Below are 72,089 nucleotides of genomic sequence, written 5' to 3' on the forward strand. Positions count from 1 at the left end.
AATAATAAATATTATTATTTTATTAATAAAATTAATATTTATTTTTACTAAAAATGATATTATAAAATGGTAATTCTAATTATTGTATCTTTAATTTTCACAATACTTTTTAATATTAACATTAAAGTAATAATAATAATAAATATTATGATAATGAATATACTAATAACTATTTTATGTGATAATAAAAATAATACTAATTATAACTTTAACGATAATGACTATAAAAATAACAATTCTTAATGATAATACTTTTATTGATAATAATAATAATAATAATAATAATAATAATAATAATAATGATAATGATAATAATAATAATAATAATAATAATAATGATAATGATAATGATAATAATAATAATTATAATAATAATAATAATAATAATATTAACAATTAGATAAAAATTAGAACAACGATGTTAACGACGATAATAATAATCATTTTTACGAAATTTCAATTGGCTATAACTTCTAATCCGTCCATCGGATCCCTTTGGCATCTAAAGGTAAAGTTATTAATTTTCCACTAGCTTTCCAATGACATGCATATCTTATACCTTATTTCATCCCTAGTATAACAACTTTTAAGATTCAACATAACCTATCTAACGGCAATATCAAATATACAAGCATGCACAATCCTATATTCTCGAGCACTAGTCAGGGATACACTATTAGTAAATAAAAGTTAAGTTATGAGTGCTCACGTATCAATATTGAGGTTCAATATTGTAGGAAAGGTACGTAGACGCAACGGAGATGATAATCACTAGATTTGACTTACGAGCATACCCATGAACCATACCCATCACTTTCATAGCCATAACCCATAATTTCCCTAGCCCTATCCTACTCATAAAACTTGTCTCGAAATGACCCGCTCATGACCTCGTCGTAGTATTTTATGTATATTACTAATAATATCGCTCCTACTAATAATAATAATAATAAAAATTATAGACATAATTAATAAATAAGTATGTATATGTATATTTAGAGAGAGTGAGATAGAGATAGATGAATAAAAATCAAAAACTGGTTACGTTCGATATATATAGAATTTAATCTCACCAACTTCTTAAAGTCTCCGTGATTTGCGGTTCTAGTTTACACCTCATGTGATAAAAGGATCTTAAATTACATACACTAAAAGAAACAATGATTTTCATAGTTTAGCTCCTTAACATAAGTTTTTAATTCATTTTAATACTACATCATCCCCATGATCTAATCTAACGGTATACATTAGACACCATATTTGAGGTGGGTCCCACGTGAGAATAGGCAAAGAAACATTTTTATTGATCTTAAAATTATTTAAAGGTTGAGACTAGATACCAAATGTTTGTGTCGTTTAGCTACTTAACATAAGTTTTTAATTCATTTTAGTACGACATCATTCCCATGATCTTAAACTATTCTAAGGGTGGACATTAGACATCCTTATCTTATTTCATACGTAATTCATTGATTTATATATTATTTAATATATTTAATCTTTAGAATTAATTAAATATTATATTATATTTACGCTCATGGTAAAAATATAATTTTTACAAAAATGACACGGTCGTGGTCTCACGACTCATGTACCACTTTCGGTTTTTCGGGCGCACTTTCGTACGTTTAGAAAACTAGTCTTTTACGTTACGTGACGTGTACCTTTTACAAAAATTAGACTTACTCAACAATAAATTACCTTTATAAAAATATAACTTATAAAATTGAGTGTTGTGGTCATTTCCTTCTATAAATTAAAGTCTCGTTGTTTGTCAAAATATTTTATTTTAAATTAAACGTTTTGTGACATGTACCTTTATTAATAACTAGACTTAAATTAATTAAAAAACTAACCCACTCAGAGTGTAACTTAATCTTTTGAGTGTTTTGGTTATTTACTTTTATAATTCATAATCTTGTTATTTAACAAAGCCTATTTATTAATATTAGTTTAATATCAAAACGTTTTATGACTAATTTAAATTAAAATTTATAATCTTAATATAACATATCAAATGGGTTTATCTAGTTAACGAATCTTATCCCAATTATTCTTCTATATGATAAATCGAGTATTATGAAATTCGATTTTCCACTAACTTTTGTCTAACTCCCAATAAGTGATACTTTGTTCTTACTTGTAAATCACTTTACCATTTATTTCGAATACCGTTAAAAAAGTAAGGGTTTCCTAATTCAAAGTGGACCTCATAACAGAGACTCATAATCATAGTTCAATGTATCTGATAATTCAGTCATTTGATATTATCTTTTAATCTCGTCGATAAACTTACATCGAACAAATACATTCATGTAGAGTATTATCTATTCAATACCTTGATAGCATTTCCAAATTCATAAAATAGATCTTGTATCTTATATTCATAATAACTAATCCGTTCAATGTTTCATTAATATAACTCAATTTAAAATCAGACATATGTATATGTATATATATATATATTTACACATAATTGTTCGTGAATCGTTTGGCATGGTCAAAGGATATTTGATTACAGAAATATAGTTTCAAAACTTTCGAGACTCAACATTACAGATTTTGCTTATCGTGTCGGATATATATAAAGATTAAAGTTTAAATTTGATCGGAAATTTCCGGGTCATCACATTACCTACCCGTTAAAAGAAATTTCGTCCCGAAATTTGATAGAGGTCGTCATGGCTAACAGTAAGAATGTTATTATGACGAATGTAAACTGATACATAGAGTTTTATCATCATTGAGTAATATAGATAACCCAATTTGATTATGCGAAGAGTATAAATGAAGCTATCGCAAAAGAGTGAAAAATGAATAAATGTAGGTTTGACTTAACCGGCGGCGTGTTCAAGATTGCTTTCCGGAATTTAAGGAATTTAGAAGAAATCTTCATAATAAGATTTGATTCTTCGGTAATTAAGGAGATTTAGATCTTCTTTGGTTGAACGCGATAATCTGCTTCGATTGTTATGTCGGATATTTCCTTATAAATCCGCCTTCTCCATTTCCTTACGACTCACACCCTCTATTCTTTCTTCCTCAATTCATACTTTAAAACATTCGTTAATATGCTCTATCCCATCCTGATCCTTGATATCCTCTTAACGTTCATATCCGTCATTCTTTTTTTTAATCTGCCACCAGAAGAATCTATTTACTTTTACTATACCCTAGGGTTTATAGTATTTTTAGTTCTCCCGTGTCTTTACGTTGCTATATGCATCGATATATACGGTTTGTAATTTTTCGGGTTATTGCTAGATTTTTATATCTTCCCTGATATTTCGATGTCCCTGCTTCTGTCTTCTATAATCATCATCATCCATAGTTAATGCTCTCTTCTATTTGCTGCGGTTTATACCCCACATTTCCATTTCGAAGCTTTGTCCTTTCGTTTCTTCTTCTTGCGATTAAATAGCTCTTGTAATGGTCCGGAATTCATATGTATGGATTTAAGAAGGAATATAGTAATTGTTCTAAGAAGGAAAGGGTAATGGTAAATCCTGATTTTTTTAAATTACCAGAATACCCTGAAAAAGACCGAATCATCAAGAAATAGTTCCTTGATATGTTTAGAGATTAAGTAGAATGTAAGAGTCGTGTAAATGGTACATGATGACGGTATGTCCTGTGAATCATCACATCCATTAGAAACTCAGCATGAATTACTTTAATATAATGACGTTGATCAAGTGTCATTATATTATACTAACTCATGCATCAGTTCCCAACACTACTTCAAAACATTCATATTTGAATTTTTCAGAATTTAGAAACTAACACAGTTTCTTTTATGTTGCAGATATTACCGAGAGATAAATGATCTCAGATAAGGATAGTGGTGAAGATATCTCCAGAAATATGAAGAATATGTATAATGGGAGATACGAAGATATCTTATAATATTTAAGATATGATGATGATGAAGAATATCTGTCCGTGAAGGTTTAGAATAAGAAGTAAGGTGTTTGCTAACGAGTTCATTAGGCACTGAATCATTTGGATCCTTTGAAGGCAGAATCAGTCTCTGTGATTTGTCCACGGCTTCCTTCATACTTTGCTCAATTCGTTTTTCAGTACCAAATCCTTTCTTTTTCTGAGCTTTACCAACTCACTATCTTTTATCATCAAACTTTTGACCGTTTAAACCATCTACCATTTTTATGTTTCCTCTGCATTTAATGCTATAATATCTGAATCTCTGGTTATCAATCCGAGGTGGGTTCAGAAGAATCGTGTTTTAGGTGATTAAACGCTGGTGGTAATATGGTGGAATATGAAAGGTTCCCCAGTAATAATGACGAAAGGGCAATGTATCTATCGGGGTTATAATAAGACTGGTCCGACTGAAAAATCGAAGTTGACTTGCTGGAGCTGTGACAAAATTGGCTACTTTGAAAAGAAATCGAAATGTTGTTTTTGCTAATAAATGATAAAAAATTGGATGCGGGTACGTGTAAAACTACGACCTTGGTTTCGAGAGCTTTTCAGGTACAAGGCTTCGGGTAATGTGTGGTTGGATCATCATCTCGATTGTTCAATGTTTGAAGTGTCTTCCGGAATTTCGAAGGGTTTTAATTGCAGATTGTCATAGTCAATATCCAAATGATGGAATTGTCCTGACTCCCGAATGATTTTCATATTCATCTGAGTGTTACGATTAAAAGTGACGTTCTATCACAGGTTTGAAGTCAAAGTATAGCTTTGAAAAATATAAGGATCTAAGAGCGATGATTTCGGTTGTATCTCGAGTTGAATTCTGAAATTTCCAAAATCAGAATATGTAATTAGATTCGAATGAGTATGGTTGTTTTGATTTCTATAGAGGAATGCATATTGGTATAGTTGATGATTGTTGAATCAGAATTGAAGAACGTAACATATTAATTGTGATTTTATATATCTCTCGGGTATTACCTACCCGTTAAAAGAATTTCACAAATAATATTTTGAACCAGAGTGTTCATTACAATCTTTATAAAAATATATGTGGGTATATTTTCTTCAGATGTAATACAGATTCAATGAGTTGATATCATACTAAGCTCATCTGATTTTCGGCTTGAATTAGAAATGAAAAATCTCTAAAACATTAGAGATTACATAATTCTTGCGGAGTATTTCACTAATGTAATCAATACTTCAATATTTATAAGTATTTCCTTAGTGAATCATGCTGATGTTTATAGAACTTTTGTTAACTTCGCAAGATACGAATGTTGTTTTCCAGTAATTTTCGAGTACATCGAAGATGAAAGTGTAAAATCAAACATGTTATTGAATGATACACTTGATTTATTATGAAACCGAATTCATTTAATTGAAATAGAGGTTGTAGTTAACGATGGTTACGTAGCTAATGAAGGATGTACATCATAGCATATTAGTAATATGAATTAACCAGATAGTTAAGTTTCATACATAATAGCTTAGTACAGAAGGATTTATTATGGTTTAAAATTTTTATATATATATATATAGGATATACATATAAATTCTTCGGAGGAACTGAGTTAATACTTCATAACTCATTGATACAATATACTCGTTATTAATTCGTAATGGTTTCCACAGTGATTTGTTTTTTTTTTTTTTTTTTTTTTTTTTGAACTGGCAGAGCTTGTGAGGTTAGAGGTGCTGACGAATCTAACGATGTTGACAACACAGACTGTGTTGACGAGGCTATGGGTACCGCTGATGTTGTTTGGTAAAACAAGTCTAGCTTGTAAACGGCGCATCATTCTTGTCAGGGTTACGATTCTTTTTTCTATCATCTCTGTCCACTCATCTGGTTTATGGTTAAAGCTGAGATAGATAATCTCTAAAACTTTAGAGATTACATAATCACCACAGAATGTTTCTCCGATGAAATTATGAATCAATACTTCATCGTTTGTTGTTGTTGGTACTCCTTAGTATCTTTGGTGCGTGTGACGTTGATATCCGATATACAAATTGGGATATTGAGGTGTGTGGTGCGGATGTGATTGTTGGTGGTGGTAATGATCCTGTTGATATTAATAATGGTGGTTGCTGTTGATGCCGGTGATGCTGCTGGTGCTTATGATATTGAGGCTTGCGATGTTGATGTTACTGGCGGTACTTGTTATGCTGCTGGTGCTGCTGATGGTGTTTGTAACCTTCGTACCGTATTCTCCAAAGCCACTACCCGAGCGCGAAGCTCGTTGACTTCTTCTATCACACCGGGGTGATTATCGGTTCGGACGAGTGGATAAATATAATCTAGAATTTGGTGTAGTATATAGTCGTGACGAGATGCTCTGGAGATGAGAGAGAAAATGGTTTCTCGAACAGGTTCGCCGGTAAGTGCTTCAAGTTCATCGCCAAGAGGGCAATTTGGTGGATGGAAGGGATCACCTTCTTCTTGTCTCCAATGATTGAGGAGGCTACGAACCCATCCCCATTTCATCCAGAATAGATGATGGCTGATTGGTTGATCCATTCCGGTCACACTGTTTTCAGAGCTCGAATGAAACTCTATATCGGAAAAGCTATCATACTCTGAGGAATTCGAACTGGTTGAGGGATCCATCTCGTATGATCAAGGAATGAAATTTTTGATATGAAATAGATTATAGGAATTAGATTTAGTATTCTTCAATACATAATTTACATATGTATATATATTACCAAAATCTCATAAATTACGGAGGAATCTTTGAAAAATGTCAGTCAAAGTTCACAGTAACAGATATGCCAGGATAAGATTTCGTCTATACACTATTATGCAATAAATGCAAGAAAACGCGTCTAGACTTAAGAATGATAAGCAGGTAATTTTTCTACAGATGATAAGTAGATGATTTTCGACACGAAATGATAAGCAAAAACTTTTGATATGCAGACACGGTCGAAGTCCAGACTCACTAATGTATCCTAACGACTTATCAGTTAGACACACTAATGCAGACCTGGTTCGCTAAGACCACCGCTCTGATACCAACTGAAAGGACCCGTTCATATACATTATAAACGATTCACAATAGTTGATTACATTGCGAGGTATTTGACCTCTATATGATACATTTTACAAATATTGCATTTGTTTTTAAAAGACAATCTTTCTTTACATCGAAAATTGACAGGCATGCATACCATTTCATAATATCCACTATCCAACTATAAATTGATTTAATAATAATCTTTGATGAACTCAATGACTCGAATGCAACGTTCTTCGAAATATGCTATGAAAGACTCCAAGTAATATCTTTAAAATGAGCAAATGCACAGCGGAAGATTTCTTTAACACCTGAGAATAAACATGCTTTAAAGTGTCAACCAAAAGGTTGGTGAGTTCATTAGTTTATCATAATCATTTATTTCCATCATTTTAATAGACCACAAGAATTTCATTTCCAGTTCTCATAAATATACGTCCCATGCATAGAGACAAAAATAATCATTCATATGGTGAACACCTGGTAACCGACATTAACAATATGCATATAAGAATATCCCCTATCATTCCGGGATCCTCCTTCGGACATGATATAAATTTCGAAGTACTAAAGCATCCGGTACTTTGGATGGGGTTTGTTAGGCCCGATAGATCTATCTTTAGGATTCGCGTCAATTAGGGTGTCTGTTCCCTAATTCTTAGATTACCAGACTTTAATAAAAAGGGGCATATTCGATTTCGATAATTCAACCATATAATGTAATTTCAATTACTTGTGTCTATTTCGTCAAACATTTATAAAAGCGCATGTATTCTCAGTCCCAAAAATATAAAGGGTAAAAAAGGCAAATGAAACTCACCATACTATATTTTGTAGTAAAAATACATATAACATCATTGAACAAGTGTAAGGTTGGCCTTTGATTCACGAACCTAAATATATTTATATACAATTATGTATTTGTTAATATTTGTCTAATACATTAAGTTAAGTCATAGTGTACCACAATCCTAATGCTCGAGTCTAATATGCAAAGGTCGATAAAAATCTAGTTTGACTCAAAATGAATTCCAAATTCAAATAATTATAATTTTTAAATATCGTCGTTTTATATTTTTAAAATATTTTTAAAAGATTTAATAGAGTAGAATATAATTCATTTATAAATACCATTTTATATCAAAGCATACTTTTATATATCTTAATTAATAAAGTTTGTAAAGTGCAATAATATTAAAAAAAAATATTGTGATAGATTCTATTGAGGTATTTATATAATTTGTATTCCATTTTTATTTGATAAACTAGTATTGATAATAATAATAAGTAACAGTCGTGTTATTTTGTAATAATAAATATTATTATTTTATTAATAAAATTAATATTTATTTTTACTAAAAATGATATTATAAAATGGTAATTCTAATTATTGTATCTTTAATTTTCACAATACTTTTTAATATTAACATTAAAGTAATAATAATAATAAATATTATGATAATGAATATACTAATAACTATTTTATGTGATAATAAAAATAATACTAATTATAACTTTAACGATAATGACTATAAAAATAACAATTCTTAATGATAATACTTTTATTGATAATAATAATAATAATAATAATAATAATAATAATAATAATAATAATAATAATAATAATGATAATGATAATAATAATAATAATAATAATGATAATGATAATGATAATGATAATAATAATAATTATAATAATAATAATAATAATAATATTAACAATTAGATAAAAATTAGAACAACGATGTTAACGACGATAATAATAATCATTTTTACGAAATTTCAATTGGCTATAACTTCTAATCCGTCCATCGGATCCCTTTGGCATCTAAAGGTAAAGTTATTAATTTTTCACTAGCTTTCCAATGACATGCATATCTTATACCTTATTTCATCCCTAGTATAACAACTTTTAAGATTCAACATAACCTATCTAACGGCAATATCAAATATACAAGCATGCACAATCCTATATTCTCGAGCACTAGTCAGGGATACACTATTAGTAAATAAAAGTTAAGTTATGAGTGCTCACGTATCAATATTGAGGTTCAATATTGTAGGAAAGGTACGTAGACGCAACGGAGATGATAATCACTAGATTTGACTTACGAGCATACCCATGAACCATACCCATCACTTTCATAGCCATAACCCATAATTTCCCTAGCCCTATCCTACTCATAAAACTTGTCTCGAAATGACCCGCTCATGACCTCGTCGTAGTATTTTATGTATATTACTAATAATATCGCTCCTACTAATAATAATAATAATAAAAATTATAGACATAATTAATAAATAAGTATGTATATGTATATTTAGAGAGAGTGAGATAGAGATAGATGAATAAAAATCAAAAACTGGTTACGTTCGATATATATAGAATTTAATCTCACCAACTTCTTAAAGTCTCCGTGATTTGCGGTTCTAGTTTACACCTCATGTGATAAAAGGATCTTAAATTACATACACTAAAAGAAACAATGATTTTCATAGTTTAGCTCCTTAACATAAGTTTTTAATTCATTTTAATACTACATCATCCCCATGATCTAATCTAACGGTATACATTAGACACCATATTTGAGGTGGGTCCCACGTGAGAATAGGCAAAGAAACATTTTTATTGATCTTAAAATTATTTAAAGGTTGAGACTAGATACCAAATGTTTGTGTCGTTTAGCTACTTAACATAAGTTTTTAATTCATTTTAGTACGACATCATTCCCATGATATTAAACTATTCTAAGGGTGGACATTAGACATCCTTATCTTATTTCATACGTAATTCATTGATTTATATATTATTTAATATATTTAATCTTTAGAATTAATTAAATATTATATTATATTTACGCTCATGGTAAAAATATAATTTTTACAAAAATGACACGGTCGTGGTCTCACGACTCATGTACCACTTTCGGTTTTTCGGGCGCACTTTCGTACGTTTAGAAAACTAGTCTTTTACGTTACGTGACGTGCACCTTTTACAAAAATTAGACTTACTCAACAATAAATTACCTTTATAAAAATATAACTTATAAAATTGAGTGTTGTGGTCATTTCCTTCTATAAATTAAAGTCTCGTTGTTTGTCAAAATATTTTATTTTAAATTAAACGTTTTGTGACATGTACCTTTATTAATAACTAGACTTAAATTAATTAAAAAACTAACCCACTCAGAGTGTAACTTAATCTTTTGAGTGTTTTGGTTATTTACTTTTATAATTCATAATCTTGTTATTTAACAAAGCCTATTTATTAATATTAGTTTAATATCAAAACGTTTTATGACTAATTTAAATTAAAATTTATAATCTTAATATAACATATCAAATGGGTTTATCTAGTTAACGAATCTTATCCCAATTATTCTTCTATATGATAAATCGAGTATTATGAAATTCGATTTTCCACTAACTTTTGTCTAACTCCCAATAAGTGATACTTTGTTCTTACTTGTAAATCACTTTACCATTTATTTCGAATACCGTTAAAAAAGTAAGGGTTTCCTAATTCAAAGTGGACCTCATAACAGAGACTCATAATCATAGTTCAATGTATCTGATAATTCAGTCATTTGATATTATCTTTTAATCTCGTCGATAAACTTACATCGAACAAATACATTCATGTAGAGTATTATCTATTCAATACCTTGATAGCATTTCCAAATTCATAAAATAGATCTTGTATCTTATATTCATAATAACTAATCCGTTCAATGTTTCATTAATATAACTCAATTTAAAATCAGACATATGTATATGTATATATATATATATATATTTACACATAATTGTTCGTGAATCGTTTGGCATGGTCAAAGGATATTTGATTACAGAAATATAGTTTCAAAACTTTCGAGACTCAACATTACAGATTTTGCTTATCGTGTCGGATATATATAAAGATTAAAGTTTAAATTTGATCGGAAATTTCCGGGTCATCACATGCACGGTAGGCGCGAATCCTAAAGATAGATCTATTGGGCCTGACAAACCCCATCCTGACTATGGGATGCTTTAGTACTTCGAGGTTATTCTAAACACACCTGATCTGGTGTACTTCAGAGGGTAAAACATGAACGTTAAGGCTTGTTACCGGGTGCCTACAACTTATAGAATACTTTTATACACTTGCGAGTGTACATATATTTATAAACGGAAATCTTGTGGTCTATTAATATATTGAAATGATTGTTATGATAAACCTATGAACTCACCAACCTTTTGGTTGACACTTTAAAGCATGTTTATTCTCAGGTATTAAAGAAATCTTCCGATATGCATTAGCTCATTTTAAGGATATTACTTGGAGTCATTCATGGCATATTTTGAAAGACGTTACATTCGAGTCATTGAGTTCATCAAGATTATTATTAAGCCAATTATAGTTGGATGTATTATGAAATGGTGTGCATGCTGTCAACTTTCGTTGTAAAGAAAGTTTGTCTTTTAAAAACGAATGCAATGTTTGTAAAACGTATCATATAGAGGTCAAATACCTCGCGATGTAATCAACTATTGTGAATTGTTTATAATGTATATGAACGGGTCCTTTCAGTTGGTATCAGAGCGGTGGTCTTAGCGAACCAGGTCTGCATTAGTGTGTCTAAATGATAGTCGTTAGGATGCATTAGTGAGTCTGGACTTCGACCGTGTCTGCATGTCAAAAGTTTTGTTCATCATTTTTGTCAGAAATTACCTGCTTATCATTCTTAGTCTAGACACATCTTATTGCATTGATTGCATGAATAGTGTATAGACAAAATTCATATCTTAGGGTATCTGCTAATTCATATCTTAGCGTATCTATTACTGTAAACTTTGCCTGACATATTCCGTAAATTCCTCCATAATCTACGAAACCTTTTGCTCTATATAATTAGAATACCACCCGATAGCCGGAAAATCATTTCATATCGAAAAATTCTTTATTCAATCGTACGAAATGGAATTCGTCATTAGTTCAAGTCCCTCGGATTCCGAAATGGAATCCCACTCAAGTTCCGAAAGCAGTGTGACCGGAATGGATCAACCAATTAGTCATCATCTATTCTGGATGAATTGGGGATGGGTTCGTAGCCTCCTTAATCATTGGACAAAAGAAGAAGGTGATCCTTTCCATCCACCACATTGCCCTCTTGGCAAAGAACCTGAAGCAATTACCGGCGAACCTATCCGAAACACCATTTTCTCTCTTATTTCTAAAGTATCTCGTCACGATTACATACTACACCAAATTCTAGATTGTATTTATCCGCTCGTCCGAACCGACAATCACCCTGGTGTAATAGAAGAAGTCAACGAGCTTCGCGCTCGGGTAGTGGCTTTGGAGAATATGGTGCAAAGGTTACAAACACCAGCAGTAGCACCAGCAGCATAAACAGTACCACAATCAGCAACACCAACAGTACCATCACCACCACCAACAACAACATCCACATCCCACACTGCAACATCACAATCTGTATCTCAAACATCAACGTCATACGCCCTGTAAATATCCAGGAATATCAACAACAACAAACGATGAAGTATTAATTCATAAACTTCATTGAAGAGATATCTCTGCGGCAGTTATGTAATCTCCAAAATCTTAGAGATTATTTAATTCTGACCGTAAATCGGATGAGTGAACGGAGATGGTAGAGTAGAAACTTTGATCGAAAATGGTGTGCGATTTACAAGCTAGAATTGTTTTACCAACAGCATCAACAGGACCGTAGCATCATCAACACGGTCAGTGCCGTCAGTATCGTCAGAATCAATAGCACCTGTAACATCACAAACTCTGCCAGTTCAAGAATCATTGTGGACATCATTACGAATCAACAACAAATATATTGTATCAACGAGTTACGAAGTATTAACTCATTTCCAATCGAAATATTTATATGTATATTTTATATGTATAAATTTTTAAACCATAATAAATCTTCCCGTACTAAGCTATTATGTGTGAATCTTAACTACTCAGTTAATTCATATTACAAATATGCAATGATGTACGTCCTTCGTCCGCAACTTAGCCATCGTTAATTTCAATCTATGTCTCAATTCAATAAAAATCCAATTCATAATAAATCAAGTGTATTATTCGAATATATGTTTGATTTTACACTTTCATCATCGATGTACTCGAAACTTTTCAAATAACATCATTCGTACCTTGCGAAGTTCACAAGAATTTCACGAAAACCAACAAATAACAAAGTAATGATTCATAATTTCAATATTATTGAAGAAATACTTATGCAATTTATAAAGTTTTAGGGATTACTCAATTCTAGTTCCAACCATAAAACAAATGAGTTTAATTTAATATTAACTCATTAAATCTATATTACATCTAAAGAAAATATACACATATATTTTCATAAAGACTGTAATAAACTTCTTTTGTACAAAATATTAATTGTGAATTTTTTTTTAACGGGTAGGTAATACCCGAGAGATATATAAATTCACAATTAATAGATTACATTTTTCGAAACTGATTCAGCAATCATCAACTATACTCCATACTTTCACATCAATATCCATTCTTTCATATAAATCAAAACAATCAAACTCATTCAAATTCAATTACATATTCTGATTTTGAAATCGCATAATTCAATTCGAAATATAACCAGTATCATCACTCTTAGATTCCTATATCTTTCAAAGCTATACTTTGACTTCAAAACTGTGTTAGAACATCATATGTATTAACGATTACAATATGTGCTCAAACCCTTCGAAATTCCTGAAGACACTTCAACTAAGGAACAATCGAGATGATGATCAAACCACATGTTACCCATAGTTATACACCTGAAAAACTCTCAAAACCCAAGTCATAGTTCGACACGTATCCGTGTTAGACCCTTTGGCATTTACTACCTAAAATAACTTTTCAATTCCGTTTCAAAATAGACAGTTTTGTCACAGCTCCAGCAAGTCAACTTCGACTTCTCAATCAAAACAGTCTTATTATAACCTCGATAGATACGTTGCCCTTTCGCCAACGTTACCGGGGAATCGTTTATATTCACCACATTAGCAATAAACTTACAAACAACTTCACTGATCTTTGATTTTCCAAAAAAAAAAAAAAAATCATTATAATTATCGAAACCATATTATATACTCATTCGTACCTTATAACAAGAATTGCCATACCAATTATTGAGAATCAGCAATCAGTATTTTGAAACCTTACAGTATGTCTACATCAACAATTACATATACACACAACGTCTACCTCCAAGACTTACCTTCTTTGAATGAGAAATTTCTGAAAAACACCCTAAACTGCGAACCAGTTCTCGAAATTTTGAAAAATGCTGATGAAGCAGCAAAAACTGTAAACGACCTTAACAGTAAAAAGTTGGATGATAAAGGATAGTATATTGGTAAAGCTCAGAAAAAGAGAAGCTTTGGAATTGGAAAACGGATTGAGCAAAGTATGAAGGAGGCTGTGGACAAATCACAAAGGCTGAACCTGCCTTCAAAGAATCCAAATGATTCAGTACTTGCTGAAGTCATTAACGGATACCTTGCTCCTGACTCTAAACCACTGCGGACAATATCCTTCATCATCCTCTAATATTAGACATTCTAAGATATCATTTTATCTTTCATTATAAATATCATCCATACTTCTGAAGATATTTTTATAATTATTCTTATCTTAAATCATTTACGTCTTCGCGCTATCTGTATTATATCATAAAAGAAACAATTTTAGTTTCTAAATTCTAAAACATTCGAGTTTAAAATAGGAATATTCTTGAAGAAGTGTTGGGAGCTGAAGAATGAGTTAGTATAATATAATGACACTTGATCAACGTGATTATATTACAGTAATTCATGCTGAGTTTCTAAATGGAACATGATGATTCACAGATCATAACGTCATCATGTGCTATGTTACACGACTCTTGTATTCTCTTTGATCTCTAAATATCAAGAAAATATTTCTTGATGATTCGGCCTTTTCCGAGGTATTCTGGTAATTTGACAAGTCAAGATCGTGCCATTACAATTTCCTTCCTAGAACATTAACAATGTTATTTCCGAAATTTATATCTGTGAATTCTGGACCATTACAAGCGGTGCTTAATCGCAAGAAGAAGAAACGAAAGGACAAAGCTCTGAACTAGAAATGGGAGTATAAATCATAGCAAATAGAAGAGAGCATTAACTGTGGATGACAATGATTATAGAAGAAGCAAGGACTTTGAAATATAAGGGAAGATATAAAACCCAACAACAACCCAGAAATCACAAACCGTATATATCAATGCATATAGCAATATAAAGACACGGGAGAACTAAAAACACTATAAAACCAAGAGTATAGTAGAAGTAAATAGATTCTTCCGGAGGCAGATGAAAAAGAAGAGCGACAGATATGAAAGTGAGGAGTATATCAAGAATCAGCACTTGATGAAGCATATTGACAAATACTTTAAAATATGAGTTGAGAAGGTGTGAGTTGTAAGAAAACAAATGAGGTGGATTTATAGTGAAATATCCGACAGAGAAATCAAAATGAATTATCGCATTAATTCGAAGATAATCATAATTTTCTTAATCGCTGAATAATCAAATCCAATATAGATTACAAAGATTTTCTTTTCGGAGATCAATCGTGATGACGTCAAAAGATACGACGAATCACTATTATCTTATTTCATTCATTTACGATAACTTCACTAACACGCTTCGAGTAATCGAATTATTTTATCCATTCTTCTTGAACATGATAAAACTCTATAATCGTTATAATAGCATTCTCATTGTTAGTCATGACGACCTCTATCAAATTTCGGGGACGAAATTTCTTTAACGGGTAGGTACTGTGACGACCCGGAAATTTCCGACCAAATTTAAACTTTAATCTTTATATTATTCTGACACGATAAGCAAAGTTTGTTAAGTTAAATCTCAAGAATTTTAAACTGTGTTCATACATTCATTATAACCTCGACCAAATTCCGACGATTCACGAACCGTTATATATAAATAGATATGTATATGTATATATATATATATATATTATAACTTGAGAATATTAATAAAGTATTAAACGTATAATACTTTACACGAACGTATTTGTTTCAATATGATTTTCGACAAAATTAAAAATATATATATTAAATGATTGAATTATCAGAAATATTGAATTATGATTACAAGTCTCTGTTGAGAGGTCTACTATGATTTGAGAAAATCTATTCCTCTTAACGATATTCAGAATAATTTGTAAAGCTATTTATAAATAAAAACAAAAAGTATCATTTACGAAAGTTAGACAAAAGTTAGTGGAGAATTGGTTTTCATAATATTATATTAATCTATTTTCAAACGTACAAAGACGTTTTCAGTTTAAAAAGAACTTTATTATTAAAACGTATATAACTTTTATAAATATCTAGAATCACTTTTTACAACTCATTACTTAACCAGTATAATAAATATAACGATATTTATATTTTATTTCATTAAATATATATAACGATTTAAATTAATATTATATATATTTATACGCGTATTATACATACATAGTTTTTATACTTTTACTATACTTTAACTTTACCTTTACTTTACTTTTACTTTACTTTAACTTTAATAATTCACTTTAATAATTCATACTTTAATAATTCACTTTAATAATTCATACTTTAATAATTCACTTTAATAATTCAAAAATCTATTATAAATAGAATTCAGTAGGTTTCATTATTTCATAGAAACTTGAAAATATATTTCTCTAAACTCTCTCTATCGATTTATATATATAAATATATATATTTTCTCTGTATTATTTCAAGATATTATTAGTATACATAAAATATTACGACGGAGTGCTGTCCGAATGATTTCAAAATAGTTTTTTTTTAATGAGTCGAAGCTAAGGAAATTATGGGTTATAGCTATGGAGGTGATAGGTATGGTTCATTGGTATGCTCGTGAGGTCAATCTAGTGTTTATCATCTCCGTTGCATCTACGTACTTTTCTTCAATATTGAATCTCAATATTGATACGTTCGTGAATCCGAGGCCAACCTTGCACTTGTTAAATGACGTTATATGTATTTTTACTACGAAATACAGTATTGTGAGTTTCATTTGCTCCCTTTTTATTTGCTTTTGCAATATATATTTTTGGGCTGAGAATACATGCGCCGCTTTTATAAATGTTTTACGAAATAGGCACAAGTACAAAAACTAATTCTACGTGGGTTTAAACCAGAAATATACCCTTAGCTTGGTAACATTAAACTACTTGTCTATGCACGGTAGGCGCAAATCCTAAAGATAGATCTATTGGGCCTGACAAACCCAATCCTGACTATGGGATGCTTTAGTACTTCGAGGTTATTCTAAACACACCTGATCTGGTGTACTTCATAGGGTAAAACATGAACGTTAAGGCTTGTTACCGGGTGCCTACAACTTATAGAATACTTTTATACACTTGCGAGTGTACATATATTTATAAACGGAAATCTTGTGGTCTATTAATATATTGAAATGATTGTTATGATAAACCTATGAACTCACCAACCTTTTGGTTGACACTTTAAAGCATGTTTATTCTCAGGTATTAAAGAAATCTTCCGCTGTGCATTAGCTCATTTTAAGGATATTACTTGGAGTCATTCATGGCATATTTTGAAAGATGTTGCATTCGAGTCATTGAGTTCATCAAGATTATTATTAAGCCAATTATAGTTGGATGTATTATGAAATGGTGTGCATGCCGTCAACTTTCGTTGTAAAGAAAGTTTGTCTTTTAAAAACGAATGCAATGTTTGTAAAATGTATCATATAGAGGTCAAATACCTCGCGATGTAATCAACTATTGTGAATCGTTTATAATGTATATGAACGGGTCCTTTCAGCAGCCTTAATGAGTCACCTAAACATGTGGCAACCATCATTTAGCAACTAAAAATACAAACTAATGGAACCTTATATTCAAGGGTAGGATCACATTTTTCTTCACCAACCATAACACTTTCATTTTTCAACTTTCATGCATCAAACTTATCTCTCTCTTGTTCTCTCTTGATGTTCTAAGTGTTCTTCATCACCTTCATCAAAATCTAGCTCAATCTAGCTCATAAATCCTAACTTAGATCAACTTACAAAATAACTACTCAAGAACACACCAAAAACACTTTCAAGTTTACTAGCTTACTTCCAATCTTGCAAATCCATTTCAAGTGATCATCTAAGAAATCTTTCTTATTTACAGTAAGATATCTTTCTAATTCAAGGTAATACTCATATTCAAACTTTTATTCAATTTCTATAACTATAACAATCTTATTTCGAATAGAAATCTTACTTGAACTTATTTTCGTGTCATGATTCTGCTTCAAGAACTTTCAAGCCATCCAAGGATCCTTTGAAGCTAGATCTATATTTCTCATTTCCAATAGGTTTACCTACTAAAATTAAGGTAGTAATGATGTTCATAAAATCATTCGATTCATACATATAAAACCATCTTATTCGAAGATTTAAACTTGTAATCACTAGAACATAGTTTAGTTAATTCTAAACTTGTTCGCAAATAAAGTTAATCCCTCTAACTTGACTTTTAAAATCAACTAAACACATGTTCTCTATCTATATGATATGCTAGTTAATGATTTAAAACCTGGAAACACGATGAACACCATAAAACCGGACATACGCCGTCGTAGTGAAACCGGGGGCTGTTTTGGGTTAGAAAAATAAAAACTATCTTAATCTTTGAATTGGAAGTTTGTTTTCTGGAAAAATGATATTTCATATGAATATGATACTATATCCAAAAATCATGGTTAAACTCAAAGTGGAAGTATGTTTTTCAAAATGGTCATCAAGATGTCGTTCTTTCAACGGAAATGACTACCTCTTTAGTAAATGACTTGTAACCTGTATTTCCGACTATAAACTTATACTTTTTTTGTTTAGTTTCATAAATTATAAATCATTATGAAACCATAGCAACCTGAATCACTCAAAACGGATTTAAAACGAAGAAATTATGGATAAAACAAAATTGGAAAATTTTACTTGTTGTAGCTACAAAAATTTTACAACAAATCTACACTAATCATATCCTAGCTAACTTATATTGTATTATACATGTATTCTAACATATATTATGTAATCTTGGGATACCATAGACACATATACAATGTTTTGACATATCATATCGACCCATCTATATATATTATTTGGAACAACCATAGACACTCTAAATGCTGTAATGTTCGAGTTCGCTATACAGGTTTGAGGTTGATTCCAAAAATATATATACTTTGAGTTGTGATCTAGCCTGAGACATGTATACACTGGGTCGTGGATTGATTCAAGATAATATATATTGATTTATTTCTATACATCTAACTGTGGACAACTAGTTGTAGGTTACTAACGAGGACTGCTAACTTAACAAACTTAAATCATAAAAACGTAATAAAAAATGTTGTGAATATATTTCAATCATACTTTGATATATATGTACACAATTTTTATTGGTTCGTGAATCGACCAGTGGCCAAGTCTTATTTCCAACGAAGGAAAAAAATCTGTGAAAGTGAGTTATAGTCCCATTTTTAGTATCTAATATTTTTGGGATGAGAATACATGCAGTTTTATAAATGTTTTACAAAATAGACACAAGTGTAACACCCCAGCTTAACATGACCACAATATTGTCCGCTTTGCCCGCAGGCGCACGGCTTTTTCTTGGTGACCACACACGAGAAGCACTTTCCCAGGAGTTCACCCATCCTAGTAGTGCTCTCGCCCGAGCACGCTTAACTACAACGTACTCGCACTTCTACTCAGCTTGTGATCCCAAAACGCGTTGTGTCATTTAAGCGTGAGTATTACCTTATAATCCCATGATCACTCATGTTCGTGGGCGATGTGGGATTTGCCTAGGGTGTTACATTCACCCCCCCTTAGGGACTCATCGTCCTCGATGAGGTTTGCCCCACCACCCCCAACGGCACATGAGTGGCTCTGATACCATTCTGTAACACCCCAGCTTAACATGACCACAATATTGTCCGCTTTGCCCGCAGGCGCACGACTTTTTCTTGGCGACCACACACGAGAAGCACTTTCCCAGGAGGTCACCCATCCTGGTAGTGCTCTCGCCCGAGCATGCTTAACCATAATGTACTCGTACTTCTACTCAGCTTGTGATCCCAAAACGCGTTGTGTCATTTAAGAGTGAGTATTACCTTATAATCCCATGATCACTCATGTTCGTGGGCGATGTGGGATTTGCCTAGGGTGTTACAACAAGTACTTGAAACTACATTCTATGTTAGATTATGAATACCGAATATCGCCCTTTTTAGCTTAGTAACCTAAGAATTAGGGAACAGTACCCCTAATTGACGTGAATCCTAAAGATAGATCTATGGGCCTAACAAAACCCATCCGAGGCACGGATGCTTTAGTACTTCGATTTTTATACAGACGAGAGGATTCTGTTATACAGATGAGAGGATTCTGTTTTGGGGATATTCTATATGCCTCTTGTTAATGTCGGTTACCAGGTGTTCATCATATGAATGATTTTACCTTAATGCAGACGAGAGGATTCTGCTTGAGGATTATGTTTATAAAATGAAATTTTGTGGTATATTATTATTACAATTTGATATATACAGATTAAACCTATAACTCACCAACATTTTGTTGACGTTTTAAGCATGTTTATTCTCAGGTGATTATTAAGAGCTTCCACTGTTGCATGCTAAATTAAGGACAAGAATTGGAGTCAGTATGCTTGTATAATATTGTTTAAAAACTGCATTCGAAGACTTAAGTTATTGTGTAATATTATTGTAAATCATTATGTAATGGTCGAGTGAAAATGCTATGTTTTAGATTATCATTATTTGATAATCTTCGTAATGTTTTAAACCTTTATTGATAAAATAAAGGTTATGATTTGTTTTAAAAACGAATGCAGTCTTTGAAAACGTCTCATATAGAGGTCAAAACCTCGCAACGAAACCAATTAATATGAAACGTTTATAATTGATATGAACGGGACATTTCACCAAAAACATGTGCTTGTTATTGTTGATGACTATACCCAATTTACATGGATTTTTCTTCTGCGGACTAAGTCAGAAACCCCCGCCATTATCATTGAGTTCATCAAAAAGACTCAACGCTCTTTTAACAAACATGTTAAGAGTATTCAAACTGATAATGGGACGGAATTTAAGAATGACCTGCTTGATAGTTTTTTGAAAGACCAAGGCATTGAACATCAGTTCTCTACTGCACGAACCCCTCAACAGAATTTAGTAGTCGAACGACGTAATCGTACGTTGTGCGAGGCAGCTCGAACGATGCTTGCTTACTCCAAACTACCTCCAAAAATGTGGGGAAAGGCCATTTCCGCTGCATGTTATACCCAAAATCGCTGCATCATTAATAAATGTTTTGATAAATCTCCTTATGAGTTATTATATGGTAGACGCTCGAATGTCAAATATTTTCATGTCTTTGGTTGTATATGCTATGTGCTTAACGATTTTGACAGCCTCGGAAAGTTTGATCCTCATGGCGTTCAGGTCATATTTCTCGGTTATTCTTCGAACAAAGTTGCCTATCGTGTCTATCACAAACGGACAAAGACGATCAAGGAAAGCATTAATGTAAGGTTCGATGAGTTATCGGGAATGGCTTTTGAACAACCCAGTTTAAAACCCGATCCTAACCTGGCTACTACTTCTTCCGCACAAAATTTAATTTTCTTGAAGAAGGGTGTTCCTACGGTAACAACAGAGGAACTGAATATCTTATTTGATAGTCTTTATGCTCCTCAACGGAATTCAAATGTTTAAGCCGTACCGGTTACACCATCATAGTCAACTACTGTGGAGACTTATCCAAGTCTTTTTGATGAAGATACAACACCAACTGATTCACCTGTTGTTTCTTCATCCTCCCTCTCACCTCCTAATACTGATAATCTTGAACCAATTCAAGATTCATTCGTTGATACAACTCCAGTTGTTTCTCCAGATACTCAAATGCATCCATTAGAAAGTGTTACATCAGATCAAGGGGATCAAGGATCAACGTCAACAATGGTTGATGTTTCAATGGATACCACTGATGTACAACCTCTTCCACATAACAACCGATGGACTAAAAGTCATCCAATTGATCTTATCATTGGTAATGCATCTGCTCCAGTCTCAATTGGAAGGGCAACTCGGAATATGTGTCTATACACTGCCTTTCTTAGTAAGATTGAACCAACAATGGTTGCTCAAGCTTTACTAGATCTAAACTGGGTGGTAGCAATGCAAGAAGATATCAATCAGTTTGATATTATGTGATAGATGTCTACCTCTAGTACAAATCCCATTGACTCACCTAATAATAATGAAGAGTCGAATATATATTGGGAAGATTCACAAATTCCCGAAGAGGAACCGGAAGAGGAGGAATCGTAAGAAGAGATTCCGGAGGGGAAATATTAGGAACCACAGAAAAACAGATAAATAAAAGAAAATCCTCAACCAATGGACCAAAGTTAATAATGGTCAATGGTGTTTCCGCCAAGGAAGCAAAATATTGGGAAAATTACCAATTTTCTGATGAATCGGATTTCGATGAGGATTCCGATGATGTTATAGAAATTATCTCGACCCAATTTGAAAAAGCAAAAGAAAATAATAAGGGAAAGGGCATCAAAATAGAGAAACCTGATTCCAACCCCGATGAATTTTATATGTATCGTCAACACCCGTATTTCTTAAGTTGTAACAATAACCCGGGAACCTCTAAGCCACCAGGTTTTTCTAAACCATTTGTGAAAACAACGGCTTGTATTAGAGGAATGATAATGCTAAAAACGAACATATATTTCATAGCATTTTCCCTCAAGAAAGACAAGCTTTTAGTTGCAATTGTTCTATTTACAAGTGATATTCGTTTAAATAATAAAAGGTGAAGACAAAAGACAGATTTGACGAATTGAAGATGCAAACGACCAAAAAGCTAAAAAGTACAAAGTACAATCAAAGTGGTTCAAATTATTGATGAAAAACGTCTCAAAATTACAAGAGTACAAGACGCAAAACGCAAAGTGCAAGATATTAAATTGTACGCAAGGACGTTCGAAAATCCGGAACCGGGACCAGAGTCAACTTTCAACGCTCGACGCAACGGACTAAAAATTACAAGTCAACTATGCACATGAATATAATATAATATATAATTAATTCTTAAAATTATTTATATATTATATTGTTTAATAAAACCGTCAGCAAACAAGAAAACAAAGGTTCCTGAGCTGTAAAAGAGGGCCATGCGATTGCATGGCCTGGAAGAACAAATTCCATGCGATCGCATGGAGCAAAAAATCTGGTCAGGTCCTATAAATTTCGCAGTTTTGGTCGAATGTTAACATCTCTTTTTCTCTTCTCACTCTCACGTATTATATATATATTATAATTTTAATTATAATTTTAATTTAATTTAATAATACTAAGGGTATGTTAGCGAATGTTGTAAGGGTGTAAGTCGAAATTCTGTCCGTGTAACGCTACGCTATTATTAATCATCGTAAGTTATGTTCAACCTTTTTAAATTAATGTCTCGTAGCTAAGTTATTATTATGCTTATTTAAGCCGAATTAATCATGATGTTGGGCTAAATATTAAAGACGGGGTAAATGGGCTTTGTACCATAATTGGGGTTTGGACAAAAGAACGACACTTGTGGAAATTAGACTATGGGCTATTAATGGGCTTTATATTTGTTTAATTAAATGATAGTTTGTTAATTTAATATAAAGATTTACAATTGGACGTACCTATAAATAACCACATACACTCTATCGGACACGATGGGCGGGATATTTATAAGTACTAATAATCGTTCATTTAACCAGACACGGGAATGGATTAATAGTCAATGGACTTATTAAAACAGGGGTGAATTATATACAAGGAAAATTGGTGTAATTATAGTTTAAGTCCCCAATTAGTTGGAATATTTAACTTCGGATATAAGGATAATTTGACGAGGACACTCGCACTTTATATTTATGACTGATGGACTGTTATGGACAAAAACCAGATGGACATATTGAATAATCCAGGACAAAGGACAATTAACCCATGGTAATAAACTAAAATCAACACGTCAAACATCATGATTACGGAAGTTTAAATAAGCATAATTCCTTTATTTCATATTTAATTGCACTTTTAATTATCGCACTTTAATTTATTGTCATTTTAATTATCGCACTTTTTAATTTTCGCAATTTTATTTATCGTCATTTTATTTATCGCACTTTAATTTATCGCACTTTAATTATTGTTATTTACTTTACGCTTTAAATTAAGTCTTTTATATATTTAAAATTTTACATTAGGTTTTAACTGTTGCTTAAATTTTAAAATCGACAAACCAGTCATTAAACGGTAAAAACCCCCTTTTATAATAACAATACTACTTATATTTATATTTATACAAATATAGTTTTAAAAAAATATAGCGTTAAACTTGGCTAGCTCCATGTGGAACGAACCGGACTTACTAAAAACTACACTACTGTACGATTAGGTACACTGCCTATAAGTGTTGTAGCAAGGTTTAGGTATACCCACTCTATAAATAAATAAATAACTTGTGTAAAAAAAAGTATCGTATTTAATAGTATTTTGTAGTAAAAATACTGCTATTTCGTACCCCTTCGCTTTAACATCAAGTATTTTTGGCGCCGCTGCCGGGGACTGCTTAAACGCCGGAAGCGAAACGCTATATATATATAAAAAAAAGATTTTTAATTTACTTTTGTAAAAATACGTTTTAGATATTAAAAATACAAAAATATAAAAAGAAAAACAAAATATATATATTTTTAAGAGTTGTTCAAAAAATAAAAAAAAATAAAAAACTTTGTATTTTCTTTTAGTTACAAAAACTAATAGGTAGTTTTTTTTTGTAAAAAATATAAGTTTTTATTTATTTTATATATTTATAAAACATAAAATAAAAAAATAAAAAATTTAAATTAATATTCGGCCCGATTACTGTAGCAGCCCAATACTTGGTCTGAAATCCGAAGCCATGCGACCGCATGGTATTAACAAGTAAACTCCATGCGATCGCATGGAGTGATTTGACAGCCCAGGTACCTCAGACGTACAATTAGGGTTTTGATTAATAATAATTATTATTATAAATTAATTTTAATTAGGGTTAAGTTTTATAATATTTAGTTTTAGTTTTATTTAATTTGTATTTTTAGTTTTAATTAGTTTTATTAAATATTAACTTATTACTTTTATAAAATAAATAATATAAAAATAATATTTTTATAAAAATTGTATTTTTATAAATTTAAGTTTTATTTTTTAAATTTTGTATATTTTTAATCGTTTATTCGTAGTATTTTTATTTTTTTCGCTCGTAACTAGTTTTAAGATATAGTTTTTGCCATAGTTTACTTTTATTTCTAGATTTTTAGGCTTTGCCATAAAATTCCTTAAGTGCTTTTTCTTTAGATTAAGATTTAGATGCTTTAGAATTTTGCGACGCCGTTTTTAAATTTTAGTACTTTTTAAGTTATTACCGTTTTGGATATAGAATTTCTTTTAAGCTTTAATACTTTTAGACATAACTTTTAATTCTTAGTTTTTAGACTTTTAAGTTTCGACGCGCTACGTTCTTTTTATTATTTTTTGACCTTTTTATTTTTTCGACGTTTTTCGACGCGCTCTTTTTCTTTCTTATTTCTCGACGCTCTAGTTTTTAGGACATAGAATTTTCTATTTTTTCTCTAAAATTTCTTTAAATTTCAATGAAAAATTATTTTAAGCAGTTAAATTGATAGACATCCAAAATTTTCTGGTTCGTAGTAATAGTTGGATTCGTTAGTGGTGAGTTGTGGGCTTCCGATTTAAAGGGTCCTGGCTACCTGCTGCATCTATTGACTATTCGAAATGTGGGCAAAATCAGAAAAGTCTATTAATTTGATAACTTATATAATTTTTATTTTTATAACTAATAGGATATTCAATGAATGCACCGAGCAAAACGTTCACCACCTTTTATAAGTTCACCACCTGTAACTCGATCAAGACATCTAGCCAATATTGTCGCCATTGATTTTTCTTTAGAATCGTCATCCAGTCGACCAAGTACTCCAATTCAGATTATGAAATCAAAGGACAAATCCTACACATGGTAAATAATCAATGCCAATTTAGTGGTGCGCCGAAGGAAGATCCAAATGAACATCTTCAAACCTTTAATAGGATCTGTACTCTATTTAAAATAAGAGAAGTTGAGGATGAACAGATATATCTCATGTTATTTCCCTGGACTTTAAAGGGAGAAGCCAAATATTGGTTAGAATCGTTACCTGAAGGGGCGATTGATACATGGGACGTTTTAGTTGAAAAATTTCTTAAACAATTCTTTCCGGCATCTAAAGCCATGAAACTTCAAGGAGAAATTGTTACGTTCACACAAAAGTCAAATGAAACTCTATATGAAGCATGGACAAGATTTGAAAAGTTATTGAGAGGATGTCCGCAACATGGTTTAGACACTTATCAAATAGTACAAATATTCTACCAAGGATGCAACATCACTACAAGAAAAGACATCGATATAGCAGCTGGTGGTTCCATTATGAAGAAAACCGCAACTGAAGCTTACAAAATTATTGATAACACTGCTTTCCACTCACATGAGTGGCATCAAGAAAAAGATATCGTTAGATCATCTAAAGCGGCTAGAGCCGATTCTAGCCATGACTTTGATTCCATTTCCGCAAAGATAGATGCTGTCGAGAGACGAATGGAAAACATGACTAAAGATATTCACTCAATACGAATTAGTTGTGAGCAGTGTGGAGGACCACATTTGACAAAAGATTGTCTCAGTATTGAATAAACAATGGAACAAAGAGAGAATGTTTCATATATAAACCAAAGGCCTGGAAATAATTATCAGAATAATTATCAACCGCCAAGACCAATCTACAATCAAAATCAGAATTATAACCGAAATGTTCCATACAACAACCAACAAGGTCCTAGTAATCAACAAGTATCCAACAATACTTACAATCAGCAAAGACCTATTTTTCAAAATAAACCACCACAAACCGATGATAAAAAGCCAAATTTAGAAGATATGATGTCGAAGCTAGTTGAATCTCAAACGCAGTTTTTCACATCTCAGAAACAAACCAATGAACAAAATGCTCAAGCATTTAGAAATCAACAAGCTTCTATTTAAAATTTCGAACAAGAAGTGAGCAACTTAGCAAGGTTGACAGGTGAAAGAAAACCGGGAAGTCTACCTAGTGATACAAATGCTAACCCCCGGAATGAAACAGCTAAAGCCATTACCACAAGAAGTGGTATTACACTTAAACCACCTGAAATACCTGTAATTTCTGATGACGCTATTCCTACTCCACAAGAACCACAACCTGAGCAAGATAAGGAAACAGAACCGGTAGTTGAAAAGGTTAATGAAGATAACACAGTTAAGGCTAAACCATATGTTAAACCATACCAACCACCACTTCCTTACCCGAGTAAAATGAGAAAAGAGAGACTTGAAGCCGAGCAATCCAAATTCTTGGATATGTTTAAACAAATAAATGTCAACCTTCCTTTCATTGATGTAATTTCAGAATGCCTAGATATGCTAAATTCTTGAAAGTTCTAATCACGAATAGAAAGAAAATGGAAGAACTCTCGGCTGTTACTATGAATGCTAATTGTTCTGCAGTACTGTTGAATAAGATACCAGAAAAATTATCAGATCCAGGAAGTTTCACAATTCCATATTTTCTGGATAGTCTTAGTTCAATAGAAACATTGGCAGACTTAGGTGCTAGTATAAATTTAATGCCGTATTCACTATACGCTAAACTAGACCTTGGAGAATTGAAACCAACACGAATAAGTATACAACTAGCCGATCGATCAGTAAAATATCCTAGAGGGATAATGGAGAACATGCTAGTTAAAGTTGGTACTTTAGTATTTCCAGTAGATTTTGTTATTCTGGAAATCGAAGAAGATTCTCGAGTTCCTCTAATATTAGGAAGACCATTCTTAAATAAGGCTAAAGCAATAATTTGACGTGTTCGGTAAGAAACCGACCCTAAGTATAGAGGACGAGAGTGTTACTTTTTCAGTTGATAGAGCCATGCAACAACCGCAATCTGCAGATGCTACATGTTATTATATTCAAACTATAGATTCACATACAGAATTGTTAGAAGAATTTCCAGAGTTACAAGGAACAGGAGAATGTTCTTTAGGAGAAGAAACTGAACCAATTGATGAAGCTGTAATATTAGCTGCACTCATGGCTAATGGATATGAACCAACAATAGAAGAAATTTAAATGCTAAAAGAAGAAGACAGATATCGATATAAATCATCGATAGAAGAACCACCGACATTAGAGTTAAATCCACTTCCAAACCATTTAGAATATGCTTATTTAAATGGTGAATCTGAATTACCTGTAATAATATCGTCTTCTCTTACTGAAAATGAAAAATCTCAACTCATTTCTGTGCTAAAAGATCATAAACCAGCTATTGCATGGAAGATTCATGATATTAAAGGCATAAGTCCTTCGTATTGCACACATAAAATCCTTATGGAAGAAGGTCATAAAACGTATGTGCAACGCCAACGAAGACTAAATCCTAATATGCAAGATGTTGTTAAAAAAGAAATTATGAAACTGCTTGATGCAGGTTTAATTTATCCAATCTCTGATAGTCTATGGGTAAGCCCAGTTCAATGCGTACCTAAGAATGGTGGCATGACTATCATCACAAATGAAAAAAATGAGCTTATTCCTACTAGGACTGTAACAGGATGGCGTGTTTGTATTGATTATAGAAAATTAAATGACGCCACCAGAAAAGATCACTTTCCCTTACCTTTCATTGATCAAATGTTGGAAAGATTAGCCGAAAATAGTTACTATTGTTTTCTTGATGGTTTTTCCGGATACTTTCAAATTCCAATAGCACCCGAGGACCAAGAAAAAACCACATTCACGTGCCCTTATGGTACTTTTGCTTACAAACGCATGCCATTTAGACTTTGCAATGCCCCTGCAACCTTTCAAAGGTGCATGATGGCGATTTTTCACGACATGATAGAAGAATGCATGGAAGTTTTCATGGATGACTTTTCAGTCTTCGGTGATACATTTGAATCGTGTCTAGTCAATCTTGAATGAATGCTTATTAGATGCGAACAATCAAATCTAGTTCTTAATTGGGAGAAATGCCATTTCATGGTTAAAGAAGGCATCGTTCTTGGTCATAAAATTTCAAAGGAAGGAATTGAAGTGGATAGAGCTAAAGTAGATGTAATTGCTAAACTTTCACATCCCACCAATGTTAGAGGAGTTAGGAGTTTTCTAGGGCATGCCGGTTTTTACCGACGTTTCATAAAAGATTTTTCTAAAATTGCCACTCCTATGAATAAACTCCTAGAAAAGGATGCTCCATTCATCTTTTTAGATGAATGCATCAAATCTTTTAATATTCTTAAAGAAAAACTCACTAATGCGCCGATCATGATAACTTCAAATTGGAATCTACCATTTGAACTCATGTGCGATGCAGGTGATTTTGTAATGGGAGCCGTTTTAGGACAAAGGATTGAAAAACGATTTCAACCTATATATTATGCTAGTAAGACGTTACAAGGAGCACAAATAAATTACACAACTACTGAAAAAGAACTCCTTGCTATTGTCTTTGCTTTTTACAAATTTCGTTCATATCTCGTTCAAGCTAAAACGGTGGTCTATACCGACCATTCTGCTCTTAGATACCTATTTTCAAAACAAGATGCTAAACCAAGATTAATCCATTGGATCTTACTCTTACAAGAGTTCGATATTGAAATCCGATACAAAAAGGGAGCAGAAAATCTCGCCGCTGATCATCTTTCTCGTCTTGAAAATCCTGAATTAGAAGTTCTCAATGAATCGGCCATACAGGATAACTTTCCTGATGAATATCTATTGAAGATAGATTATAATGAAATTCCATGGTTTGCAAACTATGCAAACTACTTAGTATGTGGATTCCTCGAAAAAGGGTTGTCGTATCAAAAACGAAAGAAATTCTTTAGTGATATAAAACACTATCTCTGGGAAGATCCACATTTGTTTAAAAGTTTTCCCGATGGAATAATACGCCAATGCGTATTCGGAGATGAAGCCAGTCAAATCTTAAACCATTGTCACACAGGAACAATAGGAGGGCATTATGGGCCTCAACTTACACCAAGAAAAGTTTACGATGCTGGATTCTATTGGCCTACAATTTTCAAAGACGCACACCTTCTTTGCAAATCCTGTGATGCATGTCAAAGGGCCGGAAAAATAAGTCAACGTGATGAAATGCCACAAAATGTCATTCAAGTATGTGAAGTATTTGACATTTGGGGTATTGACTTTATGGGTCCATATCCAAAATCTCATAATAATCTCTACATTCTCGTTCCCATTGATTATGTATCTAAATGGGCAGAAGCACAAGCTCTTCCAACTAACGATGCACGAGTTGTAGTCAACTTTTTAAAATGTCTTTTTGCAAGGTTTGGAACACCGAAAGCTTTAATAAGTGATCGAGGTACTCATTTCTGTAATAATCAACTTGAGAAAGTTATCAAAAGATATGGAGTAACTCATAAAATCTCAACCGCTTATCATCCACAAACAAGTGGACAAGTTGAAAATACCAACCGAGCATTAAAACGTATTCTAGAGAAAACCGTAGGATCAAATCTGAAGGAATGGTCCATGAAATTGGAGGATGCACTCTGGGCTTTTAGAACAGCCTACAAAACTCCAATTGGAAACACACCTTTTAGACTCGTTTACGGAAAAGCATGCCACCTTCCAGTAGAAATTGAGCACAAAGCATTTTGGGCTTTGAAGACATGTAATCTTGATTTGCATGAAGCCGGACGTCTACGGTTAAACCAACTAAACGAATTAGAAGAATTAAGACATGAAGCATATGAAAATTCGTTAATCTATAAAGAAAGAACGAAGAAATAGCATGATAAAAGAATCAGAAGTTCAAAAGAATTTAAGGAAGGAGACGGAGTTCTTCTTTTCAATTCACGATTCAAGTTATTTCCTGGAAAATTGAAATCAAGATGGTATGGACCATTCATAGTCAAAAGAGTTTTTCCATATGGAACAGTAGAATTAATAAATTCAAATGGAATTGAATTTAATGTTAATGGTCACAGAGTTAAACATTAGATAGATAATCCGATGGAAGTTGAAGATGAAGTTAATCACAATTTCGATACCATAGCTAACTAAGTGTGGGAAGGTTCGAATATTTTTAGGGTAATATGTATTTCTATTAGAGTTAGTTATTCTATTTTCGTGTAGTTTCCGAGAATGGAATCCGAATGGTCTTTCTTTAGCAGACCCTAAAGAACTAGTCTTCTCCCCCCATTCTGAATTTTTATTTTTTTTAAGTTTTACGAGATGAAGAATTCCTTTGATCTGAACCATGGTCTAATGCTACACGCTATGATTACTAAACGTAATAATGACACACTTCCGAGTGAACTGGTATCATTCATAAGAGGAAAAATGGACGGAGTAAAAAAAGAACTCATAAAAGATAATCATAAGATACATTTTGGTAAAGGAAAATCAAAATTCGCAACAAAAAGAAGAGCACGACACCTTGAAAGATGCTATAAATGCGGAAAATGGTCACATGAAGGTAAATGTTCAAATAATCAAACATATTCAAATACCGAATTTGTTACTCTATGCAGAGAAGGACTGTTCATATGTTTAGAAGAAAAGATATTGAAGAATCGAGGTTATGCTTACGTAGCTATGGAAAACCAAATCACACGACTCTCCTATGAGTCAGCTAAAGCAGGTCTCTGAGAATTTTATCTCACAGGTAAGTATATACAGTTTTTATTTTTATTTTTATTGCTTTTAACCTTTTGATAATAAACGTTGAATCGTTCGCTATAAAGTATTAAATTGGTATTCAATAAAAGTATGTATGCGTAACCGAAATTATTGATATCATACAAAAATTTATCACATCACTGCGAAATTTACCGTTTATTCTTAAGGTATAAATATCTTTAATCAATCAACCCAAAAATATTTCAGAAATTCGTCAGGAGTAAAACTAGGTAATATAGCCGAAATTACTTTACCAAAAAGAGGGGCGTATATTTTTGATAATATTTGATTGATTAAAGTGGGATAAAAGACCAAACAGATTTTGAATTTTAATTTTTACCATGTTTTTAAAATTAATATATAAATATTAAATTAATATTGTAAACTTTTTAAAATCAATATATTTAAGTTTGTAAATATTTGAAAAATTAATATTTTTAATATAAGTTTGTATGTATAAAAACAAAAATATAATATAAGTTTGGTGTGAATTTTTAATTATAATAATATGAATTTTTAATTTTATGCATTTTAAATTTAAATTTGGTGTGAATTTAAAAACAAAAATTTACTTTATTTCACTAAGTTAAAAATTTGATTTTTAAAATTCGTCGTGAGTTGAAAACTAGGTCATTGAACCGAAATTGCTTTACCCAAGGGAGGGACGAGAACTTTTATTATCATTTTTAATCATATTGAATTGAAGTATTCTAAAAACATTAAAAAAACCAAAAATCTTTGCTTTTAAAACAACGCTTTGAAATGTCAAATTTTTAAAATTTTGTTGAGAGACGGACTAGGACAACGATCCGAAACGCCCTCACTCCTAAAAAGAAACAAAATTCTAAATAAAATTAATTATTTGTTTTAAAAAGTGTAAGGTTTTTATAAAAAAAAATAAAAAAATTTAGACCCCATGCGATCGTATGGTGTTTCCCCTTCAAATCCATGCGATCGCATGGAGAGAGAAATCTAGCCAGAAACAAATACTCAGTCGAGCTGTCTGTCTTCACCACAAACACACACACATATACGAGCATACGCTCCAAAACACCCCTAAAATCTTCATTTTTTCACCAAAATTCACCAAATTTCTTGCTATAATCCGCTCTAATCATGAATTTGTTAAGAAGTTTATCAAGAAAGGTAACAATTACACCCCTAAACCTCTTTAAATTTGATTTTTAGTGTTCTTGAGCTATAATTTACCTAATTTGATTTTTTTAATTTCTAGTGTAATTAGAGTTAAATTGTTAGTATATTATGCATGTATAACCTAGATTGATGCTATTTAACATGATTTGAAGCCAAAAACTTCAAAAATTTTAGGAATCTAGGGTTTGTGTTCTTGAGCAATTTGGGGCTTTTTGATATAAACAGGTTATGGCCAATTTTTGTCATGAATTATTGCTAAATTAAGTAGTGTAACATGTTTAGGTACCTAAATGATCCAAACTTTGATCCTAAACATGATTTTTGAGAATTAAAGTAGACTTTTTAGGTCTAAAATTCATGAATTGATTAAATTGATGTAAATGCCATTTGAAACTTGTTTAATTGCTAGTAATGGTTATTTTAACATGTTATTTGAGTTGAATGCTTATGAACTTTGTAACCATTTTCATATATGCTTATTTGAAAAAATGTAGAATTGTTAAAATTGTGAAAATGTGTATAAGTTTAATTTTGATTGAACATGTTATTGTAATTATGTTAATTTGTTATTTTGCTAACACTAATGCATATTTGGATGCACAAATTTTTGTTTAATGTGTTTTGCAGAGATTTACCGATACTGATGGTGCATCATCATCATCTAGACAACCTGCTCCAGAACCTGAACCAGGAATGCAATATGAACCTGAACAGGAGCAACAACAGGAACAACAACAACAACAACTCCGCAACAAGAATATATTAATGCCTACGTAATTTTTCCGATTCATCCGATAGTAGCACACCCAACGATTCATGAAGAACAGTTGCATCCCATTTTGAGATTTGATCGAAGTTGGAGAGATTACCCGACATATCAAAGTAACAAATTCAAACTGGTAACGAAAAATGTAGAAGTGCCGAGGGTAATCGATTGAGAGCCTTTGGAAAAGGTCCAACTAGTTAACTCAATTAGACTGCATCTGATCCAAAGGTATGGCAGCTCTTCTTTTCCCGATTGGGAACGTTTATTCACCATTCGTAGGCCTGTATATAAGGAATGGTGTGTTGAGCTTATGAGTACTATAGCGTTAAATGCGGATGTAGATAGGTTAGATGATAGACGTTTTCTTAGATTTATAATTGGCCATAGGATGTACAGGATGTCCATGCTGGACATGGCCAGGGCTTTACAGATTTACACTCCTAGTGAATTACTACTACCTGATTGTATGAATTTGATTTATCATGGTGAAAGGGTAGATAGGAATTTTGACGCGAACGCCGTCTGGAGGCGTATGTAAAATTATAATGTTCTTTCGCTAGGAGGAAGACACTCCTACTTTGATATTAACAAAGCAGAGCTACGTATTATACATAGATTTTTAGCTAATTCGATTACACAAAGAGGTAAAAACAAGGAAAAGATGACCATACATGAATTATTTTACCTTAAGTGTATTCGAAACAATAGAAGATTTGTTAATATTCCCTACTGTGTTGGTTTTTATCTGTCCAAAGTGGTAGCCGGAATACAGGACGGGGGAATAATATGAGGAGGTATTTTTGTTACTCTCATTAGAGAGTATTTGGGTGTAGATAGGGATCAAGGGGGTCCACTTATGGTATGTAGGGAACATGATGATACTTTAGGATTGAAGGTCTATCAAGGTGCTAAGGTATTAAAGAGCAGACGCAATCAGGCAGTACCATATGATGGTAATCATCCTCAGGTAGAGAGAGGTTTAGACGAGGAAATGGAGGAACCGGATGACATTAGGGATATCATTAGGGAGGCTATGACTGACGTCTACCAGCATATAGATGAGGTAGAAATGACAAACCAGGATAGATATAGTCGGTACGAGCAGTGGCAAGCCCAGAATGTGTACGAGCATTCTAGGCAATGACAGCATCATAGATGACACTATCATCAGCATCAGATCATGAGCCAGCTATCACCTCAGGATCACTACGTACCAACCCGACCTGCTTACTATCCTCCACACCAGCCCCATATACGACCACCATTTACTCTCTACGACCCTAACCAGGCCTATCAGAACACCTATAACCAACCATGGAACCCGCCCGACGACATGAACTGGAACCCCTATCCAGATTGATATAGTTCCCGTTGGTGATTTTTATCTTTTTATTATTTTTATTTACTTATGTTTAAAACATATGATATTGTGATACTTTAATGTAAGTTTTAATATTTTTATTATGTTGTACTAATATTTCATATTTGATTTGAAATTGGGATGTTAAGTCCCATTTTAAATTACCATGCATGTTATTAGTTGTATGTATGTATTTTGTCAATTGTACACAACAGGGTAAAACAGCGCATTTTCAAAGACTGGCATTAAGTTCAGCAAAAGCTACTAATTTTGATGACAAAACGAAAAACAAATGTAATGTAACAATAAGACGGAATGAACAAATGATGTGCACCATTTATCACTCAGCAAACAAACGCCAATATGTTTGGAAACTTTGATAAAATTTAATCATTTTTCTACGATAATCACCCTCAATAATTTAAATTGTTACTGATTTCTTGCAAATGAGGGCATTGCAAGATCTTAAGTGTGGGAAGGGGTTAAATTCTTTCGGATTTTTAAAATTTTAACTTATACACTTGGTTACCATTAAAAATACTAGTAACGCAGTAGTTGTATTAGAATCTAGTGCTCTCTGATAATAAAGAACAGCCCTAGTCTTATATACTGACTACCCAATTCTAGTAAAATTTTTCAAAATTTTCAAATAAATGAATTCAAAATCATGTTTATACATATTTATGAACAATAAAACTAGGTGTTAACACCGAAATTATTGTTACCTCGGAAAGGACATAATTTGAGAAACAACCCAAAATGTTAGAATTCATTTAAAATGGAATAGAGGACAATAAAAAGGCAAAGAAAGGAAAATAAAAGCCAAGTGTGGGAAAATTTACCAAGTTATTTAAAACATATATCACATATTTTTGTACAAATAATTGAAGATACTTTTGTTTTGGACAAAATTAACCGTTTTACCCGATAAACTGTAAGATATTTGAAAGAAAGATGGATCTACACGATGAATCAATTCCATCATTAAAAGCAAGTAAAGTATTCCGAAAAACACACGCGCTTCTTGATTTAGGTCAGGAAGTTGTCGTCCAGACCAGTTGTAGAGTCTACGAAAAACCTTGAAAAGTTTTCTCGAAAATCAACTGGAAATCCACAGACCTCAGCATCAAACAGGGTCGCCAAGTGGTCAGACTTATCCTAACCATGAGAGGATCTGTCTCATAAAATGGGGAGGGCGCCGTGCAAATTAGCTTATAAGACTAATGAATCAGATCCCCAGAAAGGATAATCTCCTTAAAAGATCAAAAATCAACTTTTAAGACTGATATTACTCAATCCTTGAGATTGACTTTTAAAGATTGAGAATTCAAACTCATGGAATTCGATGATATCTAAACTCGAGCTTGAACGAGAAAATATTTTGATCAAATTACAAACCTATTTATTTTCTGAAAACCTATTTTCAATGCGTTCATTACCATTGAACGTAAAATCCTAAGAATTCACCTGGAATTCATTAAGTCACCTGAACCAAATCGGGTGTCAACCGTAAGAACGGTGGTTACATAGTATGGTCAAAGACAGGACCTTGTGCCAGACAGAAAAACTATAGGGTCATCTTTACTATTGCTCCTACAAAGGATAGTAATTGCATCCGACACATTATAGACCATAATTAAAAGCATGTCACGGGACATTACCTTAACAGTTGCTTGTTCAACGCTTTCCTTTACAACTGGACGGTAGTTTACCGAAAGGTAATATACGGAGCAAGTATACTGGACGTGTTGCTTTCCCAATACAAGGTTAGCAAGTGGGTGACACAAAACCATAAGTTTTGAGCGAAAATTTTCAAATCTGAAACCCACCAAACCCACAAAAACAATTTGCAAACACCGGTGAAGGGTTATTCCGGAAAACTTATCTAGGAAAAAGCTAGATTGAATTTTCAAAAAGATCAAATGTTTTCATAAAGATCCAATTTCCTAAAAGATCTAAATTTTTATAGTCATGTGGAACTGTAAACCACAACGTTACTATCATTGTTCATACCACCATATAGAAATCACTGATGTACAAAGTGTGAAGAATAAAGAAGTGATTCTAGTATTTTTATTTCAAGACTATATTGCTTGAGGACAAACAACGCTCAAGTGTGGGAATATTTGATAATGTTAAAAACGAACATATATTTCATAGCATTATCCCTCAAGAAAGACAAGCTTTTAGTTGCATATGTTCTATTTACAAGTGTTATTCGTTTAAATAATAAAAGGTGAAGACAAAAGACAGATTCGAGGAATTGAAGACGCAAACGACCAAAAAGCCAAAAAGTACAAAGTACAATCAAAGTGGTTCAAATTATTGATGAGAAACGTCTCAAAATTACAAGAGTACAAGACGCAAAACGTAAAGTACAAGATATTAAATTGTACGCAAGGACGTTCGAAAATCCAGAACCGGGACCAGAGTCAACTTTCAACGCTCGACACAACGGACTAAAAATTACAAGTCAACTATGCACATGAATATAATATAATATATAATTAATTCTTAAAATTATTTATATAATATATTATTTAATAAAAACGTCGGCAAACAAGAAAACAAAGGTTCCTGAGCTGTAAAAGAGGTCCATGCAATCGTATGGCCTGGAAGAACAAATTCCATGCGATCGCATGGAGCAAAAAATCTGGTCAGGTCCTATAAATTTCGCAGTTTTGGTCGAATGTTAACATCTCTTTTTCTCTTCTCACTCTCACGTATTATATATATATTATAATTTTAATTTTAATTTTAATTTTAATTTAATAATAATAAGGGTATGTTAGCGAATGTTGTAAGGGTGTAAGTCGAAATTCTGTCCGTGTAACGCTACGCTATTATTAATCATTGTAAGTTATGATCAACCTTTTTAAATTAATGTCTCGTAGCTAAGTTATTATTATGCTTATTTAAGCCGAAGTAATCATGATGTTGGGCTAAATATTAAAGACGGGGTAATTGGGCTTTGTACCATAATTGGGGTTTGGACAAAAGAACGACACTTGTGGAAATTAGACTATGGGCTATTAATGGGCTTTATATTTGTTTAATTAAATGATAGTTTGTTAATTTAATATAAAGATTTACAATTGGACGTACCTATAAATAACCACATACACTCGATCGAACACGATGGGCGGGATATTTATAAGTACTAATAATCGTTCATTTAATCGAACACGGGAATGGATTATAGTGAATGGACTTATTAAAACAGGGGTGAATTATATACAAGAAAAATTGGTGTAATTATAGTTTAAGTCCCCAATTAGTTGGAATATTTGACTTCGGATATAAGGATAATTTGACGAGGACACTCGCACTTTATATTTATGACTGATGGACTGTTATGGACAAAAACCAGATGGACATATTGAATAATCCAGGACAAAGGACAATTAACCCATGGTAATAAACTAAAATCAACACGTCAAACATCATGATTACGGAAGTTTAAATAAGCATAATTCCTTTATTTCATATTTAATTGCACTTTTAATTATCGCACTTTAATTTATTGTCATTTTAATTGTCGCACTTTTTAATTATCGCAATTTTATTTATCGTCATTTTATTTATCGCACTTTAATTTATCGCACTTTAATTATTGTTATTTACTTTACACTTTAAATTAAGTCTTTTATATATTTAAAATTTTACATTAGGTTTTAACTGCGACTTAAGTTTTAAAATCGACAAACCGGTCATTAAACGGTAAAAACCCCCTTTTATAATAACAATACTACTTATATTTATATTTATACAAATATAGTTTAAAAAAAAAATATAGCGTTAAACTTGGCTAGCTCTCTGTGGAACGAACCGGACTTACTAAAAACTACACTACTGTACGATTAGGTACACTGCCTATAAGTGTTGTAGCAAGGTTTAGGTATATCCACTCTATAAATAAATAAATAACTTGTATAAAAAAATGTATCATGTTTAATAGTATTTTGTAGTAAAAATACTACTATTTCATACCCCTTCGCTTTAACATCAAGGAACATCATATATCCCTAGGAAATTAGCGAAACGAACCAAGTCCGAAGAGGAAGAAATGAGTGAGTCGGAATAAAGAGTTGTAAACATGTTGTGTAATATATGTATTGTAGTGTGCTTGTATTTTCATGTTATATATAAAAATTGCTTGTATTGTTTGTTAATTATCTTTTACGAATCTAATCCTCGTCTATTTTACAGTATAAAAACACACAATGGACGTTAAGGATAGACAACTGAATATTTTAGAAGACCTTCCCGGGGACATGATTGATGAAATCTTGTCTAAAGTCGGTCAGAATTCGTCGGCACAATTATTTACGGCAAAATTAGTTTGTAGAACATTTGAAGAACGTTCCAGGCATGCCTTAGTTTATAAAAGGCTTTTATTTGAAAGATGGGGTATATCACATTGGGGACACCGTAAGTTACGTCGTGTTTTCTTTAAAGCGTTAAATGTGGGGAACCCAACTGCAATTTTACGCTACGGGTTAAGAACCTATTTTGACTCAACATATCCCAACGTAGGACTTCGTGAGTTAGAAAGAGCTTCTTACATACAACATAAAGAAGCATGTTATGCTTACGGGTTAGTGATGTTCGCTTCTCACCAAAGTGAGAAAAAGAACATCGGATTACAACTTTTAAATAAAACCTTCCCACAAGTGACGGATTTAGTAGTTGGGGTGAGAAAAAAGGTTTTTAGATTATTACGGGGCTGTTAGACATTACAAAACCCTAGTCCCTTTGACGACGTTACAACATGATATCTTATCAACGGCCAAAACGGTTATGTTCCACAAGACCAAGGATGGGAAGTAGTCTTAGTAAAACCAGAATGCATGACTTGTTTCTGGACTTATGAATTACGTGTTTTATTGCCTTTGCTGAACGACTTGCGTATTAAATAGGATTGTTGTCACAACTATTTTGTATCAAAGTTATTGTGTGCTATATTGCATGCAATATGTATAATAGCGGTATTGTAAGTTTGTAAAATATTGTATAAAAGTTTGAACGCAAAATATTATTATAATCAGTTTTTCATATAGAATTGTAGTAGTTGAATTGTATGTTAGCTACTAAGTATGAACTTAACGGGTAGGTACTACTGATGTGTGCAGCGTTGTATACGAAATACTATTATTGTTTACTACGAAATACGACGAAATATTACACAAGTTTTATTAATTTAGGGATGGGATATACCTAAACCTTGCTACAACACTATAGGCGGTGTACCTAATCGTAGAGTAGTGTAGTTTTTAGTAAGTCCGGTTCATTCCACAGAGACTGCTAAGCGGTTATTTATTTTAAAATAATTATTTATTATATATATATTTACAATATCGTAGTATTATTATTATAAAAAGGGGGGTTTTACCGTTTAATAACCGGTTTGTCTTTTTAGCTTTTCTTTTTAATTTAAACAACTAGATAATAAATTTAAACTAGATTATAGCAATGAAGTAAATAAAAATTACTGCGGTAAATAAATATTACTTTAACTAAACGAGATGAAAATACAATAAAAGAGTATTATGCTTATTTAACTTTCGTAGTTACGATGTTTGACTTTTAATTTTTTACTTTTTTACCCTGGGTTAATTTTCCTTGCACCCTTAGAATATTTAATATGTCCACCTGGAGTTGTCCAGCGCAGTCCTATAATTACAAGCATCGAATGCGAGTGTCCTTGTCATTCTATCTTGTAACCACAGTTAAATATTCTAACTAATTACTATTTAGATGGTTTGACGCGGTTGTCACGTATGTCAATAATTACACCAGTTGTCACTGAATGTAACCCACCTTAATTTTAACTAGTCTTTTAACCATTAATCCATTTACGTGTCCGTTTCAATGAATAATTTACCATATATATAAATAACCCGTCTTCTGTGTCCGGTCAACGTATGTGATTATCTATACATATAGTAAATTATAAATAGTGGTAATTTAACAAGTTGTCACTTAATTATTTTACCATACCCATTAATAGTTAAAACCCCAATCTCCCTTAATGTCGTTCTTTATCTAAATATTAATCGTTGTACAAATTAAATCAACCCATTTTCTATTTTTAGTCAAACATATAACTACTTGGGTTAAATAAGCATAATAACAAATTAATTAACAAACATAATTAAAAAGGAGAAATATCTTACAGCGTTCATTAATTGCGGAGTGTTACACGGATAAAACTTCAACTTTTGAACCCGTAACTCAAGCGTTACAATAACCCAAACTAACTAATATACTACTAATCTATACTACTAATTATTACTACATAGAAAGATTGATAGAATTGATTGTGAAGGTGTCTCTTAAGCTGCTCCGTAGATGTCTTATTTATAGCATGTAAAAGTTACTATTTGTGAGTTGAAAATTAGGTGTGAAAGTTTGGTGTAGGCTTTTTGAAAGTTGATAAAATCAACTTTGTTGATTTGCACGTAGAATGGGATTCATTTATTATATTTATATTATATTTCTTATAATAATATTATTATTATTAATTATTTATATATTATATTATATTCTTGTGCATAGTTGACTTGTAATTTTAGGTCCGTTGTCTCGTACGTTAATACTCGGCTTATGTCTCGATTCTGGATTTTCGAACGTCTTTTCGTACACTTAGATATCTTGTATTTTGCGTTCCGCGACTTGTACTTTTATCAATATTTATACGTTGATCATCAATAAATTGAACCACTTGGATTGTAACTTGTACGTTTGAGCATTTTGGACGTTTGCGTCTTCAAATCTTCGTTTTCTTCTTTTGTCTTCGCACTTATTTAATATAAACAATTACAACTTAAAAATAGAACAATTACAACTAAAAACTTTACATATTGGAAGGATATTGCGACTAAATATATGATCATTTGGAGTACTATCAAATATCCCCACACTTGAACGTTGCTTGTCCTCAAGCAATACAGAACTTGAAATTAAATCACACTTTACTCGAATCACTTTTTATTCTCACACTTTATACATCAGTTATTTTGATACGGCGGTATAAATAATGATAGTAACAATATGGTTTACATTCCCACATGACTATGAAAATTTAGATCCTTTAAGGAAATTGGATCTTTATGAAAACATTTGATCTTTTGAAAATTCAAGCTACATTTTACCCTAGACAAGTTTTCCGGAATAACCCATCACCGGTGTTTGCAAAATGTTTTTGTGGGTTGTGTGGGTTTCATATTTTAAAATTTTAGCTCAAAACTTGCGGTTTTGTGTCACCCACTTGCTAACCTTGTATTAGGAAAGCAACACGTCCAGTATACTTGCTCCGTATATTACCTTTCGGTAAACTACCGTCTGGTTGTAAAGGAAAGCGTTGAACAAGCAACTGTTAAGGCAATGTCTCGTGACATGCTTTTGATTATGGTTTATAACGTGTCGGATGCAATTACTATCCTTTGTAGGAGCAATAGTAAAGATCACCCTATAATTTTTTAGTCTGGCACAAGGTCCTGTCTTCGACCATGCTATGCAACCACCATTCTTACGGTTGACACCCGATTTGGTTCAGGTGACCTAATGAATTCCAGGTGAATTCCTAGGATTTTACGTTCAATGGTAATGAACGCATTGAAAATGGGTTTTCAGAAAACAAATCGGTTTGTAATTTTGATCAAAATATTTTTCTCGTTCAAGCTCGAGTTTAGATATCATCGAATTCCATGAGTTTATAATTCTCAATCTTTAAGGTCAATCTCAAGGATTGAGTAATATCAGGCTTAAAAGCTGATTTTTAATCTTTAAGGTGATTATCCTTTCTGGGGATCTGATTCATTAGTCTTATCAAGCTAATTTACACGGCGCCCTCCCCATTTTACGAGACAGATCCTCTCATGGCTAGGATAAGTCTGACCACTTGGCGACCCTGTTAGATGCTGAGGTCCGTGGATTTCCAGCTGATTTTCGAGAAAACTTTTCAAAGTTTTTCGTAGACTCTACAACTGGTCTTGACGACAACTTCTTGACCTAAATCAAGAAGCGCGTGTCTTTTCGGAAGACTTTACTTCCTTTTAATGATGGAATTGATTCATCATGTAGATCCATCTTTTCTTTCAAATGTATTACAATAAACCGGGTAAAACTGTTAATTTAGTCCAAAACAAAAGCACCTGCAATAACTTTAGAGAAACATGTGATAGATAGTTTTATTGAATAACTTGGTACATTCTCCCCACACTTAGTTTCTTTCTTTGCCTTTTTATTCTCCTTTATTCCATTTTAAATGAATTCAAGCGTTTTAGGGTGTTTATCAATTTATGTCCTTTTCGAGGTAACGATAATTTCGGTATTAACACCTAGTTTTCATCGTTCATAAATATGTATAAACATGATTTTGAATTCATTTAGTTTAAAATTTTTCAAATTTTCACAAAATTTGGCAAATAAACCAAGTGCAAACCCGAGAGAATTTATAACCCTTCCCCACACTTGAGATCATGCAATGCCCTCATTTGCATGAAATCAGACTATAATTATAAATTCATGAGGGTGATTAGTGTAGAAAAGTGATTAAAAATACCCAGTTTGTAATTACAAAGCTCGTTGAATGATAGATGGCGCGCCTCATCGCATGTTTTTCTTCAAAAATGGTTGCTTTTCTGAACTGTTTGCAAATTTTTTTTTGAAAATGCGTATTTGCCCTAATTTATCATGCATTTTATTAATGAGTAATGCACTAACCCGAACCCTTAATTTAATGTTAAGTGGGGTTAGACTTCCCCACACTTAGCTGACGACATGTGAAGTCGGTAGAATAAGTTCCACGAATTAAAATAGTGAGCGAGTTATTTACATCTCGGGTGGTGTATAATATATATCAATGGGTTTAAATTTTAAACCCACCCGATCGTCACTACTTAATTCTTTTTTTAAGTGTAGCTTTTAGTAAATGGATATGTCTCTTTTCTGGTTCTTGGTCAAATGGATCGTTATACACCGACATACATATTTCTATAGGGTGGACAATTCCTAACATTTCCTTCCGTTCATTCTCGGGATCAAAGGTTTCACCTCTATTACCCAATTGAGTGAAATCCGAGGTGTCAATATCTATTACAGCTCGTAGTTCATCTTCGGTAGATGACTCATCTATTGAGAATATTGGGTTGAAAGGTTGTGAGATGGTGAATTTCGAGATCGAAGCAAATTCTTCTTCTTTAACGGTCCTTATCGGTCCCACCACTTTGGTCTCGGGGTTAAAATTTTCAACGTTATCGTTTTCCCAAGAGTACCAATTTGTCACCCTTACTTCTTCTTCATCCATTGATGGATCAATGATTTCGTCGGTAGAGGCTAATGTGTCGATATGTTGTGAAATTGGTAAGACTGAATGAAAAGTATCATCTGGATAATTGGTAATTTCGGAGCTCTCGAATTCATTAAAATTCGATGATATGAGATTTTCTTGCACAATAATCCTCAGATCAACAGGTGTGTAGTCTGATAGAGTTTCAGCTTGCCTATTTGCAAACTCTCTCATTTGTTCATTTCGAGCGTCAAGTTCTTCGAGTTTGATTTTCATATAATCTAAAAAAAAAAATTAGACACATAATTTTCCTCGTCCTCTGGTTGTTGAGTTTAGATATATTCTTGGGAATAATCCCAATTTGAATTGTATTCTGATGGAATTTAACATTTAACAAGTGACAAGTTTATGTAGTTTACTCAATCATTAAACCAATTTTAAGATAGTAAAAGCAAGCGGAAGCATTTAGAGAACAATTACATTTGTAAAGCCATTTAGTTAAATTCCATGATAATATCAAGTCTTGGATAAATGCTTACATATATATACATAAAAGAAGAAGATTATACCTCCTCTAAGATGAGTAAAGAGCTGAATTTGGACAGCAAAATGATGATGAAGATGATGGAAACTAGCCTCTAACTTGAAGCCTCAAGAGTATAATACCCACAAGCCCTTTATGCACCAACACCACCTTTGTTTTAGTTAGGATTTAAGACACTAAATCACCTAGAATAACAAGCTAAACTCTCTCCCTTTTTTTAAAAAAATCTCGACCAGCAGCACCCAAGAAAAACTAGTGAGAGTTTGCAAGGAACTTGGTGTAATACTTGAGTCAATCTTTGGTTAATGGGTAAGCATGTAACAAAGGAAGTGTGCTTATTAAAAGTAACAAAATTAGCATGCTTTGGTCTTCCTTGGTTACCTCAAAACCGCCACCCCCATCCATTTTATATCAATTGGTTAATTTTTTATAAAACATGGTATAAAACTCTTGTTTTGAAAGTTACTTGTACATTTTATAAATTATATACAAAATATAACACAAAGTAATTATTTAAACCCATAAATAATTAATTCCTTAAGATATAAATTAACCAAATAACTTGACTCAAGTGTTAATATTTTAGAAACCCAATTGTCTAAAATCTAAATGTCGTGTATTTATTTAACGATCCAATCGTCAAGATTAAATACATATAAGGTGTTGGTAAGCTTGTTATTGGGTATGACCCGACTTGGATCATAACATATTAGCCACATTAATTTAATATGTCTCTTGGGCATACAAAATACCTTCAATCTCCCACTTGCACGAGAAACATACGAAATTAATGCAAGTGACGGATACCACCTAACGACCGTCCATGACCCCCAATATGTTATGACTTTGTGCCATTCAATAACATCATCCTTTTCGAGTTCCCATCTCGAATATGAATAGGTGAATCTTTTCATTATATCCTTTCATCCTAGATGTCATGTTAAATCCAAGAGATACAGAGTGATCACTCTCTTTTAGATTTAAGTTTATCAGGCCTTAGACATCTGACTCTCAATGAATAAGAGGGACAAATTCCATCTTGACTACATACGTCCTAAATATGTACCTTGCATTATGCCTGAGCTCTTCCTTGTGAACTACCATATTTCAGAATAGAGAAGGAAAGAATCAAGGCACGATACTCGGTAAATATCCGAACCCAATATGTATCTCAGGTCAGAGGATACAATGATGTTCGCCTTTACTCAAGATTACATGTGATCAACCACAAAGGCTCCATTTAGTAAATCTTGAGGGCGGGTCTTCCAACATTTGTATCCTACAAATATCTATGAACCTTGGTTGCAACCTTGCCCCACATTCATCCCGTGAATGTATACCAATCCAAGTGCATAATAGTCTAAACCTCACACTTGTTCCCACAAATGTGATCAACTACGGAATTTAGAATAATTACTTATTCATGGATAAAATATGCAAAATAGGAACATAACTCAAAATAAATTAATACCATAATTATATTAATGAGTTTGAACAATTTCATTCTGTTACAATACTTAAGACAGATCATGACCAATCACTAGAATATCGAAGCCCTAATGCACAAACATGTCATGCGTGCTTTGCTCTATGTAAGAGCTTCGTGAAAGGATCCGCTATATTAAGATCTGTGTGAACTTTGAGAATACATATCTTTCCCTTTTCAACTTCATCCCTTATGTAGTTGAATCTCCACTCAATGTGACGGGTCTTTTGATGACCACGAGGTTCCTTGATTTGAGCAATCGCACCCTCGTTGTCACAAAAGATCTCAAGAGGGTCCTGAATGGAAGGGACTACTCCTAAGTCGTCGATGAATTTCTTCATCCATTCAGCTTCCTGAGCTACCAATGATGCGGCGATGTACTCCGACTCTGTAGTGGATAAAGCAACAACATCCTGTTTTGAACTCTTTCAAGAGACTGCACCTCCATTTAACGTGAAGACATAACCGGATTGTGATCGAAAATCATCTCGATCAGTTTGGAAACTCGCATCCACGTAAACTTTTACAGCGAGTTCCTCCTCACCAGACCCATATATCAGAAATATATCCTTAGTCCTCCTAAGGTATTTCAATATACTTTTGACAACAATCCAATGACTGTTTCCTGGGTTATTCTGGTATCTACTTGTCAGGCTAAGAGCACATGACACATCCGGTCTAGTGCATATCATTGCATACATGATTAACCCAATGGCAGACGCATATGGGACTTTCTTCATTCTCTCATGTTCATCTTTCATGGTGGGGCACTGAGATGAACTGAGAAGTGTTCCCTTTTGAATAGGTACCAAACCTTTCTTAGAGTTCTCCATCTTGAACCTTTTCAAGATCTTTTCAATGTATGCACTTTGATTCAAACCTATCAGTTTCTTAGATCTATCCCTGTAGATCCCAATCCCCAAAATGTATTGTGCTTCTCCAAGATCCTTAATGGAGAAGCATTTACTTAGCCAAGTTTTAACACTTTGCATTACCGGAATATCATTTCCAAATAATAATATATCATCCACATATAATACAAGGAACATGATAGTGCTCCCACTAGCTTTCTTGTATACACAAGCTTCATCACCATTTTTAATGAAGCTAAATTTCTTAGCCTCCTCATTAAAACGATGATTCCACATTCTAGATGCTTGTTTCAATCCGTAGATTGACTTCTTTAACTTGCATACCTTCTTAAGATATCTCGGATCAACAAAACCTTCAGGCTGAACCATATAGACATCTTCCTCAAGATGTCCATTCAGGAAAGCAGTCTTGACATCCATTTGCCATATTTCATAATCATAATGAGCAGCAATGGCAAGTAATATCCTAATAGACTTTAGCATTGCCACAGGCGAAAAAGTTTCATCATAGTCAACCCCTTGAGTTTGAGTGAAACCTTTTGCTACAAGTCTAGCTTTATATGTATCCAAGTTTCCATGTATGTCGGTTTTCATTTTGAAAAGCCATTTACAATCAACTAGCCTAGAGCCAGGAGGTTGCGCAACAAGTTCCCAAACTTGGTTGTCATACATGGATTGCATCTCAGCGTTCATGGCTTCCTGCCATTTATCTTTATCAATCCTTGATAAAGCATCTTGGTAGTTTGTTGGTTCATCCAAATCAACCACATAGCAACCATCCATGAGAAACCCATATCTCTTAGGAGAATTACTAATCCTACCAGATCTATGAACGTCTTGTGTATTTTGATCATCCATTTGATCATTCTCAACATTTTCATGTTGAGTGCTAGTGTCAACCAATTGTGTATCATCTACTTGATCTCGAACCTCTTCAAGGTCTATCTTCCTTTCACTATTTCCTTCCATTAGGAACTTAGTTTCAAGGAATTCAGCCTTTCGAGCAACAAATACATTTTTCTCGGTTGGATCATAGAAATAGTATCCCATATCATCCTTGGGATATCCTATGAAGATACACTTCGTGGATCGAGCATTCAACTTATTAGGGACGTAACACTTAGGATAAGCTTCACATCCCCATACCTTTAAGTATGATAGAGATGGAGGTTTTCCAAACCACATCTCATGAGGAGTTCGTTCCACTTTTTTGGTTGGGGCCATATTTAGAATACGAGTCGCGGAGCACAGATAATAACCCCAGAATGATAGAGGTAACGAGCTTCTAGCCATCATAGATCGAACCATATCCATTAGGGTTCAGTTCCTCCTTTCGGATACACCATTAAGCTGTGGTGTCCCAGGTAGAGTAAGTTGCGAGATAATCCCACAACTTCTAAGATGATCTTGGAAAGTATCGCTTAGGTATTCACCTCCTCTATCGGTACGAAGTACCTTGATTGTCTTGTTGAGTTGATTTTGTACTTCGTTTTGATATTCTTTGAATGCTTCAAAAGTTTCGTCCTTGTGCCTTAATAAATAGACATATCCGAAATGACTGAAGTCATCAATGAAAGTGACGAAGTATCTTTCACCATTTCTAGTCATGGGCTTAAAAGGTCCACATACATCCGAATGTATTAATCCTAATATGTCTTTAGCCCTTTCATAGGTCCCTTTGAAAGGTGCTTTAGTCATTTTGCCTTGTAAACAAGATTCACATACATCAAACGAGTCTAGTTCATTTGATTTCAAAAGTCCATTCTTTTGAAGTGTATGCATTTGATTCTTGTTTATGTGACCAAAGCGACAATGCCATAAGTAGGAATCACTCAAATCCCTTTTGAGTTTCTTGGTGTTTGCATGGAACATTGAGCTATTGTATGATGTGTCATCATGAACCAATTCATAAATACCATTTAAGGCGAAGCCTTGAAATAGAACACATTATCTAAAAAAACATGGATATCATCATTAATGAAATTAAGATCAAAACCACATTGTTTCAAGCGGGATACAGAAATAATGTTTCGAGATAAATTGGGTGCATACAAAACATTTTTCAACATAAGCTCCAAACCACTTGGAAGCTTTAAAATAAAGTCTCCTTGAGCTTTCACTTGCACCCTTGCTTCATTTCCCATGAAGAGACTTGTTGTTCCCGCATCTTGATTACTTCTTTTAAACCCCTGCAAAGAATTGCAAATGTGAGTTCCACATCCTGTGTCTAATACCCATGTATTAGAAGAAGTAATACTAAGCTCAATGTATACCATATATACATTACCTGAGGTTTGCCCTGCATCCCTCTTTTCCTTCAACTCCTTAAGGTAGACTGGGCAGTTGCGTTTCCAGTGACCCATTTCACCGCAACCAAAGCACGGATCTTCCTTGGGGTTAGCCTTTCCGGCAACCTTTTGCTTCTTGTTGTTGTTGGTTGGGGTAACCATCTTCCCCTTTCCCTTGCCCTTGCCTTGGTAGGCGGGTCCTTTCCTCTTAGCCGCCTTCGGCTTAGAAGTGTTATTGGTTTTGGACCCACCTTCATTGATCATAAACATGGGTGAAGCCCTTTTACCCATGCTCGCTTCGGCCATCTTAAGCATGGCATGTAATTCGCCAATGCTCTTATCCCATCCATTCATGTTGTAATTCATTACAAATGTGTCAAACCTCTTTGACAAGGAATTAAGGATAAGGTTCGTGGCTAATTCATTAGACACGTTGCAATTTAGACGGTTCGCTTGATCAATTAGGCTTTTCATCTTAAGGACATAAGATGAAATGGATTGGGAGTCGTCCATCCTACATGCATGAAGCGCTCGAACCGTTTCGAAGTGCTCGACACGAGCTTGTTGAAGGAACATCTCCTTCAATTGTGTGATCATGTCATATGCACTATGATGCTCGAAATCCTTTTGGAGTTCCGGTATCATAGTCCCAAGCATGAGGCAAGAAACTTGCACCGAATCGGTGCAATATTTCTCCCAATAAGCCATGCCTTCCGTATCATCCTCGTCCGGTTGATCGGGAATGGGGTCTTCCAACACATACGCCCTATCCTCTAGTTTGAGGACAATTCTTAGATTGCGAAACCAATCCATGAAGTTCGTATGGTTGAGTTTTTCCTTTTCGAGGATTGACCTCAACGATAAGTTGTTAAAGTTGATTGGTGCGTTTGGAATGTTGTTGTTATTGGCGGCCATCTACAAAATTTAACAAAGTTGTTTAAGTATTAATTTTAATTTAACAATCAATACCCTTTAAATCTAATTGATATTTATTAAATTTTAGAATCCAACGGTAAACCAAATTTCGGTTAGGTGACCTTTATCCCGTCATTTGATTTAGCTAGGTAGTCATTGTATGACAATTGAAATCCTTTTGCAACTTCTAAGTTATGGGATCATGCAATCCTTTTGCATGGCATATTTATCCCATCAACGCCTATTTGTTCCTCATGCTTCGGTGGCCCTAAGTTCATGATTCCCAAATCAAGTCGTCCTACTTGTGTAAACGTGTAAATTTAACATACAAGTGGTTAGGTGACCTTTATCCCACAAGTGTGCGAAACTCACCTTAATCATATTAGTTTGTTCATAATGGTTAGGTGACCTTTATCCCATTAAGAGTTCCCTAATATTTTTAAGTGTCATACAAAAGGATGGCGTTTAACTTGTTTGCCTTGTTAATAAGGGATTTTGAGTTTTCATTAATTCTAGTTTGAGAAAACTTTTACACCATACATCAACATGCATTTAGTGTATGGTACATATGAAATCCATTTTCATGTCATGTAATTAAGCCAATTACTTGATATAAACCATTTTATATATATATGATCCTTATCATGTTCTTAATAACCGTTTATTAATGTCCTTTTGCCACTTATAATTTAACCAATTAAATTGTCGTTTTGCATGTCGTTCATAACGTCTAATTTAACCAATTAAATTGTAGTTTTGTTTGTTGTTAACTTGTGTGATTAACTTGTAGCATACAAACATACAATCCACAATCATACAATAAACAACCAAGCATGAAAAAAAATATGTTCACAATCAAGCCATTTTGGTAGACATTTGTTTAGCCAAAAACAAATGCCACCGGTAAAGGGGTTATAACACAAAGTAGGAGATTTTAAATCTCCCACTTAATCTTGCATCCAAATGCTTCTTCTTGTGTTCTTCAAGTCTTCATCATCTTCATCATTTTACAAAATATACCCTAATACATTTTTTTCTAAAAAATGAAATTACAACCTAATCTATTTTACATACCAAATATAAAATAAATTACATAACCAAAATAATATTATTACAAACCAATTGAATAAATATTATTACAAACCAATTGAATGAATAATAAATCAACCAAACATGAATGCATTCAAACAAAAGGTCAAGGCTTGATTGTGAACTTTAACATACAATAAAATATGAAAAAATGGAAGCACCCAAAACCCATTTTGGGTCTCCAAATTTTCGGCCAAAATGTCATACCCACCCAAACCCGACAATTTTTGCATTTCATTTTCATGCATGTACTTGAAATTTAAATATAGTGGGTTTAAAGACAATATAAGAAGCATAATCCATAGAGCTCGGCTCTAGATACCATTGATGGAATTTAACATTTAACAAGTGACAAGTTTATGTAGTTTACTCAATCATTAAAACAATTTTAAGATAGTAAAAGCAAGCGGAAGCATTTAGAGAATAATTACATTTGTAAAGCCATTTAGTTAAATTCCATGATAATATCAAGTCTTGGATAAATGCTTACATATATATACATAAAGGAAGAAGATTAAACCTCCTCTAAGATGAGTAAAGAGCTGAATTTGGACAGCAAAATGATGATGAAGATGATGGAAACTAGCCTCTAACTTAAAGCCTCAAGAGTGTTATACCCACAAGCCCTTTATGCACCAACGCCGCCTTTGTTTTAGTTAGGATTTAAGACACTAAATCACCTAGAATAACAAGCTTTTGTTTTAAAAATCTCGACCAGCTGCACCCAAGAAAAACTAGTGAGAGTTTGCAAGGAACTTGGTGTAATACTTGAGTCAATCTTTGGTTAATGGGTAAGCATGTAACAAAGGAAGTGTGCTCATTAAAAGTAACAAAATTAGCATGCTTTGGTCTTCCTTGGTTACCTCAAAACCGCCACCCCCATCCATTTTATATCAATTGGTTAATTTTTTATATAACATGGTATAAAACTCTTGTTTTGAAAGTTACTTGTACATTTTATAAATTATATACAAAATATAACACAAAGTAATTATTTAAACCCATAAATAATTAATTCCTTAAGATATAAATTAACAAATAACTTGACTCAAGTGTTAATATTTTAGAAACCCAATTTTCTAAAATCTAAGTGTCGTGTATTTATTTAACGATCCAATCGTCAAGATTAAATACATATAAGGTGTTGGTAAACTTGTCATTGGGTATGACCGGACTTGGATCATAACATATTAGCCAAATTAATTTAATATGTCTCTTGGGTATACGAAATACCTTCATATTCCTCATAATTATTCCATTCAGGTTCCATGGGTGCATAATTTTCCATAGGAACGTAATAATAACATTCCCATGTTGAGTGATAATCTCCACAGATTTCACAACCAGTTATTGTTTCATTATTCGTGATCCAAGATTGCCCGAACGAATTTTTATCAACACTCGTTTGAGAGTATTGATTTAATTGATTTTGCATGTTAGAAAGAGTTTCTAAAATATTTTCGAGATTTTTCATAATACACTTATTACCAAATTTTAGCTACAATGTGGTGCATTTACTAATTATCATATTAGTTATAAAACTAAAAATTATATAAGTTATCAAATTAATAGACTTTTCTGCTTTTGCCCACGTTTCGAATAGCCAATAGATGCAGCAGGTAGCCAGGACCCTTTAAATCGGAAGTCCACAACTCGCCACTAACAAATCCAACTATTACTACGAACCAGAAAATTTGGATGTCTATCAATTTAACCGCTTAAAATAATTTTTCGTCAAAATTTAAAGAAAATAAAGAAAATTATATGTCCTAAAAACTAGAGCGTCGAAAAGAAAAAGAGTGCGTCGAAAAAAAAAGTCGAAAAATAAACGTCGAAAGAAAAGCGTCGAAACATAAAAGTCTAAAAACTAAAAACTAAAAATTGCGTCTAAAAAAAAAACTTAAATCTAAAGGTAATAAAACTTAAAATGCAATTCTAAAAGGAAATCGGCATTTACTTAAATCGATACTAAAATCTAAAAAAACTAAATTCTAAAGTGGTGTCTTAAAATTCTAAAACTTAAAGTAAGGCAAAAAGATTTTTTTTTTACTTTTTTTTAAAAATTTTTTTTAACAATTTTTATATTTTTATTTTTTTTAACTTTTTTTAAAAAAAATTTTAAAATTTTTATTTTTAAAATTTTTTTTATTATTATTTTATTATTTTTTTACGTTTTAGTTTTTTTTTAATTTTTTTAATATTTTTTAAAAATTTTATTTTTATTTTTATTTTTATTTTTTTTTAAAATAAGATTTTTTTAAATTTTAAATTTTTTTTACTTTTTTTTAAAAATTTTTTATAATATATATATTTTTTATTTTTTAAAAAGATTTTTTTAACGATTTTAATATTTTTATTTTTTTTATTATTTTTTTTTAAAAGGAGATTTTTTTATTATTATTATTTTGTTAAATTTTAATTTTTTTTAAATTTTTTGATTTTATTTTTTTAAATTTTTTTTTATTTATTTATTTTTTAAATAACCACGAGTCCCCGGCAGCGGCGCCAAAAACTTGATGTGTGCAGCGGTGTATACGAAATACTATTATTGTTTACTACGAAATACGACGAAATATTACACAAGTTTTCTTAATTTACGGATGGATATACCTAAACCTTGCTACAACACTATAGCCAGTGTACCTAATCGTAGAGTAGTGTAGTTTTTAGTAAATCTGGTTCGTTCCACAGAGACTGCTAAGCGGTTATTTATTTTAAAATAATTATTTATTATATATATATTTACAATATCGTAGTATTATTATTATAAAAAGGGGGGTTTTACCGTTTAATGACCGGTTTGTCTTTTTAGCTTTTCTTTTTAATTTAAACAACTAGATAATAAATTAAACTATATTATAGCAATGAAGTAAATAAAAATTACTGCGGTAAATAAATATTACTTTAACTAAACGAGATGAAAATACAATAAAAGAGTATTATGCTTATTTAACTTTCGTAGTTACGATGTTTGACTTTTACTTTTTTACTTTTTTACCCTGGGTTAATTTTTCTTGCACCCGTAGAATATTTAATATGTCCACCTGGAGTTGTCCAGCGCAGTCCTATAATTACAAGCATCGAATGCGAGTGTCCTCGTCATTCTATTTTGTAACCACAGTTAAATATTCTAACTAATTACTGTTTAGATGGTTTGACGCGGTTGTCACGTATGTCAATAATTACACCAGTTGTCACTGAATGTAACCCACCTTAATTTTAACTAGTCTTTTAACCATTAATCCATTTACGTGTCCGTTTCAATGAATAATTTACCACATATATAAATAAACCGTCTTCCGTGTCCGGTCAACGTATGTGATTATTTATACATATAGTAAATTATAAATAGTGGTAATTTAACAAGTTGTCACTTAATTATTTTACCATACCCATTAATAGTTAAAACCCCAATCTCCCTTAATGTCGTTCTTTATCTAAATATTAATCGTTGTACAAATTAAATCAACCCATTTTCTATTTCTAGTCAAACATATAACTACTTGGGTTAAATAAGCATAATAACAAATTAGTTAACAAACATAATTAAAAAGGAGAAATATCTTACAGCATTCATTAATTGCGGAGTGTTACACGGATAGAACTTCGACTTTTGAACCCGTAACTCAAGCGTTACAATAACCCAAACTAACTAATATACTACTAATCTATACTACTAATTATTACTACATAGAAAGATTGATAGAATTGATTGTGAAGGTATCTCTTAAGCTGCTCCGTAGATGTCTTATTTATAGCATGTAAAAGTTACTATTTGTGAGTTGAAAATTAGGTGTGAAAGTTTGGTATAGGCTTTTTGAAAGTTGATAAAATCAACTTTGTTGATTTGCACGTAGAATGGGATTCATTTATTATATTTATATTATATTTCTTGAGTTGTATTCCCTTGAAACCAAACATTTGCTTGAAATTCAATGGACCAATCAGAGCGCGACGTGTGGCGCGACAATCACATGTGATTGGAAAAAAAATTAAAAATTTTTTAAATTTTTTTTTAAATTTCGAAATTTTTTTTTTATGAATTTTTTTTTTTTTTAAATTTAGCATGTCAAATCCAATCACATGTGATTGTAAAACCCAATCACATGTGATTGTGAAACTCAATCACATGTGATTCTGCATATCAAATCCAATCACATGTGATTAAAAAAATTACAATTTTTTTAAAAAAATTTCAACCGGAAACATACTTTAATTCGGTGATTTGATCAAGTTTGTTAGCGTTTCGTGATCATATCTTCAAAATTTTAGACTTTAATTCGGTGATTTAATCAAGTTTTGATCCAAAACTTGGTGTTTGAAGGTTTTAGCACAAATTTAGTGAAATTCGTTATTATTCGTCATTTTACTGAATTTTATTTTTCAATCACATATGATTGGATTTGACATGCAACAATCACATGTGATTGGCATGCCCAATCACATGTGATTTACTGCATGTTAAATTTAATCACATGTGATTGGAAAAAAAAATTTCAAAAAAAATTTCAAAAAAATTAAAAAAAAATTCGAAAAAAAAAATTTTTGAAATTTTTTTTTCGAATTTTTTTTTTTTCAATCACATGTGATTATCGCGCCACGTGTCGCAATCTGATTGGTCCCTTGAATCTCAACTTAAAGTTTGGTCTCATTTGAATATTCCTCTATATTTCTTATAATAATAATATTATTATTATTAATTATTTATATATTATATTATATTCTTGTGTATAGTTGACTTGTAATTTTAGGTCCGTTGTCTCGTACGTTAATACTCGGTTTATGTCTTGGCTCCGGATTTTCGAACATCTTTTCGTACACTTAGATATCTTGTATTTTGCGTTCCGCGACTTGTACTTTTATCAATATTTAGACGTTGATCATCAATAAATTGAACCACTTGGATTGTAACTTGTACATTTGAGCATTTTGGACGTTTGCGTCTTCAAATCTTCGTTTTCTTCTTTTGTCTTCACAATTATTTAATATAAACGATTACAACTTAAAAATAGAACAATTACAACTACAAACTTTACATATTGGAAGGATATTGCGACTAAATATATGATCATTTTGAGCACTATCAACTACCCGAATTAAAAATTATAAAACGCTAATATGAAGAAAAAACTTTTATAAATAAGTTCATATTATGCTATGAAATACTATTGACTACTCTTAAAATTCTATATGATTAACTCAATTCTTTTGGTTATTTTTGAAGGAAATGGCACCGACTGCTCGTCAGAATTTGAATATGAGCGAGGAAGATTTTCGTGCATTCCTTGCCGCAAACATAGCCGCAGTTCAGGCTGGGATGCAAAACAATAACAATAACTCTGGATCTAGCAGTGGAGTTAACTCCACAGGAAACCGTGTAGGATGCTCCTACAAGGCTTTCACTGCATGTAAACCTCTAGAATTTGATGGAACTGAAGGACCAGTCGGACTGAAACGATGGACCGAGAAGGTCGAATATGTGTTTGCTATAAGCAAATGTGCCGAAGAAGACAGGGTTAAGTATGCCACGTATACCTTCATAGGTACTGCGTTAACATGGTGGAACACTTCCTCGAACAGGTGGGACAAGATGCTGCTTATGCACTACCGTGGCCAGCACTCAAACACTTGATGAATGAGCAGTATCGTCCTAGAAACGAAGTCAATAAGCTCAAGACAGAGCTTAGAGAATTACGAGTGCAAGGATTCGATATTACCACATACGAACAACGATTCACAGAGTTATGTTTATTGTGTCCAAGAGTGTTCGAAGATGAAGAAGAGCAGATCGATGCGTTTGTAAAAGGGTTACCAGAGAGAATTCAGGAGGATGTGAGTGTGATCACGCCTACCTCAATGCAAAAGGCAAGTCTAATGGCTCACAAACTTATAAATCAGATCGAGGGGAGGATTAAAGAGCAGGCGGCCGAGGAAGCCAAAATGAAACAAGTCAAGAGGAAGTGGGAAGAAAACAGTGATAAAGGTTACCAACACAGTAACAGTAACTATCGCTTCAACAGTCAGCCCAACAATCACAACTACAATCGCACCATTTTTCGCAAAAACAAACGCAACAACAACCATCTCAACAACAACAACAACTACAACAACCGTTCCAACAACAATACAAACCACAACAACAACAATCCCAGCAATAACAACAAGGGGCAGAAACCGTGCCAGAGGTGTGAAGGATACCATCTGAATGGGTTCTACACGAAATTTTGCACCAAGTGTAAGAGAAATGGTCATAGTGCAATGAAGTGTGAAGTCTACGGACCAATGACCAACAGAATTAAAAGAAGAAATAATGTCGGAACAAATAATATCGGAACAAATAATGCCGTCATTATTTGTTATGGATGTGGGAAACCGGGCCACTTCAGGATTAACTGCCCGAACCAAGGGAATATTAATGGGCAAGGCCATGGAAGAGTCTTCAATATTAATGCGGCAGAAGCACAGGAAGACCTGGAGCTTATTACGGGTACGTTTCTTATTGATGAAAAACCTACTTAATTTTTATTTGATTCGGGTGCTGATAGAAGCTATATGAGTAGAGATTTTTGTGCTAAATTGAATTGTCCATTAACGCCTTTGGATAATAAGTTTTTACTCGAATTAGCAAACGGTAATTTTATTACAGCGGATAAAATATGTCAGAACCGAGAAATTAAATTAGTTGGCGAAATGTTTAAGATTAATTTGATACCAGTAGAGTTAGGGAGTTTCGATGTGTAATTGGCATGGATTGGTTAAAAAAGGAGAGAGCAGAGGTTGTATGTTACAAAAACGCGATTCGCATTGTACGCGAAAAAGGAAAACCCTTACTGGTGTACGGAGAAAAGAGTAATGAGAAGTTAAATCTTATTAGTAGCTTGAAGGCGCAAAAAGCAAAAACTAATAAGAAAAGGTTGCTATGTCATTTTAGCACACATCGAGGAAGTCAAAACCGAAGAAAAGAACATCAGTAATGTTCCCGTCGCAAAAGAATTTCCCGATGTATTTCCGAAAGAATTACCGGGACTACCTCCATATCGATCCGTTGAATTTCAAATAGATCTTGTACCCGGAGCTACACCAATAGCTCGTGCTCCATACAGACTCGCACCCAGCGAAATGAAAGAATTACAAAGCCAATTACAAGAACTTTTGGAACGTGGTTTCATTCGACCAAGCACATCACCATGGGGAGCTCCAGTTTTGTTTGTCAAGAAGAAAGATGGTACATTTAGATTGTGTATCGACTATCGAGAGTTGAACAAAGTTATCATCAAGAACCGTTATCCACTATCGAGAATCGACGACTTATTCGATCAACTGCAAGGTTCGTCAGTTTATTCGAAGATCGATTTACATTCTGGGTATCATCAAATGCAGGTGAAGGAGGATGATATTCCAAAGACTGCATTAAGAACATGTTATGGTCATTATGAGTTTATGGTTATGCCGTTTGCTTTAACTAACACACCAGCCGTGTTCATGGACCTCATGAACCGAGTGTGTGGACCATACCTTAACAAGTTTGTCATTGTTTTCATCGATGACATACTCATTTACTCAAAGAATGATCAAGAGCACGAAGAACATTTGAGAAAAGTGCTAGAGTTGCTGAGGAAAGAAAAACTGTACGCTAAGTTTTCAAAGTGTGCATTTTAGTTGAAAGAAGTTCAATTCCTCGGTCACATAGTGAACAAAGAAGGTATTCAGGTGGATCCGGCAAAGATTGAAATCGTTGAAAAGTGGAAAACCCCAAAAACTCTGAAGTATATACGTCAATTTTTAGGATTGGCTGGTTACTATAGAAGATTCATCCAAGATTTTTCCAAAATAGCAAAACCCTTGATTGCATTAACGCATAAAGGAAAGAAATTTGAATGGAAGGATGAGTAGGAGAAAGCCTTTCAATTGTTGAAGAAAAAGTTAACTACAGCACCTATATTGTCATTGCCTGAAGGGAATGATGATTTTGTGATATATTGTGACTGATGTGTGAGCGGAGGGGTACGAAATACTATTATAGTTACTACGAAATACTATTAAATATGTTACAATTTTACACAAGTTATTTATTTATTTATTAAATGGGATATACCTAAACCTTGCTACAACACTTATAGGTAGTGTACCTAATCGTAGAGTAGTGTAGTTTTTAGTAAGTCCGGTTCGTTCCACAGGGAGCTAGTGATACGTACTATATTTTTAACAACTATATTTATAATATATATATATATATATATATATATATATATATATATATATATATATATATATATATATATATATATATATATATATATATATATAGTACTAATATTATATAAAAGGGGGGTTTTACCATTTAATGACCGGTTTGTCGATTTTATATTTTAAGTGTAAAGATAAATGACGATAATTAAAATGCGTAAAATAAATAACAATATTTAAAATGACAATAAATAAATTAAAGTAGATAAAAGTATGATGAGATATAAAATAAAACAATTATGCTTATTTAAACTTCCGTAACCATGATGTTTGACGTTTTGATTTTAATTTATTACTCTTGGGTTAATTGTCTTTTGTCCTGGATTATTTGAAACCTATCTGGTTTTTGTCCATAATAGTTAATCGGTCATAATTATAAAATGCTCGCCAAATTAACCTTATTCCCGAAGTTAAATATTCCAACTAATTAGGGATTCGAACTGTAACAAGGTTTTAATACTTTGTTTAATGATTACACCAGGTTATCGACTGCGTATAATCCAAGGTTTTAATACTTTGTTAACAATTACACCAATTACCCTTATATGTAATCCACCCCTGTTATAATTATTCCATGATACCTTAATTTATTCACTTGGCCATAATGAATAATAAATTACCCAATCCAATTGATTAAATTAAATGATTTGTAAAAGATGTCGTATAAACGTCACTGAAAAGGACATGCATAATCATTTCAAAATTATTAGATTTTCTAATTTGAAGATAGGTTTGACAGATTCCAATGAGTTGTCATTCGATTAGACAATACCCCCCCCCCATCTATTAATAGTTCATAGTCCAATGTCCACAAGTGTCGGTCTTTTATCCAAACCCGAATTATGGTACAAAATCCAATAACCCCATTTTAATATTTAGTCCAACATCATGATTACTTCGGCTCAAATAAGCATAATAATAACTTAGTTACGAGACATTAATTTAAAAAGGAAGAACATAGCTTACAGTGGTGATTGATCGCATAGCGTTACACGGATAGAATTTTGACTTACAAAATCTTAAAACATTTCTTACAATAACCCAATTATTATTAATCTTAAATTAAACTTAAAATTATAAATATAAATATATATAATTTGATCAGAGGAAAGAAAGGAAAAAGATGTGTGTACTCATTCGTCTGAATTCGCTGGCCTTTTATAGATGTATCCTGATTTTGGAAGCCATGTGATCGCATGTCATTCCTTTGTTATTCCCATACGATCGCATGGATAGGCTGGCCAGCACTCTCACTTGATTAAAACGTGGGCTGCTCGAATAATTTAATATATATAATATAATATATATAATTTTATATAATTATATATATTATATTCTTGTGCAATGTTGACTCGTAATTTTAGGTCCGTTGACTCGCGCGTTGATGCTCGGTTTATGACTCGGTTCCGGATTTTTGAACGTCCTTTCGTACGCGTAGATATCTTGTACTTTGCATTCCGCAACTTGTATTCTTGTCATTTTTAGACGTTTCTCATCAATAAATTGAACTACTTCAAATCGTCGTTTTCTTCTTTTGTCTTCACACTTATTTATTTAAACTAATATTACATAAAAATAGAACAATTGCAACTAAAAACTTTACATATTGGGATGATATTGCGACTAAATATATGTTCATTTGGAGCACTATCAAATATCCCCACACTTGAACGTTGCTTGTCCTCAAGCAATACAGAACTTGAAATTAAATCACACTTCACTCTAATCACTTTTTTATTCTCACACTTTATACATCAGTGATTTTGATACGGCGGTATAAACAATGATAGTAACAATGTGGTTTACAGTCCCAGATGACTATGAAAATTTAGATCCTTTAAGGAAATTAGATCTTTATGAAAACATTTGATCTTTTGAAAATTCAATCTAGCTGTTATCCTAGATAAGTATTCCGGAATAACCCTTCAACGGTGTTTACAAAATATTTTTGTGGGTTTTGTGGGATTCAGATTTCAAAATTTTAGTTCAAAACTTGCGATTTTGTGTCACCCACTTGCTAACCTTGTATTAGAAAAGCAACACGTCCAGTATACTTGCTCTGTATATTACCTTTCGGTAAACTACCGTCCGGTTGTAAAGGAAAGCGTTGAACAAGCAACTGTTAAGGCAATGTCTAATGACATGCAGATGTTCATGGTCCACAATGTGTCGGATGCAATTACTATCCTTTGTAGGAGAAATAGTAAAGATCACCCTATAATTTTTAGGTCTGGCACAAGGTCCTATCTTCGACCATGCTATGCAACCACCGTTCTTACAGTTGACACCTGAATTGGTTCAGGTGACCTAATGAATTCCAGGTAAATTCTTAGGATTTTAAGTTCAATGGTAATGAACGCATTGAAAATAGGTTTTCAGAAAACAAATCGGTTTTAATTTTCATCAAAATATTTTCTCGTTCAAGCTCGAGTTTAGATATCATCAAATTCCATGAGTCTTAAATGCTAATTTTTAATATTTTAAGGAGATTATCCTTTCTGGGGGTCTGATTCATTAGTCTTATCAAGCTAATTTGCACGGTGCCCTCCCCATTTTACGAGACAGATCCTCTCATGGTTAGGATAAGTCTGACCACTTGGCGACCCTGTTTGATGCTGAGGTCCGTGGATTTTCTGCTGATTTTAGAGATGACTTTTCTAGATTTTTCGTCAACCTACAGCTGGTCTGGGCGACAACTTCTTGACCTAAATCAAGGAGCGCGTGTCTTTTTCGGAAGACTTTACTTCCTTTTAATGATGGAATTCATTCATCGTGTAGATCCATCTATTCTTTCAAAGGTATTACAATAAATCGGGTAAAACTGATTAGTTTAGTCCAAAGTAAAAGTATCTGCAATAATCTGTACCTAATATGTGATATGTGTTTTAAAGAACTTGGTAAATTCTTACCATACTTAGCTTTTATTTATTCTTTTCTTTGCCTTTTTATTCTCTTCTATTCCATTTTAAATGAATTCAAGCATTTTGGGTTGTTTCTCCATTTATGTTCTCTCTGAGGTAACAATAATTTCAACATTAACACCTACTTTTATCGTTCATAAATATGTATAAACATGATTTTGAATTCATTTAGTTGAAAATTTTTCAAATTTTCAAAAAATTTGGCAATTTAAACTAAGTGTAAACCCTAGAGAATTTATAACCCTTCCCCCCCACTTGAGATCATGCAATGCCCTCATTTGCATGAAATCAGACTATAATTATAAATTCATGAGGGTGATTACTGTAGAAAAGTGATTAAAAATACCAAGTTTGTAAACATATTATTTTATATCACATTTAATATTTTGCGTCTTGTCGTCAAAATTAGTAGCTTTTGCTGAACTTTAATGCCAGTCTTTGAAAGTGCGCTGTTTTACCCTATTTTGTACATAAGATAAACTACAAACATACATAATATTTTTATTATATTTTTTTATGAAACCTTTATTTATTAAAACAATTTAAATGAATAATTTTTTTAAAATTTTGTTTCCTTTTTCTTTAGGTAGTTTCGGTATGTTTACCTAGTCCGTCCCTCGACAAAATTTTAAATTTGTCGTTTTTAAAGCGATTGTTTTAAAAGCAAAGATTTTTGGGTTTTTTAATTTTTTTTGGTATACTTTATATCAATAAAATTAAAAATAGTGATAACAAAATTTTTTGCCCTGCCATCGGGTAAAGCAATTTCGGTTCCATGACCTAGTCTTTAACTTACGACGAATTTTAGAAATCATTTTTTTTTATGAAATAAAGTAAATTTTTGTTTTGTGTGAATTTAAAAAGCGTATTAATTTCATACAAAATTTTCAAAACAAACTATTCAGAATGGGGGAAGAAAACTAGTTCTTTAGTGTCTGCTAGTGGAAAAGACCAATCGGATTCCATTCTCAGAACTACACGAGAACCGAACAACTAACTCTAGACAGCATTTTCTTTTTAGAACATTTGAATCTCCCCACACTTAGGTAGCTGTGGTGTCGAAATTGTGATTAACTTCATCGTCAATTTCTCTTGGACCACAATCAACTTGCATATCTGTGACTTTTGCTTTAAGCCATTGGTTGGATTCCTGTTGAAATGTCCCGTTCTTATTGATTAAAAACGTTCCATATTAATTGATTTCGTTGCGAGGTTTTGACCTCTATATGAGACGTTTTTCAAAGACTGCATTCATTTTAAAACAAACCATAACCTTTATTTCATCAATAAAGGTTTAAAAAGCTTTACGTAGATTATCAATTAATGATAATCTAAAATATCCTGTTTACACACGACCATTACATAATGGTTTACAATACAAATATGTTACAACAAAATAAGTTTCTTGAATGCAGTTTTTACACAATATCATACAAGCATGGACTCCAAATCTCGTCCTTATTTAAGTATGCGACAGCGGAAGCTCTTAATAATCACCTGAGAATAAACATGCTTAAAACGTCAACAAAAATGTTGGTGAGTTATAGGTTTAACCTATATATATCAAATCATAATAATAGACCACAAGATTTCATATTTCAATACACATCCCATACATAGAGATAAAAATCATTCATATGGTGAACACCTGGTAACCGACATTAACAAGATGCATATATAAGAATATCCCCATCATTCCGGGACACCTTTCGGATATGATATAAATTTCGAAGTACTAAAGCATCCGGTACTTTGGATGGGGTTTGTTAGGCCCAATAGATCTATCTTTAGGATTCGCGTCAATTAGGGTGTCTGTTCCCTAATTCTTAGATTACCAGACTTAATAAAAAAGGGCATATTCGATTTCGATAATTCAACCATAGAATGTAGTTTCACGTTCTTGTGTCTATTTTGTAAATCATTTATAAAACCTGCATGTATTCTCATCCCAAAAATATTAGATTTTAAAAGTGGGACTATAACTCACTTTCACAGATTTTTACTTCGTCGGGAAGTAAGACTTGGCCACTGGTTGATTCACGAACCTATAACAATATATACATATATATATATATATCAAAGTATGTTCAAAATATATTTACAACACTTTTAATATATTTTGATGTTTTAAGTTTATTAAGTCAGCTGTCCTCGTTAGTAACCTACAACTAGTTGTCCACAGTTAGATGTACAGAAATAAATCGATAAATATTATCTTGAATCAATCCACGACCCAGTGTATACGTATCTCAGTATTGATCACAACTCAAACTATATATATTTTGGAATCAACCTCAACCCTGTATAGCTAACTCCAACATTCACAAATAGAGTGTCTATGGTTGTTCCGAAATATATATAGATGTGTCGACATGATAGGTCGAAACATTGTATACGTGTCTATGGTATCTCAAGATTACATAATATACAATACAAGTTGATTAAGTTATGGTTGGAATAGATTTGTTACCAATTTTCACGTAGCTAAAATGAGAAAAATTATCCAATCTTGTTTTACCCATAACTTCTTCATTTTAAATCCGTTTTGAGTGAATCAAATTGCTATGGTTTCATATTGAACTCTATTTTATGAATCTAAACAGAAAAGTATAGGTTTATAGTCGTAAAAATAAGTTACAAGTCGTTTTTGTAAAGGTAGTCATTTCAGTCGAAAGAACGACGTCTAGATGACCATTTTAGAAAACATAATTCCACTTTGAGTTTAACCATAATTTTTGGATATAGTTTCATGTTCATAATAAAAATTATTTTCTCAGAATAACAACTTTTAAATCAAATTTTATCATAGTTTTTAATTAACTAACCCAAAACAGCCCGCGGTGTTACTACGACGGCGTAAATCCGGTTTTACGGTGTTTTTCATGTTTCCAGGTTTTAAATCATTAAGTTAGCATATCATATAGATATAGAACATGTGTTTAGTTGATTTTAAAAGTCAAGTTAGAAGGATTAACTTTTGTTTGCGAACAAGTTTAGAATTGACTAAACTATGTTCTAGTGATTACAAGTTTAAACCTTCGAATAAGATAGCTTTATATATATGAATCGAATGATGTTATGAACATCATTACTACCTTAAGTTCCTTGGATAAACCTACTGGAAAAGAGAAAAATGGATCTAGCTTCAACGGATCCTTGGATGGTTCGAAGTTCTTGAAGCAGAATCATGACACGAAAACAAGTTCAAGTAAGATCATCACTTGAAATAAGATTGTTATAGTTATAGAAATTGAACCAAAGTTTGAATATGATTATTACCTTGTATTAGAATGATAACCTACTGTAAGAAATAAAGATTTCTTGAGGTTGGATGATCACCTTACAAGATTGGAAGTGAGCTAGCAAACTTGAAAGTATTCTTGATTTTATGTAACTAGAACTTGTAGAATATATGAAGAACACTTAGAACTTGAAGATAGAACTTGAGAGAGATCAATTAGATGAAGAAAATTGAAGAATGAAAGTGTTTGTAGGTGTTTTTGGTCGTTGGTGTATGGATTAGATATAAAGGATATGTAATTTGGTTTTCATGTAAATAAGTCATGAATGATTACTCATATTTTTGTAATTTTATGAGATATTTCATGCTAGTTGCCAAATGATGGTTCCCACATGTGTTAGGTGACTCACATGGGCTGCTAAGAGCTGATCATTGGAGTGTATATACCAATAGTACATACATCTAAAAGCTGTGTATTGTACGAGTACGAATACGGGTGCATACGAGTAGAATTGTTGATGAAACTGAACGAGGATGTAATTGTAAGCATTTTTGTTAAGTAGAAGTATTTTGATAAGTGTCTTGAAGTCTTTCAAAAGTGTATGAATACATATTAAAACACTACATGTATATACATTTTAACTGAGTCGTTAAGTCATCGTTAGTCGTTACATGTAAATGTTGTTTTGAAACCTTTAGGTTAACGATCTTGTTTAATGTTGTTAACCCATTGTTTATTATAACAAATGAGATGTTAAATTATTATATTATCATGATATTATGATATATAATATATCTTAGTATGATGTATATACAGTTAAATGTCGTTACAACGATAATCGTTACATATATGTCTCGTTTCGAAATCATTAAGTTAGTAGTCTTATTTTTACATATGTATTTCATTGTTAATACACTTAATAATATATTTACTTATCATTTAACATAATTAACCAAGTGTATCAATATCTTAATATGATTCATATGTACCTAGTAAGACGTTGTTATAACGATAATCGTTATATATATCGTTTTCGAGTTTCTTAAATTAATAGTCTCATTTTTATGTATATAACTCATTGTTAAAATACCTAATGAGATACATACTTATAATAAAAACATGTTAACTATATATATAACCATATATATGTCATCGTATAGTTTTTACAAGTTTTAACGTTCGTGAATCACCGGTCAACTTGGGTGGTCAATTGTCTATATGAAACATATTTCAATTAATCAAGTCTTAACAAGTTTGATTGCTTAACATGTTGGAAACATTTAATCATGTAAATATCAATCTCAATTAATATATATAAACATGGAAAAGTTCGGGTCACTACAGTACCTACCCGTTAAATAAATTTCGTCCCGAAATTTTAAGCTGTTGAAGGTGTTGACGAATCTTCTGGAAATAGATGCGGGTATTTCTTCTTCATCTGATCTTCACGCTCCCAGGTGAACTCGGGTCCTCTACGAACATTCCATCGAACCTTAACAATTGGTATCTTGTTTTGCTTAAGTCTTTTAACCTCACGATCCATTATTTCGACGGGTTCTTCGATGAATTGGAGTTTTTCGTTGATTTGGATTTCATCTAACGGAATAGTGAGATCTTCTTTACCAAAACATTTCTTCAAATTCGAGACGTGGAAAGTGTTATGTACAGCCGCGAGTTGTTGAGGTAACTCAAGTCGGTAAGCTACTGGTCCGACACGATCAATAATCTTGAATGGTCCAATATACCTTGGATTTAATTTCCCTCGTTTACCAAATCGAACAACGCCTTTCCAAGGTGCAACTTTAAGCATGACCATCTCTCCAATTTCAAATTCTATATCTTTTCTTTTAATGTCAGCGTAGCTCTTTTGTCGACTTTGGGCGGTTTTCAACCGTTGTTGAATTTGGATGATCTTCTCAGTAGTTTCTTGTATAATCTCCGGACCCGTAATCTGTCTATCCCCCACTTCACTCCAACAAATCGGAGACCTGCACTTTCTACCATAAAGTGCTTCAAACGGCGCCATCTCAATGCTTGAATGGTAGCTGTTGTTGTAGGAAAATTCTGCTAACGGTAGATGTCGATCCCAACTGTTTCCGAAATCAATAACACATGCTCGTAGCATGTCTTCAAGCGTTTGTATCGTCCTTTCGCTCTGCCCATCAGTTTGTGGATGATAGGCAGTACTCATGTCTAGACGAGTTCCTAATGCTTGCTGTAATGTCTGCCAGAATCTTGAAATAAATCTGCCATCCCTATCAGAGATAATAGAGATTGGTATTCCATGTCTGGAGATGACTTCCTTCAAATACAGTCGTGCTAACTTTTCCATCTTGTCATCTTCTCTTATTGGCAAGAAGTGTGCTGATTTGGTGAGACGATCAACTATTACCCAAATAGTATCAAAACCACTTGCAGTCCTTGGCAATTTAGTGATGAAATCCATGGTAATGTTTTCCCATTTCCATTCCGGGATTTCGGGTTGTTGAAGTAGACCTGATGGTTTCTGATGCTCAGCTTTGACCTTAGAACACGTCAAACATTCTCCTACGTATTTAGCAACATCGGCTTTCATACCCGGCCACCAAAAATGTTTCTTGAGATCCTTGTACATCTTCCCCGTTCCAGGATGTATTGAGTATCTGGTTTTATAAGCTTCTCTAAGTACCATTTCTCTCATATCTCCAAATTTTGGTACCCAAATCCTTTCAGCCCTATACCGGGTTCCGTCTTCCAGAATATTAAGATGCTTCTCCGATCCTTTGGGTATTTCACCCTTTAAATTTCCCTCTTTTAAAACTCCTTGTTGCGCCTCCTTTATTTGAGTAGTAAGGTTATTATGAATCATTATATTCATAGATTTTACTCGAATGGGTTCTCTGTCCTTCCTGCTCAAGGCATCGGCTACCACATTTGCCTTCCCCGGGTGGTAACGAATCTCAAAGTCGTAATCATTCAACAATTCAATCCACCTACGCTGCCTCATATTCAGTTGTTTCTGATTAAATATGTGTTGAAGACTTTTGTGGTCGGTATATATAATACTTTTGACCCCATATAATGTAGTGACCCGGAAATTTCCGATCAAATTTAAACTTTAATCTTTATATGTATCCGACACGATAAGCAAAATCTGTAATGTTGAGTCTCGAAAAGTTTGAAAACTATATTCATGTAATCAATTACCCTTTGACCATGTCTGACGATTCACGAACAAAAATGTGTAAATAGAAATGTATGTGTATGTACATATGTGTATTTTTTTTTAAGCTAAGAAATATTGATAAAACATTTAAGAGCTTGGTGATACAAAAATAGATTATGAGATTATTATGTGACTTGAAAGCATTGAACGAATTAGTTGATATGAATATAAGCTACGAGATCTATTTTATGAACATAGAAATGCTATCACAGTAGTTAGTGAATAATACTTTACTTGAACGTATTTGTTCGATGTAAGTTTATCAATGAGATTAAAAGATAATATCAAGTGATTGATTTATCAGGTACATTGAATTATAATTACGAGTCTTTGTTATGAGGTCCACTTGAATTAGAAAACTCTTACTTTTAACGGTATTCGGAATATTTAGTAAAGTGATTCCATGTAAGAACAAAAGTGTTATTATTGAGGATTAGACAGAGGTTAGCGGAGAGTCTCGTTTAATTATCAAAAGCGTACCTTGCAATGATTGACTTGTGTCACTTGGTAGGTTAATTATTTAGTTTTCTTAATATTGAAGACGTTTTACGATATAGATGAAACCTTTTAAAGAATGATTTTGAATATAACTAATTCTGGAAAACTAAATTATATTTATTCAATTTAGTACAAACACATTTTTTTCGATATAATAGAATTTGATTATAAAACATTTTTATGGATTTTCAATGATATAAAAATAAAAATAAATATAAAATAAAGATTTCTAATGAGCACCAAAAGACTACAACATTTCATCACAAGATTGAAAGTTAAAATGTTGGAAATCACTAAACCTGCGCACTTGCACGAGAAAAATCATAACTAAATCATACTGACTCGAAAAAGGGTGATTCCGGTGTCCAAACGACCGTAACTCAAAAATCTACAACTTTCATGAAGACACCATACACGAATCGTGTACCTATCTACACGAAACGTGTAATCTTGTGCCGACATATTTTGGTGGCGGCTCACTATGCAACATGTTTTTAATTTTTATTAATATTATATTATATTATTATATTATTTATAAATCTATATATATAGGATCGATCATAATTGTTTTCTAACTATCTATCTCTCACACTCTCTCTATAATTATATTTATTATTATTATTGTTAGTGTTATTATTATTATTATTATTAGTATTATTATACATAAAATACTACGACGAGGTCATGGGCGAGTTATTTCAAAACGGGTTTTATGAGCGGGATAGAGCTAAGGAAATTATGAGTTATGGTTATGGAGGTGATGGGTATTGTTCATGGGTATGCTTGTGAGGTTAAACTAGTGTTTGTCACCTCCATTGCGTCTACGTACCTTTCCTACAATATTGAACCTCAATATTGATACGTGAGTACTCCTAATTTAATTTTTACATACTAATAGTGTATCCCTGACTAGTGCTCGAGAAAATAGGATTATGCATGCTTGTAAATTTGATAGTGCCCTTAGATAGGTTATGCCGAATCTTAAAGGTTGTTATATTATAGTTGAAGGAAGATATAAGATTTGCATGTCCTTAAAAAGCTAGAAAAAAAATTAAGAACTTTTCCTTTAGATGCCAAATAGATTTGATGGACGGATTAAAAGTTATAGTCAATTAAAATTTCGTAAAAATGATTATTATCGTCGTTAATATCGTTGTCTTAATTTTTTTATCAAATTGTTATTATTCCAAAATAACACGACTGTTACTTATTATTATTATCAATACTATATTATTAACTAGAAATGTAATACAAATTATATAACTACCTTAATAGAATCTATCGCAGTATTTTTATGATATTAAATGAACTTTATAAGTTTTATTACTTAAGATATATAAAAGTATATTTTAATATAAAATTTTATTTATAAACGAATTATATTATTTACTTTATTAAATCTTTAAAAAAAAAATATTTTAAAAATATAAAACGACGATATTTAAATTATATAATAAAACATTTATAAAGTTTTGAAATCATTTGGAGTTAAACTAATTTTTGTCGACCTTTGCATACTAGACTCGAGCATTAGGATTGTGGTACACTATGACTTAACTTAATGTATTAGACAAATATTGACAAATACATAATAATTTAGGTTCGTGAATCCAAGGCCAACCTTACACTTGTTCAATGATGTTATATGTATTTTTACTACAAAATACAGTATGGTGAGTTTCATTTGCCTTTTTACCCTTTATATTTTTGGGCTGAGAATACATGCGCAATTTTTATAAATGATTTACAAAATAGACACAAGTACGTGAAACTACATTCTATGGTTGAATTATCGAAATCGAATATGCCCCTTTTTATTTAGTCTGGTAATCTAAGAATTAGGGAACAGACACCCTAATTGACGCGAATCCTAAAGATAGATCTATTGGGCCTAACAAACCCCATCCAAAGTACCGGATGCTTTAGTACTTCGAAATTTATATCATGTCCGAAGGAGGATCCCGGAATGATAGGGGATATTCTTATATGTATCTAGTTAATGTCGGTTACCAGGTGTTCACCATATGAATGATTATTTTTTGTCTCTATGCATGGGACGTATATTTATGAGAACTGGAAATGAAATTCTTGTGGTCTATTAAAATGATGGAAATAAATGGTTATGATAAACTAATGAACTCACCAACCTTTTGGTTGACACTTGAAAGCATGTTTATTCTCAGGTTTGAAAGAGATCTTCCGCTGTGCATTAGCTCATTTTAAAGAT

General features: G+C 32.5%; 1 non-coding gene across 1 annotated transcript; it reads right to left on the reverse strand.

Moving 5' to 3' along the window:
* Nucleotides 1-26,465: 26,465 nt before the first annotated feature.
* Nucleotides 26,466-26,572, reverse strand: LOC139856621 (small nucleolar RNA R71). The gene has a single exon (XR_011762091.1). It is a non-coding gene; the product is annotated as a small nucleolar RNA R71 (small nucleolar RNA).
* Between the last annotated feature and the right edge of the window lie 45,517 nt (nt 26,573-72,089).

Source organism: Rutidosis leptorrhynchoides, chromosome 6 (genome assembly GCF_046630445.1).
Source record: "Rutidosis leptorrhynchoides isolate AG116_Rl617_1_P2 chromosome 6, CSIRO_AGI_Rlap_v1, whole genome shotgun sequence".
NCBI classification, from domain to species: Eukaryota; Viridiplantae; Streptophyta; class Magnoliopsida; order Asterales; family Asteraceae; genus Rutidosis; species Rutidosis leptorrhynchoides.